Here is a 72,089-nt window from a genome sequence, read left to right as displayed (position 1 = left end):
CACATTAGTCTAACACCAGTACTGATTGCAAAATATGGAGTTTTACTTTCTGTCGTGATCGCGTGACGGTAATTTACAATGTGATAAAATGTAAATTGTAAATTGTTTTTTTCTGTAGTGTTTCACGTCGATTACAAATTGAAACAATATGTGAACACAGAAATCTATATGTAAAATAACTTAGTGTGAAAAAACAAAAAAAACAATAAATAGAACACAATCAACAAATGTATTACAAAAAATCACGAGATTTACAAATCAGTTCAAAATACTGCACATCAGTTACAATGGCAGCACACAATAGAGTGGCAGTACCATATTCAATGGCAATACATAATATCAAACCAAAAATTACCGTGGTGATATCAAAAGTTAGTGATAATAACATATATTTACTCTGCGGCGATAGCAACCAAGCTTCCGAGACGGGCCAAGGCAGGAATTCTGGGATGATGAGTGATGCACACACTAAAATTGGTCTTGAAGTGATGAAAAGTGTGAGAGATGCGTAAACACGCCCTTGTCCCGCTGTATATACAGCCGAACTAGCTACTGGAAATTTCTACACAGTGCTCTCACCGGACTGTACTGGAACATTCCATGTGTTTCTCCAACACACTTTACCATCCGCTGTATGACGTACACACCACACCAGCGTCTTCCGGACGATTGGTTACATTTCATTTCATTCCTGACGACTAATCATTTTCAAAACACAATGCAATAAACGTCTGAAGAATTTTTAAACAAGAAAATACACTGCCAAAAGTGGTCACGGTCGGCCCAGACGTCTGAGGCGCTGTGCAGTGTTGCGTCCCTTGGGCACGCCAGAAACCTATGATTGTGGGTTCGAATCCCGGTTCGCCTCGATTATGTTTCTAGGTTTGTCAGCACCATACCCGTGCTCGTGGGTTTCACCGAAGTGGTAAACGTCCGAGACCTGCATCACTTCGGGCTTTCTTCCCACATGAAGCTGACACGCAGTGATATAACTGGAATACTGTTAGTAGCGGCGTTAAACCCAACTCACTCACTCACTGTCAAAAAACTATAGTTTGTACTTTATTGACCAGTGGTGTCTAGTGTACTCACTAATGGGACTGATCAAGGACACGTGCCGTCACACCTACATGTAGTACTACACCAAGGAGACCCTATTTTGCGATATGTTTTTGCATCAAAAGTTATACAATATTAGTGATAGATCTGATTTTAATGAGATTGTGATGATATACAACTAACAATATACGGAGCCATTATTCATTGTCAAGAAAGGGTTAATGCTGACGGTGGCTACTGAAGCTTCTGCGACTTATATGAACGTCATTTGAAGGGGTTCAAGAATGTTTTCATCAGGGTAATAACTAGTGTATAATGTAATATAAAGTTCGTTTTGCGTTATCTGTTGAGACATCAAGGAAATATTTTGTCAGTAGTCGTCACAATGTTGGCTTGTAAGCTCATATTTTTATGTAAAAATGTTTTTGACCCTTGACTACTTTTGAATAGGATATATAGGACAAATGACGTTCGCAAAAAAATCGGAATCAAGTTTTTCACTTCACCTGACCTTTAATATGGAGGAGATGTTTTCAAGAATATGTATTCAAAGATACATAACATACTTTCAACATGAATTTGTCATTCAATTATATATTTTTTAGCAAGGTACCTTTTGCTAGTACATATATATACCATGGTGGGGACACCAGCCTAGGGTTTCACACACTACCCATATTTGGGAATGGAACCCGGCTTTTCAGCTTGACGAGCGAATGCCTAAACATCTAAGCTATCCACTGCCCTAAATGTCTCAAAGCTAATCTCGCGTATCAGTAGAGGGGTATATCATTTTTCTGTCGTTGGTCAAAACAGGTGACACGATCAGCAGACACTCATGCACATGATGACGTGGTTGTAACTCTGTCACGAGGGAAACGGAACCAGGCTGAGGACAATGTTGTAGTAGGCTCGGGAGGATCTGCTTCTGGTAATGATCATCAAGGACCCGCGCCGGACTGCGTATTAATATTATGTTAATCAAGGTTTTTCATTTGTAATAAAATAATGTAATTTTCTGGTAGACAGCTGCACAGTAAGTATATGATAAATTGAATATTCCATGTGTCGAGTGACGGGGAAAGAGGAGATATATATATCTCCTTTGCCCCCGTCATTCAATGAGAGATATTTCACTCGACACATAAAATATCCTCTACAAATTTCATTCTTCATATTCACTAGTTTATGTATAACGTTTCGTTGTTTTCAATTTTTGTCCCGGGAAGTGGTTTTACTGCTATTATTCACAATGCTATAATTTGTTTGTTATTTAAAGCTTTATGTAGCAATATTCCAGCTGTATGACGTTTACCAATAGCCGAGTCTGGAGCTGACAATCCGTCCATAGGCATCAAGATCGTCAATCCACACATTTGTGATTCGATGACACGCAAGCAACCACGTGATGGAGACTGACCACCTACTCCATTTAGTCGCCTCTTATGACAAGCATATGCTGCTGGGGACCATTGCTAACCACCAATCCTCACGGATGACAATGCAATAAACATAATAATCCATTACTCTTGGGTCTACATACTGATATATAAACATAGTGCGGTTGAAGCGTGCACTGTTTTAATTCCTTGTCGGCCATTTCCACGTCTATTTTTTATGAATCAATTTGTTGTCTAAAATACTAGTTGTCCCAAAGTATGATACAATTTTGGCATTTGTTTCAGGTGGCGATAACCTACATCCTGAAACGAGAGGAGAATATGTGGCCCTTGGTAGAAATGCTGTCCAACCCTCAAACATCTATGAACAACTGGGAACATATGAAGAAATTGGCAACATGTGAAGTACTGCTATCCTGAAAAGTAACGGGAGACTACTTTCAACATATCAATAGACTATCGCCTTGTTTTAACTGATATTTAAATGGAGTGTACATGTCCACTAAATGGAATACAAGATCAAAGTTCGAAATAAATAACATTTATATCTAGCACAAAGGTTTCACATTACATTTTAGAATTAATCTTCAGGATAGTGTGTCAGAACGTCACACTTATTATAAACCTAAACACATCAATGTAAAGGACCATCACCGTGTTTGGATAATAGTATGTCTGTCTTGGTCTAATGTAGTAGTTTTGGAATCCTAGCCTAGCAAACAGGACGTTTATTTTGTCAAGGGAATGCAAAGAGGTGGCAAATTTGGAAATTAACGAATGGAGACAAGAAGTTGTAGCACCTGTAGGAGATGACATGTATACAGCTTGTACCATTCAAAAACGGCTTTCAGAGAAGATATTTGTCGGTGGATATAGAGATTACTACACGAGTGTCTGTCAGATACCATTTATCGTACAACGAGTTGTTTCAAAACTTATCTAACGAGTTGTAGGATAAATAGTATCTGACAGGCACGAGTGCAGTAATCTGGTTCTTACACACCCTTAAATCGCACCTTTTTATGAATTTTAATTTTTCTTATTATAGTGATCGTAGTGGCGCATTAATACAAAGACAACGGTCATGAGTGACGTCACCCGACGCCTGATTGCTTCGCATAACTAATGTGACCCTACACAAAAAGGTTTACGTCATATCTAAAATTATCTATGGATTATCAAGGCGATGATGTTAATGCAAACTAAATAAAATAACAAAACCCGCTTAAAACTTAAAAGTTTTCACCTCAAAGAAAAGACCAAATATGAACAACAATGTTCACTTCCGTATGACATCACTGCCGCTGACCGAATTTTACAAAATGGTCTGTTCCGAGACAACACTATGACAAACTGCGAAGTGTAATTTGCTGATTGTTTTCAAATGAAATCAAAATAATTTGTAAGAAATAGAGATAACTACCGTCGTCGTTGTGCATGACTTTCCGTCAGTCATGGCGTCATTGTCTATATATTTTTAATTCAATAATTTTGATTATGATACTCGTCCCATGAATAGTCTTAAACGCGTGAGCAAATGTATCCAACAATGAGATGAACGGATAGCTGAAAAAATAAGGAGAAAATGCCACACAGTGTAATATCTGAATTTTGTTTTGTTAACTTTTCAACAAGTACAGTTTTCCGAGAACATTGTTTGTTTTCACGCCAAATTTATTTTGCTTAATTTCATCTAGATAACTTGTATTGGTGACAAAGACGATTTGTCATTTGATTCTAAAGTGCATTAGGGTTGCGGGGATGCGTGTATCGCAGCTGCGTTTGAAATATACATCTAATAATCGACACCTGAAACGTGATTTGTTAAAAACTATCACATATGCATGCACACTTCGGAGTTTGTGTTTGTAAAAGTACACCCCAACTGTCACACACAGAGGTACACGAGACGGAACCTCGAGTTATGATAGGTGCCATTTCACAGTGGACACGTACACAATATACACATCTGGCAGCCACGATTCGCGAGAACGCCAGAGGTGACAGTGCCATCCCAACACTACATATTTTTCGACAGTCCCGCTCATTCATAAACACTGCCGTCGCTGCATAGGTCTGGTCATCACTTCTAAGTTCGGAAGTAACATAAACCGTTGCAGCAGCCTGACATTAAGAAACTTATCAGTTAGAGTGTCAGATGGGAATATTTACAAATTGATAATAATTTATGTAAACAAATGGGCTAAACAAATTCCGCAAATAATCTGAACATTAAAACGCTCTCACACCAGTTTGTTTAATTCTCTGTGCTCTACAACCCCTTACGATCCTGAGTGGGGCGTTAAGCTAATCCTACAAACACAAATATGAGATATTAAATGAAACAAGACATGTGACACTGCACTTCACTTTTTTCATTTATTATTTATTCACCTTTTTATGTCGCACTTTACGTTTAATGTTTACATTAGAAGGTCAAAAAATGTTTTGAAGATCAGACCGTCTCCGTGGTCTAGTGAATAGACCGTCTGCTCGGAAACCGGAAAGGCGGTAGTTTTATCTACAAAATATGGAACATGCATTTACCCTGCCTGGCGCTCAGCATTAAGGGAATACATAAAGGACTGTTCGGTTCAACCACCTTTCACCTCACCTCACTCTTTTTAAGATTATATTTTATCTTTTTAGGACACTTTCACATTTTGCATATACTATGACCTATGATTACACAATATAGCGGATTAAAGGTAAAAGGAATTTGCAATGACTATAGTTGATCAGTCGACATTGTAAGTCATCATTTATCAGGAATATAAGGTTTTAGATCAGGACTGATAACATGTAAAGTTATTTTCAAGCTGTGAATGCAATGTTACTCGACAGTTGTGAAGAAACCAATAATTGTAAGTTGTTATATTCCTGCTTTTAAACGTTGAAATAATTGTATATACTTTAATCAGTCATAGACATAATTAAGACCAAAATAATAAAATCATATATGTCATATTAGAACAGAAGTTCTAATGCTAAGGTTCGCAGTGGCAGCTGGGTGTGTGTGTATTTCTAAGGGAGAGAGTGGGTGTCTTCCTTGCCAAGTATAAAGTTTAATTCAATGAGGCGGTTTGTGCCTGTATGTGTTCGCTGAGGATGATACAGGGGTCGCATTTATTTCTTGCCATCCCCACCCCTCGAGTGCAATATGGATTTATAATAGTTTCATATACATATAGTATATCATCACTACACGAATAATCACTTTTGCTTTGTTCTGTTATGTTGTTGTTCATATGCACATGCATGGTTCGACCTTTTGTTCACGTTAGCTTACGGGTTTACAATTATAATGAACCCCTTTTGAAAATAACATGCTAGATGGTTTTATTCCTGCAACTTAATAACAATTGAATAACCAATTCTCGTTTCGAATATGCTTCATGGATTCGTGTGCTATTTCCCTGATCATCAACCAAGCTATTCTTTAAACCATACTTTGAGTGTTGTGTGGAACTGAATCATGTCGTTGTTGTTAGGATACACTCTGTTAGAAAACATGTAAATAAATAAAGAAACCGATTTGATCATTCCTGAATGTTGTTATGTGAATCCAAGCAAACTTCGTAATGAATATAACTATATTAGAATACATTGCCATATTGTTTCTTCAAATGTTAAGCATAAAGATGTGCTGATATCAGTAAATTGTACATGATTTTGCAAATGCCATATTTACATTTTTGTATCAAATAAATATGATGTTCTTTGGTTGTATGTCCCACTTCCTTTTTTGAGTTAACGTTTCTAAAATGTTCTCGCTTATGTCATGTTTGGGTGTTTGATAATGGATGAAGTCGGTAAATGGCATGGGAAAGAGTAAAAGTAATATTAAAACCGAGTTTGGTGTACTTCCTCGTTCTCGATATAGCATCTCACACATTGAGATAACGAAATATTTATTAAACACGCAGGATAAAGGACACGTCAATATAAATACATTTTCGCCACGACTTTGCGTTGATTCTATTACAAATGTTTAATAAATAGAGCTGACATTCCTCGTAAGCAAGTGCTGTTGTTACTAATATCACGGATGAATAGTGTTAGCTGAACGTTATCGTGGTACTCCACTGAAAAGGTCAACATCATTGATGTACTTCCTGTTAAACATACGGTTCATGTTGATCTGACGTTATCAATGTTCAGTTCTACCGCTACTTTTGCATGCATGAGAAGGACGGCAATTGATAAAAAACAGTTTAGAAAATATTCTTCTTTGTCCCTTGTTAAGCATACGCGCATTAGTTGTTTCTAAGTTAGGTCAGTTGGTCAGTTCAGACTAATACAACTACGAATTTTATTTTATTTGTAACAAAATAAAATGATGTTGTGTTTGCAATTGTGGAAGTATGTAGCAGCTCATTGAGAAGTGTGTTTGTTTGTTTTTACCTACTTTAGGGACTTTACATTGTAACTTGTCTACACAAACACTGGACTCAAAACACACCTGATTAATGGTTAGACTAGATGAATATTTTTTGTTGTATTGATCCATTGCTAAAAGTGAACTGATTGAGGATATAGTTTCCCAACAAACTATGCTGGTTGTAAGAGGCGACTAAAAAACATCAGGTGATTGGAATCTGTGTCTTGGTTGTCTTGGCTTAGTACGAACATTACCCTCCTTTGACGAAACATTCTGTCCCGTAAAATCGATTTCACACAAAGACAAATTATTTGTTGTTTTGTTTCTTTCATGAATTGTGAGCTAATTTATAGAAACATTCGTCGACACGTTTAGAAGAGTTATTGCATTTAGTTGAAAACATGCCCACGTTCCATGTGTCACATATGGAATACTGTAAGGGACGTTCTCGCGATCTTGCATTCTCGCGACCTCGATCTTTGGAAACGAGCTAAATATGCCCTAAACACGAGAATGCGAGAACGTGAGATTTGGCCAAAATCTTGCATTCTCTCGATCTCGCATTCTCTTGTTTTTGGTACAAAGCACTTTCTGTCAAAAGTAGACAATGCGAGAATGCAACATTTGGACATGATGCAAAATCCCGCCATCTCACAATCTCGACTTGTCAAAATAGGCCACATGCGTAATATCATAGGTCAAGGCGCATGCGCACGTTAGTAGTCCTTTGGTCATGCTTCTTTCATGCTCTTCATTCTCCAAGTAGCATTAAACAAAATTATGACTTGAGCTTAAAAATGCTTTGTAATTTACAAACACAAAGTCCTATGTGGAATAGAGTAGGGTCCTCTCCCGATGTGACACTTTGCTATGCATATGTACTTTATATTAAAACCCTCGACATGCTCAATATAATTTAACAAAAGAAATTGTGTACATGAATGTCCAATGAGAGTGATGTGTCCGAAAGCTGGAAACGAAACTATCACCGTCAGTGAGTGAGTGAGTAATATTGCATGAAGCCGCTATTGGCGGCTACACTGTGAGATACAGACCAATTTGTAGCATTTGGTTAAAATTATATTTTCCGGTTGTGTTTTTGTATACGATACCATATTAGCTACTTTAATTAATAGATTTTCCTCCGCTCCCGCCTGACAACAAAACATTCGGCCTTACATTATTCTAATGCCCTCAAATTCCTAGAAATAGAAGTATCGTTAATATGAGCGTTCCTAGTTTCCTACGTTCCTACCTGATAAAATACTCCGTACACGTACTGAACACACATGATGCATGTGAATCGCACCCGTCGACAGCAATTGTAAACATATGCCTAAAGTAGGTCGATAAGAACAAAATAAAACGTTAAAAATAAAATGCCTCCTGTCTCTCATGTTTTAAAAAAAAATCAATTACTTTTTTGCGGCATTAACATCCAAATGACAGGCATGCTTATACTGGAAAAGTACCCCAAATATCCATGAGGGACTTTCATCATCTAGTTATCACTCTCCCTTTATCTCCCTTTATCACTTTCCCTTCATCATCCTGTTATCCCGTTCTTTTCATCATCCTGTTATATCTTTCCCTTTATCTTCCTGTTATCACTTCCCCACATCATCCTGTTATCTAGTTCCCTTCATCATCATGTTATCTAGTTCCCTTCATCACTCTGTTATCTCCTTCCCTTCATCATCCTTTTATCTCTTTCCTTTCATCATCCTGCTATCTCTTTCCCTTTATCTGCCTGTTATCACTTTCCCTTCATCATCCTGTTATCTCTTTCCCTTCATCAGCCTGTTATCTCTTTCCCTTCATCATCATGTTATCTTATTCCCTTTCCTTTGCAAATATATCTGTCCCTTCATCTTCTATTTGTATCTTTCCCTTCACTATTCTGGTATGTTTTTCCCTTCATCAACCTGTTATCTATTTCCCTTCTTGATTATGTTATCACTCTCCCTTCATCATCCTGTTATCTCTTTCCCTTCATCACCCAGTTATATCTTTCCCTTAATCCTGTTATCTCTTTCCCTTCGTCACTCTGTTATATCTTTCCCTTCATCATCCTGTTATCTCTTCCGCTTTATCTTCCTGTTATCTCTTTCCCTTCATCTTCGTGTTATCTCTTTCCCTTCATCTTCATGTTATATCTTTTCCTTCATCATCCATTTATTTATTTTCCTTCATCATCATGTTATCACTTTCCCTTCATCATCCTATTATTTATTTCCCTTCATCGTCCTGTTATCTCTTCCCATGATCATCCTGTTATCTCCTTCCCTCCATCACCCTGTTACCTCTCTCCCTTCATCATCCTGATATACCTTTATTTTCACCATCCTAGTATCACTTTCCCTTCATCTTCCTGTTATCTCTTTCCCTTTATCTTACTGCTATCACTTTCCCTTCATCATCCTATTATTTATTTCCCTTCATCGTCCTGTTATATCTTCCCATGATCATCCTGTTATCTCCTTCCCTCCATCACCCTGTTACCTCTTTCCCTTCATCATCCTGATATACCTTTATTTTCACCATCCTAGTATCACTTTCCCTTCATCTTCCTGTTATCTCTTTCCCTCTATCTTACTGCTATCACTTTCCCTTCATCATCCTATTATTTATTTCCCTTCATCGTCCTGTTATCTCTTCCCATGATCATCCTGTTATCTCCTTCGCTCCATCACCCTGTTACCTCTCTCCCTTCATCAATCTGTTATTTCCTTCCCTCCATCACCCTGTTATCTCTCTCCCTTCATCATCATGTTATCTCCTTCCCTCCATCGCCCTGTTATCTCTCTCCCTTCATCATCCTGTTATCTCCTTCCCTCCATCACCCTGTTATCTATCTCCCTTCATCATCCTGTTATCTCTTTCCCTTCATCATCCTGATATACCTTTATTTTCACCATCCTAGTATCACTTTCCCTTCATGAAGCTGTTATCTATTTCCTTGATCATCATGTTATATTTTCCCTTCATCATCCTGTTATCTCTTTCTCTTCGCCATCTTAGTATTACTTTCCCTGTATCGTGTTGTTATCTCTCTTCATCCTCCTGTTATATTTTTCTCTTCATAATCCTACTTTCTCTTTCCCTTCATCATCCTGTCATCTCTTTCCTTTCATCATATTGTTATCTCTTTCCCTTTATCTTCCTGTTATCACTTTCCTTTCCTCACCCTGTTATCTCACTCCCTTCATCATCCTGTTATCTCCTTCCCTCCATCACCCTGTTATCTCTCTCCCTTCACCATCCTGTTATCCCTTTCCCTTCATCATCCTGATATATCTTACTTTTCACCATCCTAGTATCACTTTCCCTTCATCATGCTGTTATCTATTTCCTTGATCATCATGTTATATTTTCCTTTCATCGTCCTGTTATCTCTTACTCTTCTTCATCCTGTATTCTCTTTTCTATTATCATCTTGTCATCTCTTTCCCTTTATCTTCCTGTTATCACTTTCCCCTTATCATCCTGTTATCTTTTTCCCTCACCACCCTGTTATCTCTTTCCCTTCGTCATCCTGTTATGTCTTTCTTTTCACCATCCTAGTATCACTTTCCCTTCATCCTGCTGTTATCTATTTCCTTGATCACCCTGTTATATTTTCCCTTCATCATCCTGTTACCTCTTTCTCTTTGCCATCTTAGTATTACTTCCCCTTCATCGTGCTGTTATCTGTTTCCCTTTATCATCCTGTTATCTATTCCTTTCATCATCATGTTATCTCTTTCTCTTCGCCATCCTAATATTTCTTTCTCTTCATCATGCTGTTATTTCTTTCCCTTCATCACCTTGTTTACTCCTTTTCCTACATCACACTTTTATCTCTTTCCCTTCATCATCCTGTTATATCTTCCCTTCATCATGCTGTTATATCTATCCCTTCATCATCCAGTTATCTCTTTCCCTTGATCCTGTTATGTCTCTCACTTCTTCATCCTATCATCTCTTTCTATTCATCATCTCTTTCCCTTCATAATCGCTTTCTCTTCATCATCCTGTTATTTCTTTCCCTTCATCCTGTTATGCCTTTCCCTTCTTCATCCCAACATCTCTTTCTTTTTTATCATCCTGCTATCTCTTTCGTTTGGTGAACCTGTAATCTCTTTCACTTGATCTTCCTGTTATCTCTTTCTCTTCGCCATCCTACTATCACGTTCCCTTCATCATCCTGTTATATATTTCCCTTCATCATCCAGTTATCTCTTTCCCTTCGTCATCCTGTTATATATTTCCCTTCATCATCCAGTTATCTCTTTCCCTTCATCATCCAGTTATATCTTTCCCTTCGTCATCCTGTTATCATATCATGTAACGTATGTGGGTACGTTCGATTCGCACACACATGGTGTTTACGGCTGGTTGACAGCGCATTCCTGGTTGACAGCCGCACGGTATCATCCCGAGAACAATCATCCAGAATGCTTCCTTTCATGTCAGTCGAGAAACGTAAATGAAAGATCATTTGTTTGTTTGGCTTGCTGTTTGTTTGTTGTTCAACGCCGCACTCAGCTGTAATCCAAGCTATATGACGGCGGCCCGTAAATAACCCTGTCTCGACCAGACAATCCAGTGATTGACATCATGAGCATCGATTCACGCAAATCGGATCGATGACATGCATCAACCAAGTCACAGAGCCTGTCAACCCAATCCAGTTAGTCGTACCTTTCAACAAGCATTGTCGCCTCTTCTGGCAAGCATGGGGTGCTGAAGACCTATTCTACAATGGTCGTAGGTTATTTCATGCAAATAAGTAAACACATGACAGTTTATAAAATGTTATAAACAGGCATTCAATATGACAAATATATACATATATTACAACTCATTCCATAGCATTTAATTGGCTAACCTTTTTCGCGTTTAAATGTGCTCGCTTCTAAAAAAATGACCAAGCCCAGAAAACTTTTCTACCTGAGTAAATATTGTATGTAACTAAAACACGGATAAGACGTATATATGTACGTAATCTTAGTCAGTCAGTCTCACCATTCCGTGTTGGCATGTGGACATAGCAGGCTGCTTTAACGCAAAACAAATCATGTATAGTTCAACCCCAATTATCCGAACAGTATAGATTATCACATGTCCGGATTAACAATTCATTTAACTAAATTCTTCTGGGATTTTGACTAAGTGGTAATTTCATGTCTGATAACGATGTTATAATCTACACTTAAGCATCTACAATGATAATGAGAAGGAAGTTGATCATCTTCTGTCCTGTCATCAGTTTGCTATCCGACTTTTAAATGCCAGTCAAACATCTTGATCGCCGTCTTTATAGCTTAAGTATCGCTGACTGCGACGCAGAAAAATCAAATATACAGTTCTCCCAAAGCGTTTAAAATATATTCATCTGAGATCACTCTAAGGTAGAGAGAGTTACCTCCCTTGCATCATCTCGCAATTGTGTTCTGAAAAGTCGCTCATTTATTCCATCGCCTATGCGCAGTTGCCGATTACACGGTTACACAAATACACATTAACATCCGACAAAATACACAAACACGAACATAGCAGCAGAAGTTGCTGCTATGGAAGCAGCTGATTATAATGGCAGCAATATATTAATTTGATATAATAGTCGCCACTGCCGTGGGTCCTTCACTGTCGTTCAGTGGGTGACCACCTGGATTTGCAATGCCACGCGCATACAAGGATACGACGTTGATCTGTGATATACTCGTTAACACATCTGCTTCTATCAACAAAAGACAGGGAGTCCTTTCCTGTCTGCAGCGAGACTCACAAAGTTGATTGATTTGTCGATGGATTTAGTATGAGGTAATGTGAGATTACCTACACTTTTATAGCCACGTAAAGGCGCGCGTGTGTGTGGTTGTTTGCTCTACTTTAAACTTGCTTTTATAGAGCCCACTAAGATACGATGCCACAGTATCCACACTCAGAAACAGTATAATAACTCAAGTCGTTGCTGTATCTCCTTAGAGCTCAAAGCCGGGAAAGAAAACAAGTACCATATTTTAAACAAATATATTTAGCACTAAGCGGCCACGGGATCGAACCACGACCCATCGCGCTCGGGACAGACGCTCTATCTACTTAACCATGGACATACGATGAAAATAATGCTTGACATATTGAAATTCACATCACGCAAAACTATTGATTGGTTTGACTTTTACAATGACTCAACGTTTGCAAGATTACTGCATAGATCACAGTAATATTTTAGTTATATATTGTACATTAATTATTACATTTTCAAGCTTTTAAATATAAACAGTCGACTCTCTGGTGCAGGGTTTGGTCAATGTATTAATTAAACCTTATAAGGAATACCTTCAGATAAATATATAACACAGATAAGAATTTTGGTCCACAGAAGCCAATGCTTGTGATCAGGGACGACTTAATGCGTGTTGTTTTATCCTATTTGCGTGATCGTGTGTTCAATTGATTGCCTGCTCCAGGAACGACATGTACAGAGTGCTGTCATACAACACTCGATTCATGTCCAAATCGTGGTCTTTCAGTTCAGATGAAAAGCCTCAAAGTAGATCTTACAATTGAAATTGAAAGACTCTAACTGTGCTACTGTGGTGTAGCAAAACAGCTACAATACAAAAGGCAAAAGTAGCACAAGGATTATAAAACCGGCGTCAGTCTGATTCTACACCGTACGAAGTCCCCGCCATTTAAATATCCCAGTTTAATCTCAGGGAACGGGTACGAGGTAGTAAACTGCGAATTGACAGAGGAATAGTGTGTTCGATTGATTAATCGGAAATTTGTAAATTCAGTCACAGTCATCAATATCTATACTCAATGTGGTTACCCACAAGTATTTCCTCACAAATCATGTATAATAGCCGGCCAGGGTTTGACCATACATACATACACACACACACACACACACACACACACACACACACACACACACACATACATACATACATACATACATACATACACCATCATTGACATGAAAACACTATGGCGACCTTTGTTGTTGATCAATTCTGCTTATAAGCAGATGCAGTTCACAATTTGCATCTATTCATTTGACCATCTTTAACTATGTGCCCAGTGTATGGTTAACCGGAAAATGAACTCCACCGGCTTGCAGCCCACCTGTTCGAATTTCCATGATCATATTCATGCAGAGGAAAACGAAACAAGGTAAGTGGATCCTCTGTCCAGGGGCGTTCTTCATTACATGAAAAGTGAAAAGTGACATTTTGCCAGGGTTTCCAGCAATCGGTTGATTTTGAATACACAATGTCATTTTGAAAATGGTCAAATGTATCAAATGTTATAATTGGAATAACACTTTCTTAGGAAAGTACAGATTCTCGTACTTTTAGGGAATTGAGTGGAAGCCTCGGTGGCTGAGTGGGTTTTATCGCTGACTTTGTGTACTGGCGATTAGGTGCCTCACTCTGCCAGTGTGGGTTTGAATCCCGGACGGGACTCAACCCCAAAACAGTACGAGAGTTTTATCCCAATTATAAGATTTGTTGCAATCGGTTAATTAATTTTGTTATTGAGTGAAATTTAACAAAGGGACGGGTTATCAATTATATAAACGTGATTACTAGAGAATAACAAGTCTTGATTCTATTGGGCGTAAAATTGTTCACTTACCAACAGTGGTGACAGTTGATGTTCTCGCAAAAGGTGAACACGCCCTGCCCTGCCGGTGACATTCCGCCACTTACACACTTTGCAGAATAAATATGTGTCTGTTACTAGAAATCAACATAGATATGTCTGGTTATTACTCATCGTTTGTTCCATGACCTAAGAGTAGCCTGACACACGGGAACGTAGACTTCCAGGATGTATTCATCGCCATTCAAATAGTAACAGATAAGTTACTTCGGACTTCTGTATTTAGGTTTGCTATAATAATGCCTCGACAAACGCCGTCAAAGTTATACATTGAAAACTTGAATATAATTATATATTTCTTACAGATACCCCCAATACATGGGCATTTACCAAAAAAAGAAGCCCAAAAATTATCACTTGGTTTTGTTTTAAACGAAAACATACACGAGAGAAATGATTTCAATGTCGCTGTATTCGAACATTCGCTGCATTCCCCGAATCATTTTGTTTGTTTGTTGTTTAACGCCACACGCAATATTCCCGCTTTATGGCGGCGGTCTGTAAAAAATCAAGTCTGGACCAGACAATCCAGTGATTGACATCATGAAAACTCGAATCGTATGCATCATAAGGATATTAGAAGATTGATGATCAGCTCTGAGAAGAAACACCTTTCTCGTTGGACGCCAAAGTCGTTGTCTCGCTTATTGCTGTTCCAGTTTTAACAGATTTTCTCTGAATCACACTGTCAACTCGATCCTCCATATGTGCCAATGTTCTCTGTAAAAAAAACAGGGCAGTTAATATATAATGGCACATTCAAAAACTATTAACACTAAGTCGAGTTTAAGGTGGTATGCTCATTGTTTTGTGTGAGGTAATTGTTCAGTTATTTCACTGGTCGTTTGTAAATAGTACCAAACAACTCGGATGAAGTAAACACTAGCTCCGGTCTGATATGTTCAAAGTAGACAAAATAGAAGTAAAACAGGATAGATCATTCCATATATTAAATTGAAACCAACTTAAAAAAATAAATACTTTTAATTGCTTTTATCTAAAACGGGAAGTTGTGGTTTCATTTGATGAACAATATAGAATACCATATTTGGGGCACGATCATATTCCCTCTTCATCAACATGAATGAAATGTAGTGGGGGGAAAAAACAACACTAAACGTGGAATAACCATATAAAATATATACCTCATGACTGCGGACTACCAGCGACCTGTGCGTTCGACAATGAGTTGTTTGTTCAGTCCAGAATCGTATGGCCTGGTTACTGCGGTTGCTCGCAGTCTCCAAATCTTTAGACAAGTGTCAGTATGATGTGCCTTCGCATCGTACCTAAGTGACAACTACAGAATGGTATCTCACGCGACGATGCACGTTGCCATATAAGCACAATGATCTTGAACACGACGTAAAACCCCATTTGACCTCACCCATCTGTTTCATATTGAAATATATGCTTAAAGATGCTGACTGACAAAATTTATTCACAAACATTATTACAGCAGCTCCAGACTTTAAACACGTTTCATGGAAGGCATGTGGAGGACTTTCAAAATATTAACGCACCACCGACATAATTCTGATGTACATGTCATTTATAAGGCTATTTATATACTTATGAGAATCAGAACACAATTAGAAAGTTAATTTTTAAATATTCAAAAAAGATAGGTTATACTACGTCAACTACCTGCATAAAAGAAATTGTGAAATACATTACGGTTGACATTATTTCGCCCGATATGAAAGGGGAAATCAGGTTTACAATGTTTGTGATAACTGTTTCATGTAGTTTATCCTAATACTTTGGTCATTGACCTCAAAGTAACCGGACGTATGGTAACACCAGCGACCAGGATGTAAACATCGCCGTTGAAACTGTAGCAGGTGCGTAACTTGAATCACAGCATACGGTCTCTACTGAACTGCGGTAAGTAAGAAATATATGGCGAGGATCAAAACAAACAAAGTATCAATTGAATTTTAGCAGTTAACTATTTAACTTATATATGAAGCATGTAATATCCAGCATAAAGTGTTTTTTGTAGCCTAAACTATAAATCATTTGCTATGTGTAACTGGTGTATTCAATTAACAATTCCAGCATGTTCTAGTTAGTGAATGGGTGGATCTTGATATAATGTTTTATTTAGACCAGAATACAATGTTTCTATGTTTTCAGTATGCACTGATGTATGTATACATGTATGTATGTATGTATGTAAGTATGTATGGATGGATGGATGGATGGATGTGTATTATGTTATTACCAATTGTCCAAAAGAAACCATAAAACTATTTCTTGAAATATTTTTGTCATAAATGTTTTATTTCATATGAAAACTTATTTAAACATATTTCACGTACCAAGCGGAATGTAATCGGTTGGAAAAAGCGGGAAAATTTGACAATTTATGTGAAAACTTTGCAAAAACGATGTCAGTTGCCGAAGAACGAACTGTACGTGCAGATCTATTGTATGAAACTGCTGACCCGACACGTTAGGAGCACAACACCAAAACAAAGAAATATCACATTGAACTGCGATAGGGAGGAAGAGAATCGTTGGAATGACCCAACTACGAGCGACACTCGCCGTCATTGTCAAAACGTCTGGATGCGTCCATATAACCGTTACCAGGTTGATGCAACGGTTCCGTCGGAGAAGTTGAAGACCACTGATGACCACTCCCTATCAAGACAATTCATCTTCGAAACCGCTTCGTCACGGCGACGTGATGGTTATTCTGGGTAACACGAATGCACAGCGATATCGAGATGAAGTTTTGCCACCAGTTGTTGAGCCATTCATCCAGCAACAGCCTCTTGGAATCATTTTCCAGCACGACATTGTAATGCCGCATACAGCATACTCGATTTTTTACAGACCGCCTTCATATACCTTCAATATTGCTCAGTGTGGCGTTAAACAACAGACAAACAAATGTAACATCATGTCAGTTGATAAACTACGAATAGCTTATGACGTTCTATTTAAAGGTTTCCATGATGACAAACACCAAACCATACGGATTTGCTGTTCTGATTCTTCTGGTAGAATCACTATGTGGTAAGTCTTTTGATCATTTTTTTACATTGCTTGGCCTTAATTCAAAGTATGTATTGCGAAGAGCTCAGCACCGGTATGACATAAAGTTTGTGAGTAGAATTCACACCTGGGTAAAAAGGTTAAAATACGTACCACTTCAAATCAATGGATTGCGATTTGCCAAAAAGTAGAAAAATCGTGGTTCCCAGGCAGAGAAAGATGACGATGGTTGGGTAGCCTGATTGCTACTGCTATCACTCATCAAGAAGATAGCCCGGGTTCACTTCACGATATTGACACAATAAATGAACACCTTTTCTGGGTCCCTCCCCATCCGAGGTATGTTGCTTAAAGGGAACAAATCACGTATGTACAAATCAGTAGTCACGTATGTACTCTCGAAACGATGTTGGAACCAAATGATCTAGATTATTTTTATCATCATTATTCCTTCTGATGATCATTAACTTATCATACTTAATGTTCCAGTTTCCCCCGGTCTCATCTGTCCAGAAATCAGTTACCTTGCCGGTCCTGCCCAGCTGATCTGCACTGGCGGGACACTTGTACACACATATTACAACACGGGTGGTAAGGTGGCTACGTGTGGATTGACCCTTAATTCATCGTGTGATTCCACTGACATGTCGGCGTATAGACTCAGCTCAAATCAGACGGCACTAAACATAACAAGTGTACGGATATCAGATGCGGGAACATGGGTCTGCAAGAATGCACGCAATTCAAACACCTCATGCCATCTGACTATTGCAAGTAGGTAGTATCAAAGTCAATATCATGTTAATGGTTGTGCGTAAAATCACACGCGAAGCATGTTTCACAACACATATGTAATAGGAACAAGGGTTTCATAACATACCTACAACGTCTCAACAAAGTATTACGCAGAACTGAAATGTTGATGTGAGGTTCAATCTTTCTTACGACATTCCCCGTGAATTTATTTTCTCGAGGTCAGTTATTACCTACTTGTAGAAGGTCACATCCTGATATGTCAACCAACCCCTCCACAGCAGCAACGTATTCCTAGTCCTCACTGAATACTAGTATCTGTCCATTCAAGAGTTATTTTCAAAAGTAAAAACAGGTTGCAGTGACTAGGGGTTGTAGTACTGGTATCTGAAACATAATGTTGTATGTATTATCAGACAGGGGCAGAAACTCATTGATAGTCATGTGCTTACATATTAGTGATACGTCATGCCTACACTCTGTGTTACAGATATCCCCACCTACAGCATAACCAGTGACAGGGCTACAGACGCCGTGGATGTGTATGGTAGGGTATCCCTCACAGTGGACATCCGGGGCTTCTACTGTTCTGCAGCTCACAACTTGACGCTGCAGGTCGGGAGTGTCACACTGCCACTAAACATGTACTTACCCGAGACTGTGACCGAACCAACAAACATAAACTTCACCATCTCCATTAATGTGACAGAATCACACTTTGGGGATGCAGAACTGATCTTTCTATGTAACGGCCAGCAGTTGAATGTTAGTCATCGAAGTGTTACACAACTACAACAAAGTACTTCGACCACGGTTTCAGGTAGGTTTATATCATTGCATGGCTCCTGTCCACCCGACCATACACCCGACAGTCTGTCATAAATTTGAAATGGTTCTTATCATCCACAATTTATTTTGGAGAAACATCTCAGAACAAAATAGTTCAGCACAACGTTACGGTTCACTTACTCGCAGAATATCAAATGATTCGTCTCCAAGTAATCCTAACTATAAACTTTCAGCTGAGTAGATGTATCTATTTAAATTAGTACATTGTGGAGCTTCTTGAGAACATCGCAACATGTAACACAAGGGCAAAGCCATCAACGCCACCCGCAATGGTAAACGCTTGTCGTGAATACATATATGGAACTTGTTGCCATTGAAACTCGAAACAATATTTGATTAACAAATCCCAAACGGGGCCTAGTGTGGTGAAGAAATAATGCTCGGTTTTCGAGATCTGCTCATGAAGCGACCACGACCCCCATTTTCAGTGTAAGTCAAAGTCATAGGAACTTGAACAAATACTTGTAAAAGCTACCAAACTTTCAAAAGTCACCGGTTCATCGCCAGGGCTATCTATGTACCAAGTTTGTGAAGAAATCTTGTTCATTTGTTCAAGATCTGGTACGGAAACAACATATTACACAGACAGACGGACTGACGCGTTGCGGGGATAATAATCAAACGTAGTATTGTGTATGGATTATCCGAACATTTCGAGTGGTCAGCAGTAGACCAAGAATAATTCACACATGAAGAAATAATTGTAGGAAGATGATTTAATACTTAATTGAAGGTTTAAGTTTAAGTGTTGTGCAAAAATGCGTTGCCTTAATCTCACTGGATTGCCCTTAACATTGAAATCACGTTCAAAACAGCTCTTTTCTGATGGGAATACTGATAATTTGGCTAAAAATATACAATGTAAAACGATTATCGGTAGTGAAAATAGATAAATAATGTAATACTACGCTTACAGAGATAGAATTTGTGGATTTGTGTTGCAATAAAGCACTGAAGATTTCACTGATTTCGTATTGGTGTCGACAGGTTTCGGTGCAGTGGTCACGGCGGTCTGGTGATATGGCTGGAATATTATATAAATATAAGAAATATAAGAAAATATAATTATGACCATGTTTACTCCATGTGATATGTTTTCGTTATTTGGTTGGTTGGTTTGTTGTTTAACGCTGCACTCAGCAATATTCCAGCTATATGACGGCGGTCTGTAAACAATCAAGTCTGGACCAGACAATCCAGTGATTAATATCCTGATCATCGATCCAAGCAATTGGGATCGATGCATGCATCAACTAAGTCAGCGAGCATATACTATGACAGTGTGTTTACTTAATAAAAAGACCATTGGAGATCCGGGATAGAATAGGTCTTCAGCAACCCATTCTTGTCGTAAAAGGCGACTATGCTGGTCGTAAGAGGCGACTTAGGGGATCGGGTGGTCAGGCTCGCTGATTTGGTTGATGCATGTCATGATGCGCATGATGCCAATCACTGGATTGTCTGGTCCAGACAGACCGCCGTCTTATAGCTGGAATATCGCAGAGGCCTGCGTTAAATAACACATATAAATAAATGAATGATTGAAATGAACGTGTCGAACTAACACGTACACTACCCTGATATCAATTTATTCATAATACGTACAACATTATGTTTCAGATACCAGTACTACTACCACTATCGCTGACACTACTGAAGAATTGATTCACATACTAATTGCACTAGGTGTCTGCGATATTGTGATCATCGCCTTCGTTGTCTTGCGTTGCTGGCGCAACAGACATAATTTAAGTACAGTTAATTCGATAAACCAGGTTGATGACTCTCTTCACATACAAAGTTCATCTTCCACCGACATGAACATGACTGATCCGGGTACAGTGACAAGAGGAGCGACCCGTGAAGCTCCAGGGTAGAATAGGTCTTCAGCAACCCATGCTTGTCGTAAGAGGCGACTAACGGGATCGGGTGGTCAGGCTCGCTGACTTGGTTGATTTATGTCATGCGTGGATCGATGCTACTGATGTCAATCACTGGATTGTTTGGTCCAGATTCGATTATTTACAGACCGCCGTCATTTAGATCGAATAATGCTGAGTGCGGCGTTAAACAACAAGCATTCAAACAAATCAAAGAGCCCATATAACGGCGTTATTTTGTTTTCTGTCTGCGTCTTTATACATTTGATACTATTTAAGTCGCTGCGGGTATTTATTGCACTTTTGTAATCGTTTTATGAAGACTTGTGTTGAATGGTAATGTAGTGAAACATGCGAACATGTACATTGTTTTCATGTTTCAAAGTTTTCAAAGTTCATTTCATCTGTTGTTTAAGGTTTTTAGTTTCTTATTTTTGTAGACGCCCTAGTTTGGGGCATGTACATGTTATAAATCTTGTTACACGTGTAAGTGGGGTATGGTTTATATGTTCCATGGAAACATATAAAGAAATGATTGTTTTGTTCGTTCTTTTGAATTGCTTTCATATTTTGCTTTTTTTTAATATTCATTTTGTTGTTTAAATGTTAGAGGATCCTGCACATTATTTGTAAATTACGTCGCCGCTTTAAACAAATGTATTTTTATTGTTCAGATTGTTTGTGTCTTTTTGTGGTTTTTTTAATTTGGTACAGGGGACACGATCTCTTTACGCTTTGTATTTGCCATTCTTGATGAAGATGTTACAGCTTAGTATAACATGGGGAAAAAGTGTGTGTAAACTTGCTTGCGGCTTTCCTCTCCTGCTTGTTAAGATTTACCTATGTTGAGAATGGGCATCAAGCCATCTATTTCCCGTCATTTACGGTACCTGTTCATGAATTTTAAATCAAAATCAAGAAAATATGACACATCCGGAAATAAGAAACCATATATTTCTGTTGCACATATTTTTGCTATTTGTACTGATATGCAGTTGCAATAAAGCTTCCTTTGCTTTGATTTTGTTAAATCATTTATGACAAATCAATTTCAGAAGGTCTTCTATTTCATGAGAAAAGACGGTGTCTTTGAATAAGCATGTATTCTTACATGATTTTATTGGCTAACTACGTTGTGTACATTTGTAGTATCCGGGATACTACACAGGAAGATGGAAAGTAGTGTTTGTTTGTTTGTTGTTTAACGCCGCATTCAGCAATGTTCCAGCTATATGACGGTGGTCCACTAATATTCGAGTTTGAACCAGATAATCAAGTGATTAACAACATAAACATAGATCCACGCATTTGGGATACCATGACAGGCATCAACCAAGTCAGCCAGCCTGACCACCCGATCCCGTTAGTATCCTCTTACGACAAGCATAGTCGCCTTTTACGGCAAGCATGGGTTGCAGAAGACCTATTCTATCCCGGATCTTCACGGGTCGAAACAGCACCGTCAATGTAAACATAGTTTGAAAGCACTATGTTTCTCCATCACCCGGGTCTGGGTACTGTTGTCTGCACAGTATTGTCAGGTAATGGAACGAGCCCTTCTCCGGGCATGGACTTTATGCGAACCCTACCGTGGACTGATGTGGATGCAATGTGCGGAGCAGATAACAGATTTGAAGTACTGACGATGCTTTTTACACCACGTTCTTTAAAGCCGCACTCATCCATATAAAGGCTATATGACGGCGGTCTGTAAATAATCGATTCTGGACCAGACAATCCAGTGATTGACATCATGAGCATCGATCCACGCAGTTGGTCCGAGTTGCGTGTTCACACGATGCAATGTGTTGCATACAACAAATTAAATACAACTGGTTGTACCGTGTGAATGCCCATTTAGGCCTCATTTAAAAAAAAAAAAAACGTTGAGTAAGCGGCACCAACACTTGAATGCAGTATTCACTCAAGAATGTTAATCCGACGTGCACATTTGAATGGCAATACAAATGGCCATAGAGACGTTTGCTGTCGTTTTATGGTTAGTCCCCGGCCTGTTGTTGAATAGAAGGACATGCATTCGTTGTACACGCACATTTCATATGCAAGCTGTAGAGCAAGTGGAACAGCGAGAGAGACATAGGTTTGGACAGCGGTAAGTTTCTACAGTGATAGATGCGAATCAACTGAATTAGTTTAGATAAGTGTCGATGGTCAAATTTTATCCGAAGCTGTAAGTTGTGTAGGGAGGGTTGGGTGTGAAACTTGGGACAGCAACTAATGAATCTTACATTACATATTGCTGTTTAGATACACTTTTCGGATTACAACCCTCTCTGAGGACCAGTTGGTATATAAACTATTTGGAATATGTTTTGTTGTGTATGTTGGTTTCAATGTGCACTGGTTCAGTCTTTCGTCATTTTAGTTTTCAAGTCTTTCGTCATTTTAGTTTTCAATTAAATTCATGTCTTTTTTACCAACTGAGCCGGTTAAGTGCCATCCCGATGACCATACAGCATAACAATATCCTAGTCATGGTAGTTTATATATGCATTTCGATTTTGTATTATTCTTTGCAACATGTTAACAGTTCCTTGATTCTGATAAAGCCATGAATGTTTGTTTTCAGTGGATGATTGCGATGATGACAAATGAAAGCAGTGGACAGATTTTGCTTCTGTTAACATGTCTCCTATCTGGTAAGTTGTATTGTTGACAAAATGACAAACATTCACCAATGGCATGATGTTCAGAATTTTATAGTAATTTGATTTGCCTTTTTTTAGGCGAATGTACGTGCATGTGTAAGACCCATTCTAGTGAACAAAACGAAGACATGAACACCCAAACTATATCCGGGCCTAGACTGACAGTTACAGTATATAGCAATCTTTGAATTTACCTCAGTATCTGTTGACACAATTTTATAATCACCTTTCAATGATAGGCTATTTGATCTTTGGCAACTAATTCGTCATATGGCTGGAATATTGCTAAGTGCGCCGTTAAACAACAAACAAACAAAAACTCTGGTTTTCAGGGATCCTTTCAAATACATACAAACAATGTTTTGTATTTTACGGCCTATGGGTCGGAATTTGGTTCAGCCGATATTCCAGACTGATTTTTCCACAACTTTGAAGCTTCTAAAGTATACTCACCAACGCCTTGTTAAATCAATTAAAATGATATAAAAATAACAATTTTCATTCACACACATTTATTTCTTCACAGTTTCCACTGAACTCATCTGCCCTGACACCGGTTTCATTGACTCTTCAGCACAGTTGTACTGCTCCGGGGAAACTATATCACACGAATACATCAACCCAAGCGGTCGGACTGTTGCCCAAAGGCTACTGACTGGTGAAGGGTGTGACGCAGATCCTTCCATGTGTATATCTGTCCTTAACGCCACTCACACTACACTCATCATAGGACGTGTACAGTTATCCGATGCGGGAACATGGAAATGCGTTACTGGATCCGGAGAGGCGACTTGCCACCTGTCAGTTGCAAGTAGGTATTTCGTACATTTTGGGATTATTACCTGTCCGAACAACCACCAACACTGTATATTGTGTTCTGTTCGAGAGGTTTCATTGGTAGATTTCGCAAGAGATATAAGAGTGCTATAACAAAGTAAACCAGAAACGGAGTGTGTAGGATATGCACGCTGAATGTTAAGTCACAGTTATGACATTTTATTTAAGACGACCCTCTCACGAAGCGACATGGACATAATGTTTTTGATATAATATTAGTCTCTGGTGACTTCTTGTGTCTGTGCCTTTTTGTAAAAAAAACCCACTCTTTAGCCCCTTTAAACAAAAGCAAGTTACTGGTGTTGCAAAAAGGATGCCGTTAAATATGTATCAGAATAGTATTCAATTTAATAACAGGTATACCAGCACGCCAAATAACAAGTCCACCGGACACTAGTTCCCTGCGCATTGGCGAGGATTTGTTACTGAACATTTCAATTTCAAGATATTACTGCTCTGATACCGCCCAGCTTCGGTTAATGATGGGGAAGAATGATATAACACTCCTCAATGAAACCGTTAATGAAACTACAAAGGAATATTTTGTCGTCAAACAACGTATGACAGCTTCACATTTCGGGATTGTGAAGGTATTCTTCGAATGTGGAAACTTTCGTCAGGCACTTTTGTGTGAGGGTGTTCAACTACTAAGTCTTGAGTACGGTACGTGGTGCATATGTACGATAACCATTTATGTTAAACATATTAGGTTATTAAAACCAGCATATTTATAGTTTTTTTCATGTTAGGAACCAACCATTTGATATTCCGAGAAGGGTTGGGGCGGGGCTAGGATTTTGTATCGAGATTAATTTTATTTCAGTTACAGCTACAAATGGTCAGTCCCTGAAGACTGAATAATTGACGGATGTTATAATATCTTAGGCAATGGGAAGAACATTCAACCAGTTACAGACAGATCATTTCCATATTGTTGATCTCTCTGTCCAAGACGAAAGCTTGTGACATTGTGGTAGGAATATATAATAAATAATGTAATTGTTGATTCCAACATGCCCCCAGATATCTTTTACATTTAACGCATTATACCAGGTTATGTTTCAGATACGAATAGTATGCTGTCATTCTGCATGTACATGTAATAACTTTAGATTTGTTTCAAACATAGAAAACAATGTCACAATATCTGCATACTTTTTCAAAACCAATTAAAGCATCCTTTCTAATACCTAATGTAAGTCAATGATAAAATGATATTACTCTTTTAGATGACAGTTGTCGCTGTGACGAATCGGGCTCCACAGTTGCAATGGGCATGGGGATCGTAATCATCGTTATGATCGTTATCATCGTCCTCCTATTAGTCAAGAATCTCAGAACCAAAAACGCTGGATGGAAGGTAGAAATAAATAAACACTGAACCAATCTCGTAACACAACTAAAGTTGTGATTCGTACATTGCATCAATCGTGGTTGTTTCACGTGGAACTAAATTTGTAAATATTTGTCATACGGATTTATGAAGGAGCCAATACCTAAGCCAATGCTTTTGATCGAGATCAAATTCCCTTATTGGTCTATTTGAGAATGCCAGGTATAATATGTCTGATTAATGTTGATAATATCTGATAATATCGAGTCGCCAGTGTCATGCCGACCTTGGGTTTGGATCCCATTGCTTTCAAACTGCCAAATGTAAATTATTGGGAATTTAAATGCCATACGATGGATCAATTTTAATATCGAATTACACAATATAAATTCTCTTTTCAGGGGTGCAGCGTCTTACAAGTTTCTTCTTTTGCCAGTGCTTTTGATATATGTTTTGCTGTCAGCAAATGCCTCATCTGCATTTTTGTTCTCATTATAGATGTGCAGCATAACTAGGAGTCTTCCTTGGTTCAAACGGAATCACAGCAATCAGGTAAACATTTGTGATACGAGTAAATGCGGAATGCCATACCTTAGCGAATGCTTGTGACCGATAAAGGTGTAAAGTATATCAAATTCTTACCAAGCTATGTTGGCATCCTTGGTAATACAATAGCCCATGCTGCAGCAAACGCTTCACTCAACCAATCTGTGACACCACTTCTTTTGCCATACAATGATTATAAGTCTGTTAGTAGAAGTTATATCCGAGATCAAATGCAAACCCCGTATGATGCATCATTTTTTATATTGAATTTATACAAAATCAATTCTCTTTCCAGGTTCCAAAACACATGGAGGCTGACGATTTACAAATACAGGTAATTCTTATAGATTCATTCCTCCGTCCGTGCACTTAATAACTATTTGGCTATCTTAGCTACTCCTACTATTCTTTGAGTTGTGATTGTGTGGTCTTGAGTGTTCAGTTGCATTTGTCTATTGACTGGTTAGTACTTCCGAGACATGTGTTTGCTTAATAACAATGCATGCACATACGTTTATTGCCGGTAAATTCAGGAATCCCTATGTTTTAAGAACATCAGAATATGGAAACATATCTAGTTAAAACCTTATTTATATCAAGTGTATTCTCTGAATTCCAAATCAGTGTTTCGCTTGGATGTAATTGCAAATACCAGGTTCGATATTTTTCATGGGTATCGATAATGTTTCGCAGGTGTTGTCTTGATCGTCATGGCAAGCAATGCCCTAACTAATTCGCACAACATAAATAATATTAGTACGTATTAGTCTTGCTTGTTGGAAGAAAAACTATGAGGTAAACATTCGTGATAAATGTATAGGCTAAAGGTCACACCTCTGCAACTGCTCGTGAACGAGATGAGCACATTGTGACCCAGCAGTATATCTTGTTTGCATCCCCAAAAAAGGAAGACACATTCTTTGGTATATATTTCGCCACCGTCTTACTTTCTTGCCACGTATAAAATACTTGAAAGCAAATTGTCTGAGGGTAGTGTGATTCTTATAATTTGTTTCTAATTCATAGTAGGTAGGATATCAGTCAACCCCACATATCCACGTTTCCTCTCCAAACTTAGCAATGGCTCCATCATTTATTGTGGGGCTTGCAAAAGCAACCTTCAAATACCCAATTGAATCCTTTATCAAGGTCTTAGACTCTCTTGGCTCTTCCAGAACGGTGATCCTGATAAGACATATCTTAAACAACACAACCCTGCTTACAGCTTTGTGTTTAGTCACCCTCATGGAAATCTTCACAATAAGATGTCATCTCTTATTCCACCTCTTGGAAAAACTAATTTAACCTGTTTTTCTTGAACATATATAAACGCTACACCTTCTGTCTTCTCTGCCTTGGCAATTGGTTAAGTCAAAGAAAGACCTGGCATTGATCAAAATGAATATACCAGAAACAACCCCATACATCATCAACACTAATATATCAATTTACGAAGCACATACGTGTCGTATGAGGCGACTAGCGGGATCGGTCGGTCAGACTTCACTGAAGTTTTGAAATTCTATTTACTTGGATTAAGCTTTTGACTGTATAGCTCAGATAAAGGAAACTTGCTTATGTCTCAGTATACATGTATGTATTAAAGACAATACTTCATTATTACTTATGTCTCGCGAGGATGCACAATATACCATAAAATAGAAACGAAAAATATTAATTCCACAATAGCAAGAAATATATCCAGAACTATTTTCTGATATTTCACTGGTTGTGACTAGTATCTGGTGCTGAAATTGACCATTTGTTACATTTGTTTCAATACTTTGGGCCTAAGACGTTATGCATCAAAACCTTTCGAAAAATCCGGGGAAGTTTATCAAGTGTAGAAGGTTTAAAGGGGCACTGATCTAACGCAATTCCCCGGGACTGGTTGTTGCCTTTGTTATTGTTTTTTCCCAGTGAGTACCAGGATGTATAGCAGAAATCTAGACTAGTTCGCGACCTCTGCTGCGCCATTCGTAAGCGCATTAGTCACTTGTATGGGTAGTAATATTGAGGGCGTATGGTCACATTGATCAACAAAATGAAATACAGTTTTGGAGATAATGAGGAAATGTAGGTATCTTTGTGGTTAGCATCGGTAATGGTGGCGAAGTTTTGATAAGTCACTTGCTTGGTAATTTTGCGATTTTCGTTTACACCATTTTGACTTGCAACACAAAGTAAATATTTCAACTGAGCATTGCTTTTTGATAGTGTGTATATCTTTTACTGTCAAAATGTGTAACATTTTCAAATTTATTCAACGCCTAAATATTCAGTTAATTAACAAAGTGACTGAAAAACATTTCCATCTGTATCATTATGATAACGAATTCAAAACATTTTGATGTTTAATGTCATCACCAAGAGACTGAAAATGTTACGTTGAAAAGTACATTTCTATGTTGTTTGGCTTCTAATCCTACATAATAATCTGTTGTGATGTTTGTAGGCCCTTTTGATCGCCTTAATCAATCTGGACAAAATGACTGAAATATTTACACATTTCATAAATTGCCTGAGATAATTACATTTTACAAATTGACGGTAATATATACACGTTTACAAGGGAAAATGCCTGTGAAAACAACGTCTATTGCGCACTGAAGAATTTCCCAACCAAGACGTAGAGAAACAAGGACGAATCGGTTCAATGCTACAGCAAATGAAGGAAAACAAAATGCAAATACCATAATTACAACCTACCAAATTTTTGTGTATATATTTTAGGCAGCTTCCTTGTTCGAGGAATGTATCCGTGAATATCCACACAAAGGAACAATATCCCATTCGTCTGCAGCTGTACAAAGAAACCTTTTCGATGTCACGTGTCTCTGTAACAATCACATATTTTAAAAGATATATATCGTTTCGGGATATTATAACTCGTGTTCGTTTCTCAACTGATCACATGGATTGTTTCAGGTGTTTCACATAGGTGTGAAGTCTCAAGGGTCAGCTGAGAAAGCCCACGTGACAACTATTTTCATAACGTCCACGGTTCCTAAAAAAAACATTGAGTGATAGATAACAATGATCAATCAATCAACGTATTATCAGTTCACCCTTTGAACAAAGTATGTTGTTTTTACATCGGCACTTCACACAAGGATGTGTGTGTATTCCCTTTGTTTTAGTAAACCTAGACATGTAAACACTCACTTTTGACATATCCACTGTGCAAGATAACAGTGATTAATCAATCAACGTATTTTCTGTTAATCCTTTGTTGACTAGCAACGATCTGTTGATTTACAAAAAAAAAAGTGCTGGTCTGCCACGTGCATATTACATAACACACATTTCACCTCACTTCAAACCTTTAGATTTAGATTGAATAACTACCCCAGACACAATAAATGCCAAATGGGAACCTTTGTCAGGTAATCTATGTGGTGCTACCACTAATTGTACCTGTTATAAATTCATTAACTGAGCATCAAGTGAATGACGACAAATACACAAGTGTAGGGTTATGCGAGAAAACGTGGATGACAACATGGGAGTAGTAATCGTATTATCGACGCAATCCGAAAACCGAAAATGCTTTCACTGCATGGATACTTTTTTTAGTGTTAACTATAACCATCTGGGGTATTTCCAAATGACGACATCCGATGAGCTCCGCCGTTCTTTTTGTCTGTTAGTTTAGGCTGAAGAAATTAATTAACATGCGCCCTTTGTTGAAATCTTTTTAGATCCCGGTTAACCAACCAGTGTTTATGCAAAAATGCGTAAAACAAATATTGCCTCCAGCCTCCAAGTTTATTTAGCTGTCCTTGCAGGCGGTAGCCCAGTCTCTGGTCACGCTCAGTTGCGTTGCGTATCATCCGGGTACTCACGGGGTAAAAAACAATAACAAAGGCAACAACCAGTCCGGGGAATTGTGTTAGATCAGTGCCCCTTTAAATAAGGAATATTCATCTACAATTGTTCAAAGCATTAGTTGTTAATGTTATAGTGACAAGCTGATAAAGGATAAGGCCTAAAGGGATTATACAGTTGTGACAAGCCTCATCATTAAATTAATAAGATATTTACAGATGAAAATATTTGGGAACAATACAAAACTCCTTACAATAATGCACATTTTAATATATTTGCGATCACTGTAAAACAAAACAATACACTGCCATATTACAATACGGTGACTGCATCAACCACGTCACCGAGCCTCACCACCCGATACTTTTAGTCGCCTCTTACGACAAGCCCTGGTTGGTGAAGATTAATTATTACCGGATAGTCATGGGTTGAAGTTAGTGATAAATGTGCCTATTAACGTTTAATGTATCCATGTCACTTAGCCGGGGGCACTCTAGATATGCTAGTATAGCATTGTGGCCGTCCATTATGAAGTTAGTATCTATTCACATCAATTTGTCATTAAATGTGTGGGAATCTGGATGATTTCTAAACAATTATTATTTATCTATAAAACATATCTCTAAATCTAGAAGGTGCAATCATGGAGTCACCTTCTTAAACATCAGAGTAGTCGTATGGATTCGATCCGCCAGAAATAGATTATGCTCACATTGATTCAAAAGCCCTGATCCGATGTGATTCAATTTCGTCAAGAGACCATTCACTACTTCATAGGCAAGATGTTTGGACGTCAATATTATAATCCATTGTGAGAGTATGAACAGAATTTGAAGTGTGCATAATATCATTTTCCTAAAGTGGATTACGTTTTTCCGAGAATGTATTGTCAAAATCTATTGAGCCCCATGTTAAAGAGCTATACCATTGATCAAAGTGTTTATTCAGTAAACCTAGATAAGAGCAGAGAAGACATGCATGTTATGCACTGAGCTCAAGCTGCGCTGTTGACTTTCTAATCTCTGTTTAATAATTCAGTGATAAAGGAACTAGAACGTGTTTATTAGAAAGGGTATGTTAAGAGTTTTGTTTTAGCGATGTTGTAATAAATGTCACCCGTATGTGAGCGCTGTTATATAAACACGAGGACATGTCCATGTTTATTCAATAATGAAAAAATACCCGTCTCATAATGAATCTACTCCTGAAGATGCGGGGTAGAATAAGTCTACAACAACCCATGCTTAACGTAAAAGGCGACTTTGCTTGTCGTAAGAGGAGACTAACGCGATCGGGTGATTCGGGTCGTTGACTTGGTTGATGCATGTCATCGTATCCCAATTGCCTGGCTCTATGCCCATGATGTCAATCACTGGACTTTCTTGTCCAGGCTCGATTATTCACAAAATGCCGCCATACAGCTGAAATATTGCTGAGTGCGGCGTTAAACAACACACACACAAACAAACAAACATAATGAATCCTCCCTTGTGTAAGGTTAATGCGTTCATCCTATGTTAATATCATAAGTCATATCAGCAAAATATGGCTGTTTTAATACTGGCGCCAATGCAACACGTATTTGTGACTGTGACCGATGCCATATCAAACCCAAAGCAATCCAAAGCAAATTTCTGTTCTGTTCTGACCGTCATTCAAACATAATATTAATATACATTTAATATTTCAAGTGTGAAAATTTGTCAATCTCAAGTTGATGCCTAGCGTCGTTTCTACAGATGAACTGGTTAATATTTAATTCATTGTTGAACATCATTCATTGTCATTATACATATGATGTGCTATATTCCAAGTTTTCACAGAGGGAGCGTTATTCGTTAGAGTGTCAAGTTGTACACTGCTCATACTGTTTATGCACCATCATGAGAAAATGTGTCCCTGAGCGTTTGCCACCTAATACACGAATACCTAATACGTGATTATTTAGCTCTATTCTACATACATCTGCGTTACAAGAGGAGAACAACTTGTGCCGAGCTTGTGTCGCTCAATCGATGTATACGAATATTTGTCACGCATGAAAGAAAACATCATTGCCATCGTACATGTATTCTAGAATTCCATTCTTTTAAGAAGGCCGTTACATAGAAACAAATCGAGGTCAGGGATTATGTAAGACATGTATTTCAGCGCATTCCAGATCAGTGTCCCTCTTGGATGTACTTGGAAATGCCTGGTATACTTTTTTTGTATAAAATCTACACAAGTATTGCAGAAACCGTCAGCAGCTTGACATATACCCACATTGAGATTGGATCAGCAACACTTACGTACATTATGGGGGACTTACAAGCTAGATGATGGTTCAATTGCAACATTAAATCTATGCAATAAATTTCTCTTTTCAGGTTCCCCCAAAACCAATGCCTGCTGAAGATCAAATACCAGAGGTACGTTTATACATTGCTTCTTCCGTATGTGCTTTGAATAGATATTTTGCTGTCAGCTAATGCCTCGTCTGCTTTTAATATTACTTGAGTTTCTACCTGATTGTGATTGTGTGGTCATAAGTATTTGGTTACTATATATTTGTGTATTCACATATTATAACTTTCCAGCATAATCTGGCATTCCTTTCTTTTAAGAAGGCCATAACATAGAAACAAATCGAGATCAAAGATTCTGTAAGACAAGTATTTCACTAGAATCTAAATCAGTGTCACTCATGGATGTACTTTGAAATGCCAGTTATAATAATTTTGATAACATGTTCACAAGTGTGACACAAACCGTCAGTCGCTTGACACCAACCTTTGGATATGATTCATTTGGTTTGAACAGCAATACTTAAATATAAATATGGGGAACTTACATTTACACAATGCATCAACTGCTATATCAAATTTATGCAATAAATGTCTCTTTTCAGGTTCCCCCAAAACCAATGTCTGCTGAAGATCAAATACCAGAGGTGAGCTTATACATTGCTTCTTTTGTATGTACTTTGAATAGAAATTATGTTCACTATTATTGGAGTTTCTATCTGATTGTGATTGTAGGCTCATACGCTTTTGGTTAAAAGTGATTAAAAAGTGAAAGTATTTCCCATGTTCTATGTGAGCTCGCAGGGCTCTGTATTTGTCATGTTTAGTTAATTCCAGTCCATCATCCATATTGTCATTAGCTGGTAAACTCTCCAGTGAAATATCAGTAAATATCAAAACACAGTCAGAGTCACAGTCAGAGTCCCACTTAAGCATTACGTTTGAAATTATGATGGTGACAGAGAGTGAATATCTACATAAAATGTTGACTAGGGGGTGGTGAGAGGCTCACTCAGTCAGTCAGCGTTAGCGAAACCACCACATGTGCTTCCCTTGTTAAATTATTGTATTTGCACATGCCCATCATCAGATTATCACACATTTTGTCAGTTAAACGTTGTTGTTTTTTTGTAATAACACGGACCGTTATAGTTCGGACGCTAGGGTATTCCGTAGGGTATTAAATAGTAACATATTTTGGGAGGAAACATAAAAGTAACAATACGGATATTTGTGGCAATGCGTTCCCAACATATTGAATAATGCATAGTGCACGGTTAAGAATCAGTGAGAGACGCTATTATATAACTAGATGATCCCGGAGCGGTTACGGTTACACTGACTGATCATCGAAATTAATTGGTTTTCCCTTTATTTCTGTTTTTCAATGCAAAGTCATCAACTCTAGATCACATTAAACTAAAGCAAACACAAACAACTTACTGCAACACTTCGATTGCCAAACAAGACACTGGCTTCACTCTGTCTAACGTTTGTCTAATTTGGTTCTCCGAATACAGCGTTCTTTGATTGCATGATCGCTCACGAATATCCTCGCTATGACCCATCCTAATGTACAGAACGAAGAAACGCAGATCTATTTGTAGTAACGACTCGATCCGTGTCTAGACCGACCGTGACAGTAAAGCAATCTTTTATATTACAAATGCCTTTCAATGATCGGCCAAACACATGTTATCGCCACAGGTTCATTAACAACTTCCGAAATCTCTCCCGTCACGTTTATCGTTGACGTCTTGTACTTGATGTAAATGTATTACGACGCACTGTCATAGAAACTGACGAACTGAGGTAGTTTTTTAACAGACAATTTACATTTGAGGATGATAATGTGTTGTAAACATACTACAAAAGATGTCACTGTAGAACAACGTGAGAATACATTCACTAATGTCACCTCTCCTGTTGATGAACTACCTCATTCCGCGATATTGATGGTAGTTGTATTGCTGCCAGAGTAAACAAAGTAATACAGTTGTTTATATATCTGCATGTATCGAGGTAAACAAATAGTTATCATTATACGAATTGACTTTCACTTTCTTCGATTTCTCTGGAGCAAACGTCTATCTAATTAGTCTAATCTTAACAAATGAAATAGTTTGCTTTGCACCTGTTTATCGTAATTGATACTGAGCTCCAATCACCCCGACATCCACAATTGACATCAAAGTGGACTATCATTTTTGCTCGACATATATAATAATTGATAACCTTATAAATATACACAGAGTTGTATGAAAATATATCCATACAAAAACGCCATAACCATACGCTTTAGTCAATTTCACAAACTCTTATATGTTTAACAATTCGAATCATATGTGATGTTTTTAAATAGTTATTATGATGTCTTAATTACTGTGCAACTTTAAGATAAAAAGCTCGCCTTTAATGCCAAGTCAAACCACAGGGACCACGAAACGGTTCTTACGACCTGTATGTATGCTCATACAATGAAACTATACCGTCAGTAGGATCACTATAAATAAGCTGTATACTGTACATTCAACGATTGGCATAAAAGCACCCGTATGTACATGCAGGTGTGGTTTTGAATAGGAGATCATTTTATTAACAGAAGGCGAATTTGCTTGAAACCTCCCTGATGAATGGACAAGGTTACGTCTTTAGTCATCTGAATGTAATAGTTGTTTCTCATCTGCTTTCCTGTAAAGCACAAACACAAGACCGAGACAGTTGACCCGGATCCTTCAGTGAATGTACCGTTGAGGTCGTATAATTTGTATGCGCTATTGGGTACATTGCTAAATGTTACGGAAAGGTTTTCAAAGCGTCAGTCGCCAAAGACACAAATACATGCCAGACCGATAACAACCAACCCATGTCAACACTGTTGAGACTCAGTCATGTAAGATTTTACTTTTGTTAAGCAAGAGTGTTAGACATGAGAATCAACACATTTTCTGTTTATCAAAGTGTTGTCTATTAGACAAATTGATCAGAAAATGCACTCACATGGACCATTTGAACTGAATACATTTCCCTTTCACCGACCGCAGTGCCCGTATTGTAGCTCAATGTCTTCGTAAACCTTGACAGACTGTAAAATGCATGTTGGGAATGTTGGCTAAGGAGAATGACCCTGGGTTTAATGCACCGTTTGGGGCATTATTATGGCGAAGAACAGGTTCATAATTCGCTTGTAAAAAACTATGTTTAGAAAGTGATACATATTTACATGTATGTGACATTCCCAGTCAGTATTGACCGTTATCCATTATTCAAAATTTTAGGCTTCAATATTTGAAAGTTTGAACAGGTGAAATTGTCATTCCAAGTCGGTACGAAGCGTCGTTTGTACAGGTGATATTTTTTATATTTGATATTTCTCAGTTTGGAGCGTTATTCGTGATAAAAATATACATAATGTGTTATATGCCAATTTTCCATAGATGAATTAGTCATTAGTAGTCGGTATGAAGCCTTATATGTCATAGAAAAATATGTAAATTTGAGTAATTATGGAGCAGATGAACTAACATTGCTTATACTCTTTTTGCAGCATCATGAAAAAACGTGGCCATGAGCGCATGCCGCATACATGAATACCTGCCACACTTTTTAGGAATATCTGTCCTGCACCAAAGACAACATTTATTAAGAGTACCAAACATTGTAGCCTTGCGTACATTCCTCAACTAACATATAGTCTGTATCTGTAATTTAACGCAGTAAATATGTCTGTAAAGATGTTTACACAGACGAAATATCTATACGATGTGTTGTTGCTTGGCTTTTCCATATAAACCTGATAACTATTTACACATATTTTGTTTCAGGAAATTCACAGAAAGACGTCCAGTTCCCATGAAAGTACTGTCTGATCATGTACAATGGAACCTGGCCATTACATGTATGTGTCTTTGCTTTCTGCAAAGGTACCATACATAATTTTGTAAATGCATGACACGTATTAGAACATTTCGATGTTAGGTTAAAATGTGTTTTTTTCTGTTGCCCTTGCCAAACATAAGTTAAACAAGAATGCATGTTACGAATAACCATTCACAAGACTGTATGGCAAGAGGGATGACTTCCACTTAGTCGAGCAATATTCCAGCAGCTCCAACCTGGTTTCGACATTTCACACACGTGTGATGTACAATTGCACATGCTCTTTCTATGAATACATTTCAAAGAGCCTAACCCACCAGAGACACCCGTCACAAGCACATGCAAAGGCAAAGGCAAGCCTTCGGCTCACCCGATAAAACAGTTGAACAAATGGTACAAGTCAAATTTAAGGAAGTGCATCAGGCGTAATATGTGTCCCTGCTTGTAAACGTCCCCTACATGTCTAACATTTTGAGAGCGTTGCTAAGTGAGGTGGTAAGTGTTGTTAACAACTCCTGAGCTAGAAGGCTGAGTGGGAAACTCGGCGGTGGGGTAGCCGCGTTGTTACAGCGGTCGCTCGACAGGTCGAATGCCTGGGTTCAATTCCCCACAAGAATGTGTGAATGCATGTGTGATGTATTGATGGAGTATGGATAACAGCGCCCTAACGTCAAACTGACTTGCACTTTTGCAAGATTCGTGTGACTCTCTTTGAAATCCTGGCTATAGAGCATGCAAAGATAACTATTGAGGAAATTCAACATACTGAAATATAATCCAGCATTTGTCCGAAAAGAACTGTCATGTGTTGTGTGATATCATTTAACTACTTCATGATCATAAACATATTTTGCTTGCATCGTCAAATCGAATTACAATTAGACATTAACTTCATGGTCCTTTGAATATTGTTTAATTTGTTTGATAGTTTACAAATGTGTTTATCTGAAACTGACATGTACATTTTGGAAGCCTTTCGGAGCCATCGTTGAACATGCTACACCAGGTAAATCTCCCGACTACACAAATATAGTAGTTGTGAATATGGATATATATATATCTATATCTGTTATTAAACATGTTTGAATTATTAGATTCTAAACTGTTCTAAATACGTATAGTCTAGTTACCAATTACGTTCGTTATATATGTATCTACTGCTAGTATAAAGACAGCGACGATGTTAGATGACTAATTATTAACAGAGATAATGATAAGGATATAAATCACAGTCTTGTATTGGCACTTTCCAAATAGTCATTATAGTCAAATGCTCGAAGTCTTGCCTTTGATAAAGGCATCCTTTTTTAAACTGTGTTTCTTTAAATGCATGTAATAGTTGTTTAGTAACAATCATACACATATGCTTCTTTCGCAGTATCTTTAGTCAACATATGATATTTATGCATTTATTAGCAATGGCAAATTTGTCAAAAGTATACTGAAGAACACCTGTTCATGTGACATTGAATAAGATTTGATGCAAAGTTATGTTTTTTACCAAATCTGAAACAATTTCAGGTTGCAACAGATACATGACTCCTGTAATTGTTGAAATGGTATAATTTGCCATACTGACTTGCGTGATTTCATAAAACAACATGAACATGCCAAAATGTCAGTTTACAAATCAAAAGCGTGTGTGCCCACCTCTAGTTGCGATGCAAGCAATACATCTTCGTCTCATGGAATGGACCAGGCGTCGCCCAAAGTCCTGTGGGATACCTGTCCACATCTGCTGGAGCATGTTTCGAAGTTCCTGGAGTGTCTGTGGATCACATGGTTTACGTCGAAGGCGCCGATCCCTCTCATCCCACATGTGCTCGATTTGTGAAAGATCAGGGGAGTAAGCCGGCCACGTTGTTTTGTTGAAGAAAATCCTGAAAAGTCGAGCAATATGAGGCCGGGCGTTGTCATGTTGAAAGGTGATGCCTAGGCCATGACGTCGCAAAACGGTAGAACAACAGCGCCGATTATCTCGTCGCGGTAGCGCTGCCCATTGAGATTTCCCTCTACCACTCTCAAACAGGTCCCCTGTCTTGCTGTAATCCATAACCGATCTTCTTCCATAGGAATGATGACGTAACGTTCACCCCGACGTCGGTACACTCGAATCCGTCCATCGCTGTGGCTGAGGTGAAAACGAGACTCAGTGAGACACTGAATAGAACTTGTCCCAACTGCATGGCCGTCCAGCGTAGACGCTTTCTGCATCACTGTAGACGTGCTTGATGGTGGTTTCCTGTCAAAATGGGACGTCTGGCGAGTCTTCTGGGTACAATCCCTGCACATCTAAGGCGACGACGTACGGTTTGTGAAGATATTCGTCGAAGGCGAGGGATGCTTCTTGCAGTCACTGTTCCTGGCTTGAATCGATTTCGTAGGTGTGTTGTTCGAATCCAGTTGTCTTGTCGATTATTGGTTATGCGTGGCCTGCCACTCCGAGGATGATCTCTGACTGCTTTCTTCTGTTGCCAACCTTGCCATAAACACCAACTGGTGTTTCTGTGGACGTTAAATTGTCTTTTATCATCACGTTGAACCGATCCTGCTTCAAGCATACCAATGGCTCACAGACGTTTGGACAGGCGTGGCATTTCGTAATGTTGAATGATTGCGTAATGTTGCTATTTTTCTGAGTGGTTGTTGTCAGCACGATGCTAAACAAGGCATATGGAATCCTGTTAACGCACATGTTTTATACCCATTCTTGGGTAGTGAAATGCACAGGGCTTGCATAAAAGTCAACTTTTGCATGGAATGCATGCTTTTTCTGTAGCAGTTGCGTTTTTGTGACTTAATTCCATACATAATATTGAAAACCAAACTTTACTTTACTTTAAAATATTGGTGTCACAGGAACTTTTGTTGTTGAGTATATTTAAAACGATACATGAAATATGTTAGTGATTGGGTGTGGTGATAAGTTACATACATTTTAATCATGAAATAAAGACATATCAAACACTAACCGATCTTCCTCCTATATATTAAATATGCTAACAGTCAAATTGATAACATAATTACAACATATTCCATGGCCAGTATAACTTGTTATGCTGGTCAGATAAAGTTATGCAAATGCATACACCTACTATCTGTTTTTAATACCATGAAATTACAGTACCAGGTATTCTTACACTCATGCATCCGTGACAAACAAGCAACTGGAAACTTAGTCTTATCCATACTGGACTTCAAACACAAACCCTTTTATAACAAATGCAATTGGTCAGGATAGGCTAAGTAACTAAAGTTCAAAATAACAATTCAATATTTCATCAGAACATGACACTATCTGTAACAGCAAGAATAGGTATACATATTGACGACAGTCAGTCACACATCACTCTGTGGCTGACTAACAAACTCATTTAACTTCACTCAGGTAAGCAACATAACCATGTGCTAATCATTCTGTCGATGCTTGCAAGTTTTTGTGTTTTTTTAAGCATGTCCTACCTTTGTGTATATTCTTAATATCCTTTTTGCAATGCTGTTGTGGGCAGATTTTGCAAACCCTATATAATTTTCTAGTGTTGCTTTACGTTTCAATATGTATCATGATGAACATTATATTTTTTTAGAGCCAACTCTGGTAATGTATCTAGAAAGATTGTGTCAAAGTATTATTTGCAATTACTATGCTCATATGCAATTTGTCGTGTTCAGATCATCTTCGTCATATGTATTAAATCAATCATTGTCAACCATTGTGTGTCATGTTTGAGATAGAAGTTCTTCATTTGTTTTACCCATAGAATATATTTACGGTTAATAGTTAACGTAAACATACTCGGTGGCTTATTCCCGACTATTCCCTGTGTCCAATTTCCTGGAGCGAATGACCACCCCCCCAACCCCCCCACCCCCCCCCACACAACTTTGCAGGATAAGAGAAAAAACATTTTCGATAACGAGTCAGGGAAGATTAGATACGACTATCACGATGCAAAATGAAAACATTGAGTGAGTGAGTGAGTGAGTCGCTCCTTTAGAAATATTCCCCGAATTTGGACAATGGGTGATTCGACCCTGTCCTTTAGTGTTGTGATCAAGTTCTTTAGCCACAATACACAACCGACAATACACAACAAGGAAGCTCAAATTCTTCGTTACATTCGGAACGTCCCACAAAATCTTAACAAGGCCTACTGAATGGGTCACTTGGTTATTATATTTCATTGCCGAATGCATTGTGAAGGAACGAGAAGGCGACAGCTAGTACACGCTGACCTAGATCCATACGCGCAGTGTCCGTGTGAGAGGCATCGCGCTCAATACAGATATGTGACAAGTGTAGCGCCGGGTACGTTGATAAAACGTAGGTGGTATGCACGTACGAGTTACTTCCCTTATTGAAACGGGTTGGCCACGTACAGTTTGTAAGTCTACCGCTGTCTTGTCAACCGCTCTATTGAAATAATGCTACCCGTGATGCATCAAAAGAACATTCTGTGAACATTTTGGTCAATAAGCATACCGATTTGGCTATGCACTGAGCTTTCATGCATTTTATCAGGATTCGTCACTTCTAATCCACGTGTTGCGTTAGCTATAGTAGCAATAGCAACATCAAGGTTATGAACTTAAAATGACATCTACACCACAAATTATTTATGTATCATACTTTTATACACTGTGAGTGAGTGAGTGAGTGAGGTTTTACGCCGCTTTTAGCAATATTCTAGCAATATCACGGCGGGGGACACAATAAATGGGCTTCACACATTGTACACATGTCGGGAATCAAACCCGGGTCTTCGTCGTGACGAGCTAACGCTTTAACCACTCGGCTACCCGTCCGCCTCTTATACACTGTGAAACAAAACAGGTCGTGCTTATATATGAATAGGAAATGTATCAATTCGACCACAGTGATACATTAATAATAATACTCAATTTGTATATCTGCAAACATTTCATTACACATTATGTGCAATCGCAGGATATATTTGACGTTTCACACACACACGTTCGATGAAGCACAAAAGCATAGATTAATGTATTGTGAATAAAACAAATCTTAAGAACACGTCCTCACTTTCCCCCGCTACGAGGCACTTTAGAACTGTGTTTGTTCATGTAGTAGTGAATATGTACTATAAACAAAACTACAACGCTTTAAATATCCATAGACACTTAGGCCGCTTTTTTTTATCAGATACGTTTATCAAATGTGAAATTAATTCATGCAAAAGACCCCTTCGCTGGATAAATAACTCAGTTTAAAAGCACGGAGCAAGGGCCTAACACTCAAAAAATGAGGGGGCACATTTTCCAATTTTCTTATTATCCAATCACGTGTGGTAGAGTATCACGGTTAAACGTCTTAAAGTGCTTTCATGACATCATCTGATGTTACATTTCGAGTCGGCTCCACACATACATGTAGGTATCTTGCAAAACTATTGATTGTTATAAATAGATACTTGAAACCTCGGCCATCTGGAGCTATGTTAGAGACGTAGCCCACCGGTCATTAAGGCCGGTCGCATCCACCCCTTTCTTTTAATCTCGTAAAGACCGTTGTAGTGACTAGGCGTATACAAGGCGAACCACTTCTTAATCTGATGTAATCTGATATCAAATTTGCCTTCCTTTTTAACCATATAATAGTTTTGATGGCCCCGAAACTGAAGCTACATGTCTAGGATTACAATACATACTGGCCAAATATTCTTTTCAGCCTAGAAAGGGCATGGTGAACATAGAAATGATCAGAAAATAAATAGTACAAGGCTTTTTATAAGAATACAATCATCACTCAGGGGCGTTTACACACGCGATTGCTATCAGCGTACACACAACTAGCTTTCTGACCTCCGACCTCTGACCTCATTTCGTGGAGTCGGCCAAAATGTCGAATGGGATCAAACCGATCAATAAATGTATTTAAAAACGTAGTCTTATTTAAACTACCATGTATAAAGTAGCTAGAATATCCCCTCGAACCTTATACAGTTGTTTGGTACTGATAAACAGCTGTTTGGTTAAGTCACATTTAAATTGGTGAGGTTGAACTAATAATAGTATGGGTTTTCCCGGGTTTGGCGCAACGCTTCGTTACACCCCGTTCTCACAAACCGTTTGCGAAGTATTTTTAGAGTGATGTCACCCAGACGGGGCGATCAGTATCCAATCAAAACAGTGGCTCAACCCAGTGGTGGCGCAGAATTGTCTTTTTCTTTTCACCACACATACACACATCGTTATGAAAAGGAAATTAAAGTTAATACTGAAGTTCAAATTCAGAATGCATATATGTTAATATATGTTGACGAGGAAGGTCGTTAATTCAATAATGTTCATGAATAACAATTTTATCAATCGAGAAAGTTTTCCTTTACTTTTCTCTGCACCTGTTATGGTGATGAGCATAAACTGTTCCAGGAGCTTTTGATGAGATTGAAATAACATTTACAAGTTATTGTGTGTTGTTTAAGTTGAGAATCGAATGACATATTAACAGCATATGTTTGCAATATTGGTAAGTTAGGATCTACTGTTTTCTATTTAAGGGTTTGCAAAATAGCATATGTGAGGGGTTGTGTAATGTATCCAGTAATAATTGCATATCTCATATTTACGAATATTTGACTACCTTTTCTTCAACACATGTTCTGACAATGAAGCCAATAAGCATTGATCACAGCAATATTAAGTCATTGAGGGTGTACCTTTTATCTGGACAAAACATACTTGAAATGAAATGAATATTGCTGTATATTTTCTTTGACGCCGCACTCAACAATATTTCAACTATATCAGTACCCTTTACATACTGGATTCTGTACCAGACAATCCAATGACTGTAAGTGTGTGAAACAATCCACCCCATCAGACATGACCTTGAGGAAGCAAAGTCACAGAACCTGATCGCCCAATCCAAAGCTATTTGGCTCTAACTAAAAAAATAGTGTGCCGACACAACAACGCGTGACGGGAAAGATTTCCAAAGTTACACGTGTTAGTCATCATTGATTGACTGTCCGATCATTGAAAGGTGATTAACAGACACTTAGGTAAATTCATAGATTTCTGTAGACGGTCACTGACAGCCTAGACACGGATCGAGTCGATACCATGATAGTTTAGATGTGCATTTCTTCGTTTTGGTCGTGATGATTGGTCGTAGCGATTATATTCGTGAACAACCATGCAGTCAAACTCTCTAACGTTTCTCAATGTATACTGCAACACTGAGTTCAAGATTAAAGTATATAAATGATCAGGATGAACGCTTCTGTATGTTTTTGCGTTTAGGAACACTTAGGGGTTTCCCCACAAATGTGTAAGTAGTCCGTCATTTCAAGAACACAGTCTCCTGAATAACGTTTGAACGTCAAATTGTGTCGTTCATACACCCATGAACGTCATTTCCGCGGTCAGATGACGGACCTTTCGTCCAATGGAAAAGCCGTATATCGTGTAAACTTCCAATTTGAGCCAGGAAATTCACCAATATTCCACCCCCGATACAGCTGATCGCAGTGATTTGTACCTCGTTCATATCTCAAATTCATTTCTCAGTGTCAAATAATTGTACGTCTATGGTGAAACTGCGCAGCTATAACACGTTCATTTTAAAGCATAATGAAAGAAGCAGGTACGATATATTATATTTCAGGAGCAACCGCACCAACTACTACATCACGGTGGGATGAACTTTCCGCACCCTCAATCGTTTTTGGTGCTGTTGCGTTTCTAATCACCATCGTATTTATTGTCAAAAGAAATTAGGTTGAATAAAATCACCATCGTTAGTTAAGCCATGTTACCCTACGTATATAACTTTAGGAGAGCCCGAAAGCACAGCTTACGATGTAACACAACCATCATATGTTCAATGGTGTGTGAATTAAGTAGTTGAGTCGAAGTGTGAGTTATATTTCTCTCTTCATATGCACTAGTTTCTGTATAATGTTTTTAATGTCATAATTGTCATCAGATGTGTTGTAACTGCTATTATTCGAACTACTGTGATCTGTATGACGTAACGCCTAACGAGGCAATATTCCAGCTATTTGACGTTTAACATTGACATCACGAGCGTCAATCCACACATTTGTGATACGATGACACGCAAATAACGATGAGATAGAGACTGACAATTTAATCCATTTGGTCGCCTCTCAATGTTACTTGGGACCAGTTCTAACAAAGAATAATCAAGGGTGACAATCCATTGAACACAGTAATACATTCGTCTTGAGTCTACATAAAGACATAATGTTAGATTGCATAAACATTGTACGATTTGAAATTGCGGCCATTCTCACATCTACTTTCAATGAAGCAAAAACACTAGTTGCCCCTATGTTTGATAAGAGGGTACTTTTGACATTTGTTTCAAGTGGTGATTACCTACATCCTGAAACGAGAGGAGAATATGTTACTCTTGATAGAAATGTTGTCCAGCCTTTAAGCATCTGAGAAGGTATGAAAAAATGCCAACATGTAAAAGTTGGTAGGTTGGTTGTTTTTTTTAAGCCGCACTCAGCAATATTCCAGCCATATGACGGCGGTCTGTATATAATCGAGTCTGGGCCAGATAAGCCAGTGATTAATATCATGAGTTTCCATCTACGTAATTGGGATAAGATGGCATGCATCAACCGAGTCAGCGAAAGCGACAACCCGATCCCGTTAGTCGCCTCTTAGACCTTTTCTACCCCGGATCTTCACGGGGAATATCTATTATGAAAAATCAGCATTCAGAATGCATACAATCATGCACAGGGATCTTTATCAATAAGGCTGATTATGCTACAAAAAATGAAATGATGAATAAGGAACATATATTGATGAGAACAGAAACAAGAAATGTACCTTGTCAACCGACGCATACATTTGTGATGAGTATTGTTGGCAGGGTACCATTTTATATATCATTTGCATTTAACGCACAACGTTTCTTATCTTATATGGCAGACAAGAAACAGAATTTCACTGTGGCAAGAAAGCAAGTTGATAAACAGTTTATACTCCATTCTAAGAGGGGTCAGCATTTGGCTTTTGCGGGATACATGTTCCATACATTGGATATATTCCCATAGAGGATTCCTGACCACCATAAAAATCAGAGATGACTTTGTCATGAAGCACGGTAACATGTCACTGAACACTTGGCCGACATCAACTAGTCATATCGAGGGGTGGCAAATCTGTGCAAATTCATTTAGATACAGGTTCAGTGGGACAATACTGCAATCACAATTCAGTTTGTTTGATGCCACCCAAGAGAATATATGAAGGAAAACCGTATCTATTGTGTATTTGCGTTTCACAAGTCGTTATCTATGTGTTGCAAGCATCTGCCGGTCCTGTGTTGTGCTTGATGTGACTCCCCCATCTTGCAACAAGTATGATGTGGATTATCCCACGGCCAGCTGCTGAATACGTAAGAAGTCATCAATTATGGTACCACATAGAATGTTAGTGATACAATGCTACAGTTTGTTAATTGTTATCTTAATTCACAATATTAAGATCAAAGGTGACGTTACACACATTCAACAATTCATACCATGTTGTTATGTTTGTAGGATTAAAAAAAAGAGTAGGAAATGTATAGCTGCTAAGAATCAGCCAATAAAAGACGACTCTCAGGTATAGGTGTGCCGGTACGTTTGGGCCACACCGACACATATGTTTGTTTTGTAAGTGAATTACGGAGCGTGTGATTTCAGCTTTATCACTTGGACATTTGAGAACTTTCTTCAAATGTTATCGATTGCCTCTATCGTAAATGTATTTCAAATATACTACTAAAAAAAGTTAAGGGTCAAAGCAAATCCTTGATTATTTTGTAAGTATGTCCTCATCAGCCAGATAGGGCCAGAATATGTGCTTTCATGTTGTCAATTGGACCCTGGACATAACATTATTATTGGAAATGTACTCATTACACTTATCTTCAGAAACTTTTTAAATTAACCCAGATTTCTTTTTTCATGGAACACTAACTGAGTCAAACTCAACTGACAAACTGCCTCGAAACAACCATTGTGCTATCTCGTACACCATCTGCATGAGTGTCATTCAACACAATTCAATGGTTAACATTTAAAGGACTGAACATTTTCTATTCATCATTACTTGTAATTAGAATAGAGTTCCATGACATCTCAATATCCAAGAAAGGGTTATTGGCTGTTTTCAATCTATTTAAAATCAGATCTTAGTTCTCGTTATCGCTAAACAGAGATCTGAGAACACCCTATTACGGGTCACGTCAGAACGACATTTCATCTGACCAATCAAAGCGTCACTTACCAGATCATTAAAGTGACAGTCAGAACGTGTTTTCTAATCATGCAATCTCGACAACGTTCACACTTTGTATTCCGAACTACAGTTACGCCCCGTATGACTGATTTTGTCAAATGTGTCGTCTTTCTCTCGCTTCCGTACAAGGAGGAGGCTTTACACAGTACGTGCCATACGGCCATACAATCACAACCATATATAAGACATTCCGGAATGTTCGTTTGTTCAGTTTTCGAGTTTGTAATCGAGAAGTGTGTCAACTTATTTTTTAAGCGTAGTCTGAAATGGAAGTCGCCATGTTGGAACGAGTGCCGTAAAAAAGCTTCTTGTTAGTCATTTTCGTGGTCGGTCAAAGTTCGCGAAAGGTCGTTCTGACGTGACCCATAATTGAATGTCCTCAGTTCTTTGTTTAGCAGCAGCGAGATCTTAGATGTTAATTTGATGTGATTGGACAAGCTCATCAATAGACTCTCGCCTTGTTTAAACTAATTATTAAATGCAGTGTACATGTCCACTGCATGGTATACATGATCAAAGTTCGAAATAAATAACATTTACATCTAGCACAAAGGTTTCACATTACATTTTAGAATTAATCTTCATGATAGTGTGTCAGAAATTCACACGTATCATAAACCTAATCACATCAATGTTAAAAAGAACTATGACTGTGTTTGGAGAAAAGTATGTCTGTCTTGGTCTAACGTAGTAGTTTTTTAATCCTAGCCTAGCAAACAGGACGTTTATTTCGAGCACCTGTCCTTGGACAATCTGCAATGGTTACTGGTCTTAACTATTAATTAACGTATGACATACCAGTATGAGTGCATGGGATATTTATTTGTCCAGGCAATGCAAAGAGATGGCAAATTTTGAAATTGACGAATGGAGACAAGCAGTTGTAGCATCTGTAGGAGATGACATGGACACAGCTTTTACCATTCAAAACTGGCTTTCAGAGAAGATATTTGTCGGTGGATATCGAGATTACTACACGAGTGTCTGTCAGATACCATTTATCTTACAACGAGTTGTTTCAAAGCGTATCTAACGAGTTATAGGATAAATGGCATCTGACAGGCACGTGTTCAGTTATCTGTTTCTTACACACCCTTAAATCGCATTAATACAAAGACAACGGTCATGAGTGACGTCACCCGACGTACTGATAACTTCTCATAACTAGTGTGACTCTACGCAAAAACGATTACGCAATATTATCTATTGATTATCAAGGCTATGGTGATAATGCAAACTAAATAAAATAACAAAACCTGCTGGATGCTGACTTAAAAGTTTTCACCTCAAAGAAAAGACCAAATGTGAGCAACAATGTTCACTTCCCTATGACATCACTACCGCTGACCGACTTTCACAAAATAGCGTGTTCCCAGACAACAGTATGACAAACTGCGCAGTGTAATTTGTTCATGGTTTTCAAATGAAATCAAGAAAATTAGTAAGAAATAGAGATAATTACCGTCGTCGGTGTGCATGGCGTCATTCGCAGGACGGAAAGTTTTACGATTTCTATTGAATTTACTTGATCATTGTCTGTATATTCTTTTAATTCCATAATTTGGGTTACGATACTCGTCCCATGAAAATTCTTAAACGCGTGAGCCAATGTATACAAGAATGAGATGAATGGATAGCTGAAAATAAGGAGAAAATGCCACACAGTGTAATATCTGAATTTTGCTTTGTTAACATTTCAACAAGTACAGTTTTCCGAGCACATTGTTAGTTTCCACGTTAAATTCATTTCGTTTGATTTCATCTAGATAACTTGTATTGGTGACAAAGACCATTTGCATTGGGTTCTTAAGTGTATGAGGATTTCAGGGATGCATGTATCGCAGCTAAGTTTTAAATATACGCGATCTAATAGGCACCTCATAATCGACACCTGAAACGTTATTTTTCAAACAGAGTTTGTGTATGCCTATTTTCCAAAACATTCTAAACGATTCCAGGCAATGTTTCAAAATTATCATTTCTGATTAGATATAAAACAGATACCCATGATTACCAATATGCCATTTTTAAAAATTCAGTTCTTCCAGTTAATATCCAATATTTACATTTGTAAACATAGAGTAAATAACGCTGTGAATGGTGATTTAGTAATGTCACCGTGTCAAAATGGAGAGATTTACGATGTAGCGAATTTCCATAGGTCATTCAGTAATTATGCTTCACCTATATTACAGTCGATGATATGACGGAAGAGGAAATTTCCCATCGTATTCAAAACCGTGAAGTGTATTAGTGTGCATAGTGTATTTTGAATTTTGTTCGACTTCGAAGTGAGGGTTGGAGAGAAGAGACATATATGTCGATGTGGCCTCCAGGGGGTTTAGATCTACACATAACAAAATGTCCAACACAAACGTAGGTGAAGCACGAGCAGTTTATCAATGACTTACAATCAGGAAAGTGGTCCTTCATAATCCGACCTCAGTGTATCACCATGGTGTAGCCAATCACAGGCCTGGAATTCGATTTCACATATATGTTATCGCAAATGAGTCTCTCACCCACAGGTGTGTAAGAAATAATTGTATGACATTGCAGACCATTATGACGGCATCGGTTACCATGACGTCACAATCAATTGACAACACTGATCTATCTGCCATTGAAGCTGATTAGCTGAACCTATCTGAAACTCATGCCGCCGGTTAAACTAAAAAACTGTTCTTTTAAAATTTGGATTACACTGTCATTATCTAGAAATCAAAAGTGGCGGGAATGCAAATATTCCACGAAATCTACGTAAATGTAAGTGATGCAGCTTAAACGGAATACCACTTTATACTTATCTGCCCCATGTTTGAACTTATATTGAAACCAAGTCCATCCAACCTATTACAAATTCAACCTCCTTCAACCATCGCGCAATTCTTACACTGTAGTTTATTTAGCTAAATACATTTATAATGCTCATGTTGAAAGAAACGTATTATCAAATGTTGATAGGCCTATCGGTATTGTCATATCCTGTACACAAAAGCCTGTGGCCTTTTCCTATTGAATAAAAAAAATTGAAACACAATAATTGGTCTTCAGCAACCTATAATTGTCCCAAGAGGCCACTAACGGGATCGGGTATCCAGGTTCTTAACCCATGATGTCAGTCACTGGGTTGTTTGCTCGAGACTGTGTTATTTATATTTTCAATAATCCCCGTCAGTGTATACATAATAATCACATAGTTAGAGTAACAAGGAAAATGTCGTGTGTTTGAAAAGTTAATTGGGTGTTATATTTCAATAAAATTTGTATGCGTAACAATTTGTAATGGAAAGGGGAAACGAGGAAAGTGCCTAGTGTTTGAATATGCACACGGCACTTTCCTTTTTTCTCTTTCCATTACAAATTGTTATGTATATAAACTTCCTTTATACATAACAATTACAATAGTTAGAGGAACAAGGGAAAATGCGTGTGTTTGGAGAGTAAATTGGTTGTTATGTTTAAAGGAAATTTATATACATAGCAATTTGTAAAGGAAAGAGAAACAAGGAAAAGGCCGTGTGTTTGAATATTCAATTGAATGTTAAATGAAACGGAAGTTGTATACATAACAAGTGAAACAGTAGGAGAAACACATTGTTGTGTGGGCATATTTAATAGAACATTATATCAAGCGAAAGTGTATATTCAAATAGAAATATAAATGAGGAAAGTATCGTTATCTTTTATGACTTAATATCAATGTTAATTGATAAATACGTGTAAAATTGACACAACTGGTGAAGCATTTAAGTCTGTAAAACCTTTCAAATAATGGTTGATGCCAATATAGTTTTACTTCTATGTTTGTTTTTTTGTCACAAGTTAGTATAAGGTACGGATGTTAGACCTTTCAGCAATATGCCACCCATATGACAAATAAGATTTAACCACACACCCATTGATTTTAATTCACATAACTATAACACACAGGTAGTTTGTCATTGATTTGTTTTTCCCCAATGCATGTGTTATGCATCGGAATATTTGGATTTCACGGCAACACTGACACAAACAATCAGGCCCGAACAGCCACGCGATATCAGTGAAGCAAGAGCCACGCCCGGTTGACAGAGCCAATTAGCTTTGCAGCTGCGCCCGGTAAACTGCAGTGCTGCAGTGCTGCCATTTTCACTCATCACGGTTGTCTACGTACTATAGGTTTGTGTCTTAGAAATCGTGAATACCTAACCAGGTCACTTGAAATGTCACGACCTTTCTTCACTTAAAGCGATGACCAAGAACATTAGCAGGAAATAATCATGTGAACCATAACAAAATTCAGATTGATTGCATGATAATTATTCACGTGCATTTTGGTCAGAGCTTGAATAAAATCCCAGAAGGACGTGTGTAACTGTCCACAGTCATCCCAGACCGTCGATTTACGTCATATTATGACTGAGGTGCAAACAACTCGGTAAGCATACTGTATCGCTGCTTTCAGTTGACGCAGTCTGTTAACATAAGTGATGGAAACAATGTGGCAACTTTAAAGACAAAGTAGACCTCAAATGACAATAACTAGCGACACAGAACATCGGCTATGTTAGCATGGACCGACAAGCGTCCTTGTGCTTTAACCATAAAAGTTCAGGGCACACATTAGTTAGAGCAGACTTCATTTCTTAAATAAGGTCTGTTTTATTCCATCAAGCTTCTCTAGTTACTCTGTTGTTTGTTGACATGGCTCCCATTGATCTGTTGGCTTATTTAATGCTGCATGAAGAGTTATTTCTAGTCCTTGCGGTTGTCTTAAGCACTATGTTACAGAGAAGAAAATGTCTTCCCTCTCATTAGTCCTCAGTCTATTAACACACTTACTGATGAAATAAACTAAATATATATAAACTATGAGCAAATATATTCTCAATAAATAGTTTTAATATGTATTGATATTTAAGCACGTTGAATGCTCTTATTGAATTATAATGTTATAATTGTATCTCATAGACCTTTTAGGCCGAACGTTATATCATATCGCTGTGATAGTTGTTCAAATTCGAATGTAACATACACTGTGTGACACATTAATAACATATCATCGTATCTTATTTCCGTTTCTCAATTCCGTTGTGTACCCGTGTCACATATGTTGAACACACGTGTAAAGTTATTAATGAAAATACCGTGTGTTCATTTGATGTTACATGTAAAGGAAGTTTATATACATACCAATCTCTCATGGAAAGAGAAACAAGGAAAGTGTTGTGTGTTTGGATATTCAATAGAACGTTAAATATAACGGAATTTGTATTGATAGCAAGTGTAACAGTAAGGGAAACAAGGACATTTGTCTGTGGGAATATTTAATTGCAAGATATATTTATCGGTAGTGTATATACATAACAATGGCAGTAGTAAGAGGAACGAGGAAAGTGCCGTTCTCTTACATAAATAAATATCAAAATTACTTGATAAACGACCTGTAAATGTGAGACGAATAATGAACCCGTTAAGTCTGTATAACTCTTTTCAAAATGGTTGATAACCAGCATTGCTTTATGTCCATGTTTGGATATAACGTAGTCAGCTGTGGAATATTGTTTGAAGATGCACAGTAAAACACTTACTATCCATATACCATTCATATTAATGGAGTTTTAACCACAACCACAATTCCGTCACTGTAAGCTCACATAACTCCAACATTCAGGTAGATTTGTCATTGATTTATTATTTCTTAATGCCCTGTTACACTTCGGACTTATGGATTTCACTTATCAGGGTTGTCTTAGTATTAAAGCTTGTGTGTCGTGGAGATCGTGGACACATATTTCCGTACCATTGGTTTCCATAAGACTTTTGTTTACCTAAACAAATAGGTAATATAAATATACCTACAGAAGAAACATTCCTCTCCCTTCAAAACGAAACCAAAACACGACAATGAAATTGTTATGAATTTTTCATATAATTGAATATTTTGTCGTTTTTACCAATAACGACGCTGAATCTGCACGTGCATCCCGGTCATTGTATGCATGGAATCCTTCGTATAAGAAATTCATCAAACATTCACGGTACATATGGGAGTCATATTTGGGACTGAGTTCGTTCAAACCACAGTGAAGAGTTTTAACCGTGAAAAGCAATTTACTCAACGGCAAAAGCGCATAAACGTTATGCTATGCCTATCTGAATATCTGCAGTTGCGTGCAACTGAAATGCTTGAAACTGGATTTGCACATAAAGTAGTTGTTATGCGTTTTGGTGTTCTACCTGACACCATACAGTCACACAGGTGTCGGTATCAACAGATCGGTAACACCAGGGACCGACCACGTTCCACACCTCAACTTTGCCAGCCCGCAGCATCCCTGGCAGATATGTGCAAATAGTATGTGAAAATGATTAAAAAACAAATCAAGTACGTTTTCGAGACACTGACATCCTGCCAGCTTCAGTCAGTCAAATGCCAGTCTAACAAATGAATAAATACTTCTTTGCTTCAAATATAAAAAAAACTTATTTATATTAACATAAATTGATCATATTTTGTTCTTTAGAATCATCCCAAATTGGTTTCACACATAAACAGGAACTACCCGTGAAGAACCGGGTTAGAATAGGTCTACAACAACCCATGCTTGTCGTAAAAGGCGACTCTGCTTGCCCTAAGAGGCGACTAACGGGATCGGGTGGCCAGGGTCAATGACTTTGGTTGATGCATGTCATCGATCTTAATTGCGTGGATCGATATTCAATCACTGGATTGTCTGGCCTAGTCTCGATTATTTAGAGACCGCCGTCATAAAGCTGAAATATTGCTGAGTACGGCGTTAAACAACAAACAACAAACATTCATGGACCTTATTCAGTCCGTTTCAGTGACAGTATGACCCGTGAAGATCCGGGGTAGAACAGCTCGTCATCAACCAATGCTTACCGTTCATGATGTCAATCACTGAATTGTCTGGTTCAGACTCGATTATTTAAAGACCGCCGTCATATAGTTGGAATATAGCTTAGTGCGGCGTTGAATAACAAACAAATAAACAAAACTAGTTCTTACAAGTCTGGTTCTGAGAAAGTTCTACTCCAGTTGGTTCCATAAATACTTCTGCATATTGTGGAAACACAACTCTGAAATACAATTTTGTAAGAAAGTCTGCACATCTCTGTTTACGTTTACATCTACCTGAACGCAAACATATATTGAAGGCAATTATTTTGATTACGACAAATACAACTTTATAGACCATATTTATTTAAGTAACAACGTTAACTTTCAACTCAATGCACCAGCACCCTCTATTCAAGTATCAGTTTGTCTGAAAACAGTACTCCGTTAGCGATTGTGGTCTTTGGTTTTTCGAAAAATATGCTTCGTAAGTATATCAAATGCCAACCAGACACTTGAACGTTATACATATATATATTAAAAATCACCGTGTAATTCTCTGTAATCTCGACTTTCAAAGATGGTCATTTTAACACCATGAACCACCTTAAGGCTGATATGGGTCTGCCAACGGTAAACATTCATTGAATTAATTATAGAATAACCCACGAGGTACAAGTATTTAAGGACAAATATGTCACGAGTGAAATAAATGTTATAAGTTCCGAGCTTTTGCTTTAATTTCCGAGTGACATATTTTACATAATTAGTCGTATCGAGTGGGTTATACTATTTATTACCCATAATTATATTAAAGATGTTTCAAGGGAAACTAAACTATGGCCGATCAAAAATCAGCTGTTTTGTATCAATCCGCGTGTGAAAAAAACACGGTCCATTCAATCAAATCGCATTACTCAATAAACGTGTTGTTACGGGTGAAAAATATAGTTTTGTTAAAAAACTGTAAAGATCACGTTATTGCAGTTATATGTCACTCCGATTTACACAGCGTATACTATCTAGCATTGATAAAGAAGACAAGTTTCCAAGAAGGTTCATCAGGTTTTTCAATCAAGGCTTGTTCAGACAAGATCTCGTCACTGACAGACAGCCCCCGTCGTGCATCGGCAGAGACATGCATTTCACATTGAGAAGAGGAAACACGGAAAACCTGTCAATTTCTGTATGTGTCATTTGAAAAAAAATGTCAAACCTATAACAACAACATACACGGAATGTACAGAAGTCTTGTTTGTTAGAGGAAAGTTACGAAAAGGAGGTAAACTTTGTACGAATGCTTTCACGGTGTCTGAATGAATGACCCGACTTGACCCAGATATGAGACAGCCGATGCCAGGAATGACAAGAGAACCGGCGTTACAGTTTAATCCGGACAACAAGTTTAATGAACATCGTGTGTGGTTTGAGACAAGTGTGACTGATGGGAAACATGTGCATGTGGGATATTAGGAGGACTTATCAAACGCCCTTGCGGAGTGGACACAGATGGCGGGAATTTGTTGATATTTTGATGTGATTCATCATAGTCGAATACCTGTCGATAGATTAACACGGTATCTGGAGACTTGGTGCAAAGCTGTCCGCATTCACGGAGTTCATTTAGTTCAATATCGGACACAGGATCAGCTCGCTTCGGTAAATTGTCTTTCCCTTGTATTGAAAAAAAATAAAATTGTTTTGATTTCAAAACCTCTCCGAGTTCAGCAAAGTACATCGATTTAACAACCAGATGTTAGTAAATTTGTCGCTAAGGTAACACTCTATGCTACCCTTGATCTCCTTCAAAGTAGACATTTCGAATTCTGAACCGTCTGATGTGCATGCCGAAATGATAAATTTGCAAAGAATAATGTTTAGTTGCACCTTTCCTATGTCATTAACCCTCATAGTCTTATGGTGCCCGGACGTCAGTCAGCCTGCATACCGCTCAGCGCCGTTACTAAATTCTATGAAATAGTGTATCTTTATCATGAATTTCGGTAAGTCTAAATGTTGTTGCAAAATGAATTTGTTTTTATTCTCATGCCATCGTTGAAAGTGTGAGTAGTCATATTTTTCATGTTTTTCTTACCTGTATAAACTTGTGAACTAAGCTCATGTCAACTTGTCAAGTTTAGTCTTTTTTATTATGTTTTCATTTCCATTGGCAGTTATCGATGTCAACATCGTTCACAAAGGCAAACCTGTCTGTACAACGTCCAGTTTTTTGGACTCGGGCGGTCGAACAATTCATCAAACAGCAAGCCCTTTAACATAGACGCAAACCCGGACTTGGTGGTGATGATCTTGGCGCCCTAGAAACAGTTTCTGGCAACATCACAAATCTGAATCTTGGAGCTTCAGTCTGGCCATATGCAGTTTTGACAACAAAGACATTAAATGTGTTCAGAGGTTGAATTATACGAATAACTCTTCATGTCAGTCAGATATCCGTCCGCTTTAACGAGGTCATTTACTTTGACGGGTGTCAAATGGCCAGCCATGTTTGTTTACAAACGGGGACGTAGTTTTGGTTTTTACTGTGTTATGATTGACGTTGTATATTTGTGTGGTTAACAATGGGTCCAGTTTGGGTGGACGGCGCCATGCTTGATTGAGTTAAGCAAGCTGCCTGACGGGGAGAAGCGTGCTTGTGGAGTGATTGGAGTTTGAGTTGGCCTTGTAACTGATTGGTGTGGGCCGATCAACCTTTTGTTGCGTGCTGAAGTAGATAGCTTACTTGGAAATTTGTTTAGGGGGAAGGGAAAACAATTGGAGAGTGAGAAATATGGTTTAACTGAACGAGGGCATTTCAGTCCAGCGTTATGTCCGGAGACAAAGTTAGAAGGTCATGTCGACGCTTCGAAGGAGGAAACTGTTGTTACCCAGTTATCCTGTGAACTGTGATATATAAGTTTGGAACAATGTGAAATGGAATTAATTGGGAATGTGATGTCACGAAATCTGAGGTGACTATTATCTCTATTGCACATTTGCCATATTGCTTTGCCTAAATAGATGTGTATGAGTGCCTTGCCCAGTAACTGAGAATTGTTATATACTTATCTTTGTTTTAATTATTAAATCTAGCTTTAAACTTCAGAGATTGTTGTGTGATTCTTGTAATTGTTATTTGTGGTATTAGCGGGAACCCCTGCCGTTTATGCCACACGTAACAACTGTAAATTGAAAATAATGTGAAACAAATGAAAACAATAATAAAGTTACATTATGTTGTTGATATGAAACTGTGTGTCTTGTCTTAAAAATCTCGAATCAGTGAGGTTGTAGCAAGTAAAACATCTGAAAGAAAAGGCGTGGATTTGTTAATGAATAGGATCAGAAAAAAATAGTTCCGTTGTCCAATGAAAATTTATCTTTGTTCAACTGACCAATCAGCTTCGAGAATCACCAATTGCACATTTTGCAAATATCAAGAAGTTATTACTCTGCATATTTGAGCCCATATGGGTAATAATTATATTTAAACATCGAGTGATTTATAAAATGCATGACCAATTACACCAGTCAAACATAGAGGTGACCACTTGAATATTGGTAATACATGTGTGAACTGTGTTGTCGTGGAATCACTTTCTAAATTACGAAGTCTGCATTAGAGTATCGACTATACCATATTCATTGTGCTTATAAAAAGAGTAGTAAACGGGGGTGTGGTGTTTACTGAGACAGATTGAGATATGTATACGGATAAATAGACCATTAGACAAGCAATGCTACAGAGGAACACAAAAACCACATAGACAGCAATTATGTCATTGTTATCAATGGCGAATCGAACAAGGAATAGGAAACTTTATCAGCACAATGATATGGCAATGATACGAGTTATTGAACACTTTACCGTGTAACGTCTTGGTCAGTACAGCGTTGCGATGTTCATGCTTTGTGCAACTGTCGACAAGGGTAATTCACAAAGTAAGTGCCAAATTCCTACAAAGGGTCCGTATTCGTATGGGTTCTGTTTCACAAAGAGAGAGGGAGAGGGAGAGAGTAAGAGCCAAATTCCTTCAAACGATCCGTATTCGTATGGGTTTTGTTTCACGTAGAGCGATAGATAGACACACATAGAGGGAGAGACAGAGAGAGAGATTGAGAGAGAGAGAGAAAGAAAAAAACAAGATAGTGTGTGAGTATGGTCTTACGCTGTTTTTAGCAATATTCCAGCAAAATCACGGCGAGGGACACCAGAAATGTGCTTCACACATTGTACCCACGCGCTTTAACCACTAGGCTACCCGACCGCCTCTGCGAAAGAGATAGAGAGGCAGAGAGAGAGAGAGAAAGAGAGAAAGTGTGTGTGTGTGTGTGTGTGTGTGTGTGTGAGAGAGAGAGAGAGGTACATGCAATGATACAAAGAATGACACAGATATCACACGCGCACACACGAAAACACACATATAGTTAGTTTAGTATTGATAACATAACTGCTAACTCACTACACTCCGTATTTACTCTCCTTCTTGTTTAGTAGGTTAATACTAGTAAATAACATACACCCCTTTTTAATGCTGATAGAGTCGATGTGTTTATTAACCAGGGATATCGTGTGTACTAAGTGTAATAGACACTTTCCGAAATTTTCAGACTAATCTTAGCTATGTTATAATAGACAAACGTTGATATAGTATTCTTATATTTCCAGATGATGCATGCAGTCATCCTGAAGGTCTTTCTCCTCTCGATACACACCATCTTCACATTTCAGCTGACACAGAGTGGTAGGTGTCTGAAATAGGTTAATGCTAAATATCATGTTCATCCCGTCATCTCCGAGCTGCTAAGGTTACAAACAAGACAAACTATGTTAAAAACATTTCTCCTTCATTGCATAATGTACTGTACAGAGGGTATGTACAACTATTAAACATGTATGATATGGCTACAAAATGATGATGTATTTTCCGTTTTATTTTCTCTTAGATACAACTGTAATACTCTGTCCTGACATAGCCTACTTGGGTAGTTCTGCCCAAATTACCTGTTCCACGTCTGCCGACTTCAACAATACCATTTACAACTGCCCATGCGAGGACGTACTACCACAGTGTGTGGCGAAGCCAGGCTGCACCCATGTGTCAGGATATAATGCAAGCATCGTCAACCAAACACAGACTGAACTCACCATAATCAGTGTACAGCCACGACATGCAGGGAACTGGTCATGTACTGGTGAAGGGGAAAAGGTTGGAACAACGTTTTGTCATCTTGTCGTCGCAAGTAGGTAGAAGTCTTTATCTATTTATACATGCATTTTGATATGCATTTACATTCATTTCCATTTCGGACAACCTCCGTGGGCAAGTGGTACAGCGGAAGGTCCGGGATTCGATTCCCGTCCGCGTAATACCCAAAGACGTTAAAATATGGTACTTGTTGTTACCCTGTCTGGCGCTCTGCATTAAGGGACTAAAACAACTGTTCGGCTCAGAGTCAGTATACTGTGTGTGAGTTGGGTGTTCATGTTAAACTGCGGCATGATATCTCAGTGGTCTCGGTTATAGTTAAATGGATGTTGGGTAATGGTGGGAGGATGGAGTATGTATGTAAGCATGCGCATGGATCCGTGATGGCTGACCTAGACATAGTCAGATGGTTGTAGGGAAATGGTTGGTAAAGATGAATACGATATGTGTGTGCGTGCGTGGGCATACGAGGGTTGGCGTAGACACACACACACACACACACACGTGAATGCACGTCGCTACATAAGTGCAATAATCTTGAAAGAGACGCTAAAAAACACTTCATCTCACCTCACCTCATATTTAGTTCAAGAAAATATTTCAAACTCTCTCTTATTAATGCAGGATATAAGTTTGCGTCTCAAATGAGATTCTAGAAGGGACATTGTCATGTTGTCGCAATGTCTCCCTGTCAAAATGTACCAAATCGCGAGTATGCGACAATGCTAGAGCGCGACTGTTTGTACATTTGTCGCATTGTCTTGTTGTTGTATTGTCGCGCTTTTAATATTATGTATGACTTTTTTCCAAGGGTGGCAATACTGCGTTGCTGAGGGTTGAAGGTTATCAACATGTCGCCCAATCTAAAATGTGTAAAACATTCTTAAAAATGCTCAACTATGTGACAACGTGACATTTTGTTAATGTCGCTTTTTCTCCCTGTTCCATTAAATGGTACACATTTGAAGTAAATTAGTTAATATACGCATGCGCAGAAAGAATTATGCTTCTTTTCAAACTCCAGTAGCCTTTCATCGGCTAAAATTATTATTCAACCAAAGTACCAACGGCAATGCGGGTTGCGTTTCTCAAAACAAAAACAAATCTATGATTGTAGCGTTTCACAATACTTCAGATATCCTTATTGTAAGTGACGCTTTTCCTCTTAAGCAAATGTGTTTTCACAGCAAGCAACAATCTCTTTGCATTTCTATGATATTTTAATCTGGTCTCCAACAACATTTCAAATGGTTGAGGGACATGGTTGGCTCAGTCGTTTTAGCCGGCGTAATTGCTTGTGTAGAGTTGCGTTTCCTTTGCGCAAATGAAAGTATGAATGTTGTTTCGAATCCCAGCACTGATCACATGTATCCCTTAACACCTTCCTCTCAACTCAGATGCTATGAAATAACGAAATTATTTCTCAAAGTGGCGTTAAAAAACGAACTCGATCACTCACTCAAATCGAGGAATTTCGAAGGACTATGATCAAGTGTCCAAATGCTGATTCGTCCTGATTATGGTTTTTGGTTTGTCAGTGCTGTACCAACGCTACGTCTAAGACCTGCACCACGTTCGGAAACCTGAACTGATATGCATTTAAATGTATTTTCACACATTTTATAAACTGCACTTGAAACATGTAGTTGTCCTATTGTCGCCCTTTTGTAAACGTCAAAAATATAATTTCAAGTGCGACAATGTGCCAACGTGACAATGGTAAAAATATCGCGTTGATGCATTGTCGCACTTTTTATTTTGACAGCTTTTTTTTTTTTGTGAAAGCGACAATGCTACAATGCAAAAAAATGGACAAAATGGACAATGCCCACAATTCTACGATTCCTTACATGAGCATGATCTTCATGGCTGTACTAGCTGTAATTGAAATGTTATATATTTATTAATACAATGATAAACATGTAGATTGTTATGTTCATGATATTACGCCAACCGAGACATGTACACGGTTTTGTAATATTTTATGTTTTAGGGATTCCCTCAGTCAATATAACCAGTGATGAGGATGCTGATTCAGTGAATCTGGATGACAAAATATCCCTCACAGTGGACATTCGAGACTACCACTGCTCTGAATCCTACCGCTTAACACTGCAACTCGGGAGTGTCAACTACACATCTGACACTGGGCGGAACGCTACTGTCAAACACCTGACCCAAACTGTACCCATCTATGTGACACAAGCTCACTTCGGGGACGTTACGCTTGTTTTTGTCTGTGGTAATCACCAGTGGAATATTACCCCTGAAGGTATAAACGAGCTACAGCCGACCAGTAAGTATTAGTCATGCCGTGATTCACATGTAAGACAAATGTCTTTAACCCAATTAGGTTAAGGGACTGGGACATGTTTATCCATTGCATACATGCTAAGTGCTTAATGTAACACTTAACACTATTTACAGGGGGTCCTGTTACTTTTTTGCTATGTATTGCCAGTAGAAGTCAAACGTGCTGTGTTTGACGGATTGCCTTGAAAACAGTGTTTTCAAACTAGAAATGTTTACATATTCGTAAAATAAGTACATAACTGACATACGACTCTTATCGTAAATCATGTTTCTTAACATCCAGTTGTTTATTTGATACCAAGACAGGTTTCCTAAAAATGAAGTGTAGTTTGGTTAATTGTTTAGAGGTTGCAACTACGTATTAAGTTAACATAAACCGAGCCATGTCAACTCGTTGTCAAGCAAGTTAACACCACACAATCGTTTTCATAATGATAAGAAATCTCTACCAAAAGCTGAGTCCTATTCATGATTCCGACAATATCACAAGAATGTATCTATCAAACAGTGATGAACCAGTGGTTCGGGAAAAAGTGAGCGTATTCTGCCCGACCGGTGGCACCCATTACAAAGACCTAATATGATATTGTTCTCTACATGTCAATCATAAAAACCATTTGAAAGCCTACTGAGTCCCTTGATATTGTAACCCTGATCAAAGTAAGATACATTAAGATGTCTTAGCATATCTTACAATCCTTCAGTCACCACACTTTGTCAGTTAACGATAAATGAAAGTAAATAGTTCAAAGGCAATCACTGCAGACATGTTCACGCACATCACATTATACAGCACACATACTAAGTTCTAATATTTTCAGTTTGTAAAATCATGGGGCTGGCATGCACGAAAATCTAATCGTGTCATACAATGTAATTCGTTGTTGAATGTTAAACATAGATGAGTAAACATAATACTTGTTTGTGTGTGATAGGAGCAATGGAGAAAAGAAACTCTCAATGGTGCAGCATATGCATCCCAAAACACCCCTGTGATAACCTTTTTCTCTGTTCTCATTCTCACAAAAGTTACCTAAGCATTGCACGTGTTCCTGGATTTTTTGCATGAATAAACATCACGTAAAAATTTCAGTGATTTGTCAGCCGGACAGTTACCACATTGAATGTAGTTCCAGCTGTCATCTGTTTCTAATAGTGTGGCGTAACTACATATAGGTTCATCGCCGAGACAAACTGTTTCTGTTTGCTTTTTCGCGGCAATCCATCGTTCCGCCCGCTGGAGTAACTGCCCTTTATCAAAGGGAAGATACTCTTATGCCAGCCTATATGCCGTCACGCTTGTTTAACTGGAGCCTGTACATGTCCTTCATAAACATGTGTGGCTGTTTTTTACTAGTCCGGGCTAATGCCGATTTTATAGAGCTAGGCAACTTGAGATCCCATGCCGCAGTTCAACAGTACAGTGACTCCGAGCCGACCAGTCCTTGTTTTGGCCCCTTTCTCCCGAGCGAATTTTAGTTTTGATAAACTTTCTTCGTTTTTTTTATTGATAACATTTATATGTCTGTAATGATACGATCATTTCATTTTGGATTTTTAGAAATTGATCGAATTTCTTTGGCTTTTCTGTTTATATACATTTCAGTCGCTGATCATCTCTCAGAAATAGAAAAACCTTGACTTTGTGAGTTTTGGAGTAATTTATCTTTTTAATACGTTCTGGCGCATATGGTGTTCAATGTATACTTTGTGGATTGATTTATGTTGGAGAGGCCGAACAGGAATTATCGACAAAATTCAGCATACATCGGGCATCAACAGAATGTTTCCAATTGGGTCTACTAACATTTACATTCTGATAATCCCCCCAAAAGAAAATCACTGGATTCGATTGATGTGTACAGAAAGGCCATATGCTGTAATGACAAAATTAAAGACGTTGGTTGTCTTTCTAACAAACAAACTGCCAACGTCAATGTATTGAGTCTATTTCCCGCCTCACAAAGACGTCGACGGGGCTTTTGTTACAAAACGTGGTGACAATAGATCGGTGAAGCTTCAAAAGTTATATGGTTGACATGTAGGGGACATTTCTAAATTTGACGCATAAGTGACAAGAATGAAAGTCCCAAGCTGTTCCCTAATTTGTGTTTGTGCCGTGTACCACCTGTGGGGCAGGATACGAGCAACTTTTCACGAACACATGGTGTCATCACTATGTAAATGTGGTTTATAAACACATGCTCATGGACTAATACAATCTACTCCTTTGAATGTGGAAAGGGTTTTGTCGCTTTTATTATTTTTCTTTCAAACATTTAGTTTATTTGACAAGAAAGCAAAACACTTCAAGTCCAAACGATTTTGTAACATACACGTAACAGTCCCATATTCTATATCACTGAACAAAACCTACTCCAAATATGTGTTTATAGAACACAAGCAACCGGGCACAGATCAAACACAACTTTTGTAATCATAATCTGGTTGATCTGTATCACCTGATGAGTCTGAGTACCTTACTCTGCTCACAGTTGGGATACAGTTAATTAAGAGGGTGGACCAGCAATCAACGAAGCAGCATGTGCAGTTGACACTTCACGCAAACTAACTAACACTTATGCATATGGTTTAAATTGTCCGAGTGAGTGTCGTGTAATTGTTGAGAAGTGATACACAGCCCATCTAATAATTCACGTCATCCTTAAAACTCTACCGTTAGAAACACTTTACAGATATTTTGTCCAAAATATATGTTGTCTTTGAGCATGTAAGAAACGCAAATTATTGACTGAAAACGGTTGTTTTAAAGAGACAACTATTCTGTTGCAGGAACTAATGTACCAACCACTCTCTCCGTAGGAGCTCCGACAACAGAAATCCCCTCAAAGGTTGTTTCAACTCTATTGATAGTTGCAGCAGGAGTTACTTCGGCAGTCATCATCATCCTAATTATCACCATCGCCTGCTGCTGTTGCTGTTGTAGGAAAAAGGTAAATCAAGCTGAAACACCTCAATCCAGTCTTCCCTCTAAGTCAAATACGACTTATTCTGAAGCGGGTATAAGTTTTCAGGACGTTAGGAAAGGCAACGGCATAAACGGCAGTTCAGAGAGCTGTGCCACCCACTGTTCGGTCGTGACACTTCGAGATACTGAAGATCTGCATGACAGTATGGGGAGCGGGGGATCAATATACGACAGATTATACATGAACTAGACAGACTAACTGCCTCTGCTAATAAAACCAAGCAGAACGTAACCGTACCACTGTATGGCGATGCACAGAGCAGTATAGTTAGGGTTATACAATAATTTATGATTGATCAAAAGCAGCAAATTAAATCTAATTTTGAAGATAGATGTAACATTTTCATAACCTGCTGGTTTTGTTTTTACTTTGTACGCTCATGCATGTATTTACCAAAATAATATACCCTAGCAGTACAAAAGAGGGGTTAACATAAGTGTAGCAAATACGTGAATGATTGCTGTTCATTCTCATTGAAATCGGCACGTATGATTTCGTTTTCCTTTTTGTGGAAACAGGTAGTTGTAAATTCGTTAGCTCGTCACCTGGAGTCTAGATTGCAAACAGGCACGTTTTAACTCATTCTTAGCTCATTCGCAACCAAAAATAATTATACAGCCCCTATCATTAATTTACTCACCAATTGTGTTTTAAAATCACTTGCAATGGGTACATTATGTTGTTGTTTTTATGTTGATTACTTTCTTTTCATTATTGTAGTTTTGTTTGTGTCATTATTGATGTATATTGATGTATTTCATGTGTTTGTGGTTTAACGCCTCACGCTGTGATATATCACCTATAAGATGGTGGTGTGTAAATAATCGCGGCTGGACAGGAAAATCAAGTGACTGACATGATGAGCATGACTTTATGCAATTCGGGATACGATTACATGCATCAACCAAGTCAGCGAGGCTGACCACCCGATCCCGTCACATATTCATGAGCCATTGAAACAGGTTTGTGTGATAATGGCTTCAATAAACAAACATACATGTTGAAATTATATAGATTAATATGATTAACACTAAGGTGGTCATGCAATGGACACTGTAGTGTTAATGACTCAATTACTAGCATATGTCTATACTTAACTGGAATGTTGTATTTCGAATTAGTTTTAACAGCCGGCTTCGATTTTGTAACGGTTTTCTGATTGGTTATTGATACCATACATATGTTCGGTATGATACATTTGCCAACTTCAATTGTAAGCTACTGTCATTAACACAGTGATTTTGCATTTCTATTTCTTTTCTAATTTTTCATTATTGTTGTACATGCTTTGAGGAATCTGCTGTGCATAGATGTAACTCATAAGAGTTTGCTTTTTGAAAATAAAACTTTATCAAAACTCTCAATGTTGTCGATAAGAGATATTTAGAGATACTTGGCTTTTTCCAAAATCGTCGAAAAGACTGAACAGGTTGTGACAGATTAGACACATAATGGAGGAGTTACCAACCGCTTCATGACATTCTATGTATGTATGTTGGATCTGATGGGTAGAGATGTAGGCTTAAGACCTTTTTTGGGGAATGGAGTAGGAAGTGTTATTGGAGAACTAAAATATATTGACATTTTCATTCATTCATTTATGTCACTTCTGGCAATTCTATCAAATTACCTGAAGTGCCTGTGAAATATAACTCCAATTACTCTGTGGTTGTCTATAAAAACACCGAGATGAAGTGCTCGTAAATTATGATCTTCAACCAGTACATTCCCATGTCACTGCCGTCATGTCCATTATCAGAAAATGGGTAACAGCCTTAAAATGAAATTTCACTTTTTGAATCGTATAATACTTACTATCCTATCGCAGTGATTGTGCTAAATACATAATTCCAAATAAGGCAAAAATACGATAAATTTATGTCAACACGAATGCGCAAACAGGATTTTACTTCCCAACATATTTTGCAATAATGAACTCGTTTGCATCTCACAACGTTATTACAATAACATGAACATTCAGCACAAAATATATATAGACTGACAAGTACTATATTATTCTTCTACGCATGATACATGAAACTGAGAATGATGTACCTGAACAACTGGAACAGATATCTACTTTTCACTTTTCGGCAACAGCGGCCAAGCTTCCGAGAGAGGTCAAGGCAGGGATTCTGGGGTGATGAGTGATGCACACACTAAAGTTGGTCTTGAAGTGATGAAAAGTGTGAGAGATGCGTAAACACGCCCTTGTCCCACTATATATATACAGCCTTACTAACTACTGGAAATTTCTACACAGTGCCTTTACCGGACCGTACTGGAGCATTCCATATGTTTCTCCAACACACTTTACCATCCGCGTTATACCGTACACATCACACCAGCATCCAAATATGGTAACTTCCTGACGACTGCTAACATTACATAGAACTTCATTCCTGACGACTTATCATTTTCAAAACACAATGCAATGAGCGTCTGAAGAATTTCAGCAGAAACAGTGTAACACAGTTACAATCATTGTTAAACAAGAAAATGCACAACCAAAAGGGGGCACGGGTGGCCCAGTCGTCTAAGGCGCCGCGATTCGCTGTGCAGAGTTGCGCCCTTTGGGCACGCCAGAAACCTATGATTGTTGGTTCGATTCCCGGTTCGCCTAGATTATGTTTTTAGGTTTGTCAGCACCATACCCGTGCTCGTGGGTTTCACCGAAGTGGGAAACGTCCGAGACCTGCAATACTTTCTTCCCACATGAAGCTGACACGCCGTGATGTTACTGGAATAATGTTAAAAGCGGCGTTAAACCCAGGTCACTCACTCACTCACTGCCAAAAAGAAATAGTTTGTACTTAATTGACAAGTGATTTATTGTGTACTCACTAATGAGACACGTGTCGTCACACCTACATGTAGTGCTATTCCAAGGAAGTTATACAATATTAGCAGTAGCCTGCAGCACATGCCAAGTGAAGCAATACCATGGGAACTAAGTGATTGCAACCAATTTAAAAGAAAATTAAGTCAATTTGAATCAATTTAAACAAACATATCTGAGGTTTATATATACACAGTTTTTAGCTATGATGGTAAAACGAGTGAAGAAGTTTTGAAATGAAGTTACATCCTTTAAAGAAGACCTTGCTTTCGAAATGTCGCGCTCGCATCTGAAGCACAAAGTTGTCCGATTCCCTATTGGTCATGGTGCCTTAGGTTTGGTATTTCCCATTCTGTTGACTGACACTGGGATAGTACCCGGGTTTGCTCCCAGAAATACAGCTGGGGTGGCTCGATCATTTTATTACCGTCTTCGCCATGCTTGTGGTTTTGACACAGAGGTGCATCATCCATGGTATGACCCAGAATATATAGAGGGCGTCGTGGAAAATGATTAATACAAAATCCTTTGGAATAGGCCCGTATACAGCATCAGACGTATCAAGGCCAACAAACCTAATCTTGAACTTTTTGATAAATCCAATGAAATCATTTATATCATTGAATTATCTGCCCCTTTTGACAGTAATGTGATTGACAAGATTGAGGAAAAATATGGCAAATATGCAGACCTCGCTTTCGAAATGTCACGCTTGCATCCCAAGTACCAAGTTGTCCGACTCCCCATTGTTCTCGGTGCCTTAGGTTTGGTGCCTCCAAATCTGTTGACTGACATTGGGAGAGTACCCGGGTTCGCTGCCAGGAATACAGCCCTTCTTACAATCTGGGTAATGCAGAAGGCTGCAGTGTTCGGGAGTCTTCACCTGTCTATTTTGGAATGCTCATTGTAAAGTTAAGGATATGTTTAACAGCATATGTCGTATGAACACAACTTGAATGTGACAAATCACGAAAGTGCACGTGAAAATAATGTGCATACCTATGTCATGTTATGTTGATTTTCCTCACATTCATTCTGTCTGAAGTATTTGCCAACTGTAAGGCAAGTTAACAACAAGTACCATTTCACAGTGTCGGTTGGCAGGACGCAGTTAGGGGATAGAAACCACCATAGACCAGTCTCGGAGCAGACGCTGTATCCACTTGACCACCGAGGCAGCCTCAGTATACGAATACTTCTCTTAAACGTCATTCTATTGACCTGTTTCATTTTGAGAACCATTCCCCTGTAGGCGCTGAGATCTGGAAACGTGGCATCCGCTACTGCTAAGGCGGTGCCTTCAGAACAAGAAGAAGCTGGACTGCGTATTAATCCTGTTTATGTAGCATCTCATGCGCAAGTAATTGAAAGACCACTTGACAATGCAGCCCCAGCAGATCCTAGCACATGTTTGGGAGGTATGTACACACTGAGGGTATGATGTTAGGGTTTATATACACATTGTTTCAGAAGGGTAGGTGTACTTGTGCCACGCTGTAACAAACACAATTTTTTTGTTTCTTTATATTAAAATAGGAGAATCGCAAAACCTATGCCACATGTTATAAATTTCGAAATAACTGCTTGAAAACATTTCGGAATATTTGTCACAACCATATCCAATCTGTGTCTAATTAGGATACAATGGTTTAAGTATAAATTATAAATGATCGTTGTGTACTTCAATACAATGCCTAAATACATAACGCCCACAAAGTTTAGATATTGGGCTTTCCACATGTGTGTGTATTTCTATTGACAAGCGTTTTCCATTTACAAGCGTGTGTGCAAATTATTTAAGACCATATATTAAATGACACAATTAGTTTTCTTCGTATGTGTTAACTAAAGTTACTCCAGTGACTGAAATTACGTCTGATAGTGCTCATTTAATGGTAAAAGGATTAACATTCCCTTTTCCGAAACAATATGTAAAGTAATACGTAATACACAATTCCATTTCCTATCCATGAGTTTGGTTCACCTGGGGGTTACATTGTAGATGTAAGACGAAACAAATAAATTCAGTTGCACATTGACTTGCTTTTGCATGTGATTGTGACGTGTTTCACTGGTTGGGTAGATAGATACAGATACTTTGCTTGCATATTCTTTTTTTTTAATTTCACTTTCAATGAATCAATATATTTTCAGAAAGACAAGTCACAATGTAAACAAGTTTGTGTTGTCTTTTTTTCTAGGTGGAAATTATCCTGAAACGAGAGGAGAATATGTTGATCTAGATAGGAATGCTGCCCAACTTTCAAACATCTATGAACACCTGAGCAGTTATGAACAAATTGGCAACCTGTGAAGTGCTGGTTCCATGCAAAGTAACGGGAATATATCAATATCAATATCAATAAATCCTCACTTTGTTTGAACTTCAAGGAAATAGTTGCCAAAATTTGAAAACGATATTCACAATTAGAAATAACATTGTGTTACAAAGGACAATTGAGGTTTTACGTTCAACCGTTAAACAATATATCATATACACCTGTCAGTAATGGTGTATTGCTATATTTTGAATACAGCATAACATTATTTGTCCTAGTTAGAAGGAACAAATGCTATCAAATGAATAAGAAAAGCTCTTAAAAAGTCATTTCAAGGTACATAATCTGTCCATGTGAAAGGCTTGTGATAAATGCCATTTCCAAATTTTGATCTCTTGAACAAAACGTCTTTCTAGATCTTGTTGTCTTTTTATGACAGCATTAATAGAGAAATCTATGACACTGCATTACTTTATCCACGCCACAATGACCGATAACTCATCTTAAAATAATATCATGTTTGTTATTCCTTTACTTGAGTTACAGCAATACATACTAGGGTATAAACATTCAATTGTTTTGATGACAAGTGGATGTCCTTAAACTGTTGTGACGTTTCCGCGTAGATACTAAAGCCTATATGATATATGTGTATCTGCACCGACACGTCACAAGACCGTAAAAAAATTGTCATTCTTACAATTGTCTGTGCAATTACATGAACATGTGTTCAGTGCAATGTAGTTAGTGTGTAAAATATTCTACTATGTCACTGGATAATGCTTGATTCTGATTGATCAGAACCGGATATCGAAATCTACTCGATACCTCAAAATCATTATGCCTTTTCACACTAAAAACCTTGCGTATGAAGACATCAATCTATCGACGGCCTAGCATCAATGAGATTAACAATGGCTGTCGATCACCCATTACAATTGTATACCTTCGATATCAGAACAACAGCTCATCGAACAAACTCAAATCTGTTTCAGGACACATACATCAGTAAAACACACACAAGCCACTGTGTCGGGACCACACATTCATCAGTCACAAAAATGAGCAGTCTCTTTCATGTCGTTTGGATCTTAAAAACGGCTATATTCAGCCATATTTCAAGGTGCTTTCGTTGGCCATGAGGTTGAACCAGCAGGCTCACTGTCACCAGTATATCATCCCGTTAATGTGAATATAATTACGGATCTCCTGGGTGCATGACATGTGTGTGAATGTTTACCGATTTTTATCATATATTAGATTGTTCTCGGCAGGATAAGTCAAACAGATAAAAACGATATTCGTTGGGGTCATAATTATGCGGATAGAGATGAAAATATCAAAGCAAACATGGCGTCGTTTGAGTAAGAATTAACCATCTGCAATCTGTAGAAACTACTGAAATAGTATTCAAAAGAATAGTCTACAAGACTGAAAATCAGTGTCTAACTGTGACGTAGCTAAGGCGTTTACAAGGTTGGGCAAGTTTGGAGATGAAAATTGCAAAACAATTCAGCGGGGACACTAGCATAATGGGATCAATTTCCATATCTGTCCTTGCAGACCTCTGCAGATTGGAAGCTTTTCTCCAAATTAAAACAGTTAGATTTGATCAAATTATGTCCGAATGGTTACCTTGTTTCTTTTTGTCGCCGTGTGTATGTGGCCGATGTAGGTTTTTGTGTATATTTGTTTTAATTTCATTTTAGGTTTTTAAATATATTTATTGTATATAACTAGTTGTTCGTTTCATCAGTCAGCTATAACAAAGTACATCTGACCTGTTTTACCGAATAATTGCCCCATTGTCAGAGTGAGTGAGTGAGTATTGTTTTACGCCGTTTTTAGCAATATTCCGGCAATATCAGGGCGGGGGACACCAGAAATAGGCTTCACACATTGTACCAATGTCGGGAATTGAACCTGGGTCCACGGCGTGACGTGCGAACGCTTTAACCACTAGGCTACCCGACCACCCCACCCCATGGTCAGAAGCTTCATATGCTGATTGGCCAAGCTAACACCTATTGGTAAACTGCATGCTTTGATTACACTGCATCCTCTCTCAGCACATGAACTGACAGAACTGCTAAGACCAGCAAAGCATTAGGGTATCATCTTAAATCAAGTGAATTAAATGGTTATTATCGCTATTTCGTGTTGTATTGGAATAATACAGTACATTGTATGTTTAAAATGTTATATTAAATAAACTAAATGTATGCAATTTTATTCAAATGTTGGTTATGTCTAATTATTTGAATAAGGTAAACCAAACAACCATAATTTATCACTGAAATATATTCTATCACTTCAATGAAATATGTGTGAAAGTGGTTTTACTTTAAGAATGTTTTTAACAAATCTTTGTAATGAACAGATTCAGAGGTGATACATGCAAATCATTGTGAACATAATGTGTGTATTATCTTGTTCAATATATTAAATGTTAAATAGTGTTTTAGTCTATTTATTATTTATTCAGATCAATGACCATGGTGCTACCATAAGTGTGGCAGTTATGATCCATACCCTTGCATCACCTACAGGGTATGCATTGTATTATTTATATTTTTCTCAGACATGAGATGTAATCTAATTGTTATGACCACATTTAATGTAATATTATAACATCATTAATGCCTGTCTTAAAGTGTTGTAGATGTTTATACAGAATGGGTAAGCGTTATGTATTTATATTGTGTATGCATTATACAGCCAAATGAAAGTCAAGGAGTTATCTCCCTTGGATGTCGGTCTTGTGTCGCATGCATATTACTGTATATGTTCTAGTATAATCGTTTAGCGTACAGTATATCTAGTGCTTTAATGAATGGCTGACATGTGTAATACTTACTTGTAATAAGCCCATGCTATGTACCTAGCATTGATGATAATGTTTATCATATTATGTAATTATGTGTTTCAGGGTGTCTGATATCTTACATCCTTGTTCTTATGAA

General features: G+C 38.1%; 2 protein-coding genes across 4 annotated transcripts; both read left to right on the top strand.

Moving 5' to 3' along the window:
• Positions 1-17,462: 17,462 nt before the first annotated feature.
• LOC125375924 lies at positions 17,463-19,285 on the top strand. The gene is made up of 4 exons (XM_048386975.1): positions 17,463-17,523; positions 17,992-18,276; positions 18,746-19,075; positions 19,278-19,285. The coding sequence occupies exons 1-4, from the start codon at positions 17,463-17,465 to the stop codon at positions 19,283-19,285; spliced, it is 684 nt and encodes a 227-aa protein (XP_048242932.1).
• A 3,602-nt stretch (positions 19,286-22,887) lies between these two features.
• On the top strand, positions 22,888-38,087 carry LOC124127502. Of its 3 annotated transcripts, none has more exons than XM_048387017.1 (9): positions 22,888-23,085; positions 23,575-23,644; positions 24,180-24,464; positions 25,720-25,850; positions 26,322-26,375; positions 26,665-26,703; positions 32,567-32,608; positions 33,088-33,129; positions 36,307-38,087. In XM_048387017.1, the coding sequence occupies exons 2-9, from the start codon at positions 23,578-23,580 to the stop codon at positions 36,349-36,351; spliced, it is 705 nt and encodes a 234-aa protein (XP_048242974.1). In that variant the 5' UTR covers positions 22,888-23,085; positions 23,575-23,577; the 3' UTR covers positions 36,352-38,087. The 3 variants fall into 3 exon arrangements, with proteins under 3 accessions (XP_048242974.1, XP_048242973.1, XP_046346841.2); XM_048387016.1 differs by having other exon boundaries at positions 22,890-23,097; XM_046490885.2 differs by lacking the exons at positions 22,888-23,085; positions 23,575-23,644 and adding an exon at positions 25,314-25,463 and having other exon boundaries at positions 24,382-24,464.
• The last annotated feature ends 34,002 nt before the right edge of the window (positions 38,088-72,089 follow it).

The sequence above is a fragment of the Haliotis rufescens genome, unplaced genomic scaffold (assembly GCF_023055435.1).
Source record: "Haliotis rufescens isolate VD_foot unplaced genomic scaffold, xgHalRufe1.0.p SCAF_63, whole genome shotgun sequence".
NCBI classification, from domain to species: domain Eukaryota; kingdom Metazoa; phylum Mollusca; class Gastropoda; order Lepetellida; family Haliotidae; genus Haliotis; species Haliotis rufescens.
This window is presented reverse-complemented; position numbering and strand designations above follow the sequence as displayed.

Bases quoted from the DNA above. Each gene is read 5' to 3' on its own strand.
- LOC125375924 (XM_048386975.1), top strand. From the start codon at position 17,463: ATGACAAACACCAAACCATACGGATTTGCTGTTCTGATTCTTCTGGTA. The intron at 17,524-17,991 runs GTAAGTCTTTTG...TTAATGTTCCAG, and splicing joins TCTGGTAGAATCACTATGTG to TTTCCCCCGGTCTCATCTGT. The intron at 18,277-18,745 runs GTAGGTAGTATC...TCTGTGTTACAG, and splicing joins ATGCCATCTGACTATTGCAA to ATATCCCCACCTACAGCATA.
- LOC124127502 (XM_048387017.1), top strand. From the start codon at position 23,578: ATGATTGCGATGATGACAAATGAAAGCAGTGGACAGATTTTGCTTCTG. The intron at 24,465-25,719 runs GTAGGTATTTCG...TTACTCTTTTAG, and splicing joins TTGCCACCTGTCAGTTGCAA to ATGACAGTTGTCGCTGTGAC. The intron at 32,609-33,087 runs GTACGTTTATAC...GTCTCTTTTCAG, and splicing joins CTGAAGATCAAATACCAGAG to GTTCCCCCAAAACCAATGTC.